We start from the raw sequence: 72089 nt of genomic DNA on the forward strand, positions 1-72089 counted from the left end.
ATGATGAGAGATTGCCCATCGATGAGTGGTGGAGTTGGGACTCAGCCCACAGGATCAGCGGCCGGTTCTTCTTCGGTGCGCCCAGGAGGCCAGACTCCCCCGATTCCAGCAGGTAGAGGTAGAGGCAGAGGGGGAGCATCTACTTCAGGTGCCATTCAGCCCCGTATATATGCTCTAGCGGAGCGACATAATCCAGAGTCATACCCCAATGCCGTCACAGGTACATCTGCACCTTTGAAATGAATATTTGTAATATTAAGCAAGTATGAATTGAGAGGTTTTATGCTATGTAGCGACGGTAATCGATAAAGTATGTTTTGTGTTATTAACAATGTTTATATATATCCTTGAGGACAATATTGATCCATCACCCGTAATCTTTATAAAATACCTTTTTAAAAGTACTACCGATGAGACTTAAAGGGTATTGTAGGGACGATGGTACTTAAGTTTTAAGGAAGTATTGGGAGCGCAGGGCTAGTTTAACATTCGAGGACGAATGTTCTAAAGGGGGGAAGGATGTTACATCCCGTGTTTTCATGCGTTGGAAAGTGTACGAGTTAAATGATATTAGTAATGGACACGAGGTTATCCCCCAAGGTTATAGGTGGTTAGATTGATGGTACAAATGTGTTGTAAATATCAGAAGTTAAACAAATAGAAGAAAATAAGTTTCGTCGAGGTTTAAAATTTATTTGAGTGAAATACGGTCCAAGCTATGATATTCCGTATTTTTGGACTAGGAAATTGAACCGTCCAACATGAGGAAATTTATCCGAATCCGGAGAATTTGGTTATATTTAAGCATGAAAAACAAGAACTTGGTATATGTGAGGAATGAAGTCTAAAAATAATTTGGGCCTTAACAAGTGTAATGACGGTGATTGGAAATTATATTTTATGTATGGCAAACGAGGTGGTGGACTAGTGTTATATTACATGGTCATGATAATGGGTACATGAAGTATATAAAAAAAAAATGATTACTATTTAAGTGAATTGAGATCAAGAAATTAATCATGCAGATAAATTATTAAGTGTTGGATTTTAACGGGATATTATTAAGTTGACTATCAAATTATGGATGGGCATGGGAAATGGGCATCCACGTGGGGGCCATGGAAATGGGGGAACTGGTGACTAATACATATTATGAGGAAGTAGCTGGCATCTTTATCAAAGAATGTATTTTTTTACAATATATGTAATGATTAAGTTTTGACTCCTTATTATCCAAAAAAAAAAGGAAAAGAAGGGATGGTGCATTTAAGATCTGACTTGGGGGACAAAATGGAATTAAGTAGACATTAAATTGGACAAGTATTAAAGTACACCTTTCCACGTGGGCTCATTTCATGAAATAAAGGAGATGACTAATATATATGTTCTTACACACGGATGAAAATGTTTTGTTTCCTTTAGAATTAAAATGGCACCATTGAGTGTAATAATTAAGGTGGGCCCACTTTGATTTAAAAGTGGTCACATTGATGTCTTATGTAAATTTAAAAGGCACGTACCAGCAAGAAACAAATACAAACACTTTTACATTTCAGATGGTTCTTTCTTCCACTTTGGGAAATTTTACATAAACTTTAAGTAAATTCCTTGAGCATGAACGTTTCCAGCAATTTAACCTTGGAGGGAGGTTGTTTTGAAGAGGAAACGTGACTAGCGATATAAGGTAAGAATTCTCCTATTCTTGATATATTTAAATTCATCTCGGTCATAGCTATATTATGAGATGAGAACTACGAAATTAATTGCGGAAAATCGGATAAATTGTTGTTGTTATGATGTGGACTGTTTGGTGGTTGTTATAAATTGTTTGGTGTGCTGGAATATCGTGGGATTGGCTGTAGTTGTTGTTGTTATATTATGGATATACGGAAATAAAGAAGTGTACACAAGTATTGGCATTCGAATGTATATTGGGCTGTTTTGGGAGTAATTTAAGAATGGATTTAATCCTAGTTTGATATGAAATTGTTGGTATTGTTGTTGTTGGTATTTTGATTGATGTTTGGCTAAGTTGGAATTTCGAGGATTGTTAAGTTTACAGGGGAAATGCTGCCCAATTTTCTCTAGAATTTACGACGCGTTCTTATAATCGATTAACTAATGTTAATACGAATTCTCCTGTGAAGGTAACGACGTGACATTGGGAGAGAGAAAGTGAACGATAACATAGCTAAACGAAAAAGGTATGTGAGGCTAGTCCTTTCTTTCTAATGGCATGAATCCTATAACATAAGTTCTTTTCCTCTTCATGAGTTCCTATTTTCCAGAAAGCTAGAAGCCTAAGTCAATAAATGTCTATATAAGATAAGAGATAAGAGATATGATATGATGATGCCATATTGATAATGATGCTATTTATTTCTTACACTCACCTTATGTACTAATTCCTTCAAGGTGAGGCAGAATGTCAATAATTGCTCCATAATGAAATCGGGGGATCACGGCCTTACGCCACCCCGACAGAGTACAGTTGATCTTGAGTCTTATGCATGTACTATGATAAGCATATTATTACAAGTATTTTTTATGAGCATGTCATGATCATATTACACCGCGCCTAGTTGGCCGGGCAGTCACCGCCAAGGCGGGCAGCTATACGGATACACCATGACCTTTTGGCATGGGCAGACACCACTAGTGGGCGGCATGAGATGGTACCCCGGACGCGGGAGGCCTGGACGCGGGCTAATGTTATTGATTATCACACCGTTCCGATATGGACGGGCAGCTTGCATATTATGCATATATGAGATTATGATGAGTATGAGTAAGACAACATGCATTACTTCTTTTATGATTGTCATTCAGATTCAGATGTTTCATATTGATGTTCACATTATATTATCACTGTCTTTCTTCATTGTTTATGCCTCTCATACTCAGTACAATGTTCGTACTGACGTCCGTTTTCTTTGGACGCTGTGTTCATGCCCACAGGTAGACAGGGAGGTGAGCTTGGTCCAGACCCTTAGTAGCTGTCAGCTGATTGAGAGCACTCCATTGTCCGGAGGTGGTTATGATTCTTCTTTTGGTATATATGCATATTTTGGGCACGACGGAGTCTTGTTCCGTCTATATGTTTAGTATGTCAGTAGAGGCTCGTAGATACGCAGTGTGGGTCAGATGGTCTCACAAGATGTTATTATTATGTATATATTATTTTGATGGCCGAGAGGCAAATGTATATAAGTATTTATGTTTCTATATAAAATATGATTTTCCTACAATTCGTGTATAAAATTGGTAAAAGAGCACTAAATGAGTAAGATGAGTATTAGAGCGAGTGGTGCTCGGTGGCTAGCCCCGGGTACCCGTCACGGTCCCTAGCTGGGTCGTGACAATCTATATTATATTACACATACCATTGACCTTTCAAAATAGATCTGTCATTTTCTCCAAAAAATGAAACACCATTAAGATGAGCTTATGGGAAATTTTTAGTTAAAAGGAATATCTGTTGAAACATGTTTAACCACTAAATCTAGCATCATGCTTTTGTTTTGAGGTTGGAAAGGAACAATATACATTCTTGAGGGGTGTCCTTCTCTAAAATTTAACCCTTCTGTGTTGTGTTCCAAGCATCTACCAAAACTGTTTCTGTGGTGGTTCTCTTGTCTGAACTCACTTTTCTTTTTGAAATGGATGCATATTTGCTTTGACCTCATTTCGTGTTGCTATCTTCACCTAGAACCAATTGAGTTTTAGAATTTAATAGGTTGTTTGTTGTTTTTCTCTAAAAGAAACCAAGTGTGTAAAAAATCTGATTCGAGACATGTTTTAAAATTTTATTTTTTTTTACATGTTTTATCTTATTCTTTTGATTATATTCTAATCTTTTTTCTTTCATTTTACGCATGACCATCGCATACGAGTCCGAGGGACTCGTTCTTCTTCCGCATTCGGTGTTGGGCTAAAAGCTCAACGCAATCTTCTTGGGTCATTTCCCATCAATTCTGCCGCAGCAAAGAAAAAATAGAAAACAAGTTTCTGGGCCAAAGCCCAATAGACAACAGCAGCAGATCAGCAGTCCGAAAATGGGCTGAGCCCATTTAATATCACTCGCTCCTTTATTTCATTTTTATGCATTTGATTTGTATTTGTGCAACTAATACTTTACTTTGTTATTTCCTTAACTTAGATGAACCTTAGCAAATTAGTGGGGTTAGTTTTAGTAATGGGTAATTAATTCAAGGAAACTAACGATTAATTCCATAAGTTTTATTCTCTTCTTTCCATGTTAAAACTATTTATAATGTCTAATATTTATTTTATTTTATTTGGAACAATTGATTTGCAAAATAACATGACTATATATTTTAAGTAAAGGGAATCATATTTTATTCTTACTATCATAGTCATTTCTAAAGCGTCACTAATACACAAATATAAATTCAAGTATATTTTATAAACATTGTTTTCAAGATTCATCCAATTATATATATTTTTAGCCGAGCATAGTTAAATAAAGTTAAAAAGGAAAAGAAAACTCATCATGTTTTGCATTCTATTTACAAAATAAGTCTATGATTTTCTACACCACTATACTCATATGATGTAATTTTAATTCTAAGTTTAAATTGGCTAGGTCTTCTCTTAAAAATTTCTATTTATATGCGTATCATTATATTTTGCATGTCTTATTTTTAAAATAGCATTTTTATCTAAAGTCTTAGCATATCTTTTAAATCTTATTTTAAAACAGTGTTATTATATTTTTCTTTAAAACCTTAATAACCTTATAAGCCATTTTCTTAAAATTTAAGCATTTTATTTAACCTTAATTAATTAACCTAAGTTTTGCCGGATAACCGTAGTTAACGGATTCTAAAGGATGCCTAACACCTTCCCTTTAGGATAATATAGAACCCTTACCTAGAATCACACTGGTTAAGCAGACTATTAACAGAGGTTTAGTTAGCTTTACCTTAGTTAACATCTAGGTGTCCTAATTCACCGTTAAATTAATTAGGTGGCGACTCCTTAAATAAAACAAAATAGGAATCACCAATATGTTGTACCCTAATTATAACCCGGTTAAAATGGGGGGTGTAACATTAGTATATTAAGAGTTTTGAAGTAAAGCGGAAGTCTAAAGTGAAGTTCGGGAAGTCTAGATTCCAACGCAACAAACCGCTCCTCAATCGGACATCGGGATAAGGAGATATGGGCGTTACAAGATGGGCTGGCAGACCAGGAAAGTGGCCTGCGCGAACGCGCAGAAGGCCCAGAGCCAATACAGCGCGAACGCGCCACCACGGGGCGCGACCGCGCCACCACGGGGCGCGACCGCGCTGAACAAATTTTAAGCTCGGGTTCAGGATGAAGGTTATATTATAAGAATATGATAATAACACATATATAAGGCATTTGGAGACCATATGGGGTGAATTGGTTCATATGGCACTTAATAAGAAATTCTCGTTGCCGCACGCTAAGTGGGGCCAGCACGTCGGAGTTTTATAAAAGACATATGAAGAGACATAGGAGTAGTACATGGAGAGTTGAGCAAGTCCCAAGAAGGATCCATAAGCCAAAAATGAGTGTAAGCCCTCCAAAAGGATGATTTAAAGAAACATTTTCGGATGATATTACTTGGAGGTGCAATACCGGTATTATAAGTTTGGAATTTGGAAAAACACCAAGAATAAAAGTTGTAGATAATTGAATTAGATTTCCAACCATAGGTCGTGGGCCCTCACACGATATCGGGATCAAGAGTTATGACCGTTTTACTGAACGAAGGTGCAGTTAGAAAAACTGACCCAGCGCGAACGCGCCCAAGACCCACGCGAACGCGCTGGACAATTTTATGTCGGTTCTGGGCAGAACCCAGAACCTTATAAAAAGGGGATTACCCCCTTATTTCATCATCAAACACCCCAAATACTCTCCAAAAATCTGGAGAGTTCTCCCCAACACCCAAGCCAACTTTTTAGCCCGAAACCAGGTATAATTCCCAAATTCCGGTCCAGACAGCGTATAGTTGCGACTATAAAATGGTGTATTGAGGCGTTGTGGCTTAAGGTCAAGACGGAAAAGTGAAGATACAATATTATTAACGGGAAAAAGGTATGAATCTCTTTCTACTTGTGTTAATATTGGTTTATTTACGAAGAAAGCGTGATTAAATGATCGTATACTGAGTTAATTAATTATGGGAGTTGGAAAGACAGCGTGTGGGATGTTTTATGAGATATGTTGATATGAAAAATTATATTATTGATGTTGATATTGTTGTGTTGTTGTTGGTTGCTGAATTGAGAATCCGGGCTAGGCATATAAACAGGGGAGATGCTGCCCGATTTTCGATAAAATATAAAATGGTTTGAATTGAAACTCGAAATAAGGGTGTGATATGGAGACTAACGTAGTGCGAATATTCTCAAATGTAGATTTACGAGCTTGGACGAGTAAGTGTAGCTGATAAGAGGTTGAACAGGTATGTAAGGCTAACCCTTCTTTCTTTTGGCATGTCTTAGATGTAAGTGATGAATGATATGAACTTTGGGGTAACTCTATTCATAGGTTCCGAATGTGATTCATGATTCTTGTGCTATTCATTCTATATGTACTCCATATGATTCCATTCTTAGACAAGTAAGGTCTAAATGTTTCTTATGATGGTTTACTGATATTGTACTCCTATTCTGTTCCGAAGGGAACACCCATAAGGTGCCAGTTGAGTTGTGTATATGGTTTTACTAATGATTTCGAGGAAATTAGTTTTATACTAAAGGAAACATAAAGTTAGACTTTCAAAACCACTCCGAAGGGGGTGCGAGATTTTACTATTTAGATTTTCAAAACCACTCCGAAGGGGGTGCGAGATTTTACTATTTAGATTTTCAAAACCACTCCGAAGGGGTGCGAGGTTTTACTATTTCATTTCATTTACAACTTATGTTTACATTCCGGGGCCATCATTATTATTGAGCCGGAAGCGGCTGCCCGAAGGGGCCATCATCATTATTAAGCCGGAAGCGGCTTCCCGAAGGGGCCATTATTATTAAGCCGGAAGCGGCTTCCCGAAGCGGCCATCATTATTATGCCGGAAGCGGCCGTCCGAAGGGACTATTGTGATACTAGCCGGAAGCGGCTGTTCGAAGGGACTATTATGATACTAGCCGGAAGCGGCTGTCAGAAAGGACTATTGTGATACTAGCCCGAAGCGGCTGTCCGAAGGGACCATTTTGTTAACATGTCGGAAGCGGCATGTGTGTTAGATTGCATTATTTACTTAAAGAATGTGTGTTGAATTTCATTATTTACTTAAAGATTGTTTTGTCCGAAGGGACCATTTTTGTTAAAATGTCGGAAGCGGCATGTGTGTTGAATTGCATTATTTACTTAAAGATTGTTTTGAGACTTCGTGTGCACATTTATGTTTCTTCCAGCGAAGGCTGTAGGTATTGAGTTAGATTGTGATTTCTTCTCTCCTAAATCAAATTATGATCATGATTTGTTACCACCTTACATACTCAGTACATTGTCCATACTGACGTCCTTTTGCCTGGGGACGCTGCGTTCATGCCCGCAGCCCCAGATTGTTTGGCAATTTAAGTGTATAGCTAGAATGTTTGGACGTCAGTTGGGATTGGCAAGTTCCACCTCATTCTGGAGCTGTGCTGAGTCATGTCTAGATATGCGTGACTATGGGTATGTCAGGGCCAGTTCACTTCTTAGAGACTTCTGCAGACAGTGTCCTGTGGTATGTTTGTCGAGATGTCGACAAAATGATGTCAGTTGAATCATTTGTAGATTTTAAAAGAGTATGTATTTTAGATGATTTCAATTGGTTTAAAGTACTTAATTGATTGAATGTTTTCATAATCATTATAAAGATAATGATTTCTATTTGGAAAAGTTTCATGTTTTTAAAAGTTTTTGAAATGACAGGTTTTTGATCGAGCGAATGTCTAAGGGTTCGCTCGACTCTGATGAGAGTCGGGTGCCCGTCATGCCCTACCATTGCTAGGGTGTGACAGTTTTTAACAAGTGCACCGTCGCCCCGGGGTTGATTTCCTCCCCTTCGACCGAGGATCCCAAATTTGCCAATGCATCGGCCTCGCTGTTCTGCTCCCTCGGTATGTGCTGCATGGTCCATTCTTTAAATCGATGAAGTACCACTTGGGTTTTTTCAAGATACCTCTGTATCCGTTCGTCTTTGACCTCGAAGACGCCGTTCACCTGGTTCACGACCAAAAGCGAATCGCATTTTGCCTCGATTATTTCGGCCCCCATACTTCGAGCCAATTCCAAACCTGCAATCACAGCCTCATACTCGGCTTCATTGTTATTCATTTTAGCAGTTCTAATGGACTGTCGAATGGCATCCCCAGTCGGGGTCCTAAGGACGATCCCTAGCCCGGAACCTTTGAGGTTCGAGGCTCCGTCCGTATGTAGAGACCAAATGACCGAGGCCTTTTCCGAGGTCAGCAGAAGCTCTCTCTCGAACCATAGCCGGGGTAAAATCTGCCACGAAGTCGGCCAAGATCTGGGATTTGATGGTCGTTCGAGGTTTATACTCGATTTCATAACCGCTAATTTCTACAGCCCATTTGGTTAACCTACCCGACAATTCCGGTTTATGCATGATATTTTTCAGAGGGTAAGTAGTTACTACACATATGGGATGGCATTGAAAATAGGGCTTGAGCTTTCTAGAAGCGCTCACCAATGCCAATGCCAATTTTTCGAAATGGGGATAACGGGTCTCCGCATCCCCCAAAGTTCTACTCACGTAATAGATAGGGAATTGTGTACCTGATTCTTCTCGGACCAAGACGCCACTTACCGCTATCTCGGAGACAGCAAGGTAGAGAAAGAGCGACTCATCCGCCTTCGGTGTGTGCAGCAACGGGAGGCTAGACAAGTACCTCTTCAATTCCTGTAGAGCTTCTTCGCACTCCGGTGTCCAAACGAAGTCGTTTTTTTTCCTCAGTAAGGAGAAGAAGCGATGACTCTTGTCCGAAGATCTCGATATGAAGCGACTCAATGCCACTATCCTTCTGGTGAGCCTCTGTACTCCTTTGACGTTATTCACTACCTCGATATCCTCGATGGCCTTGATTTTGTCCGGGTTGATTTCAATACCCCGATTTGACACCATGAAACCCAAAAATTTACCGGATCGGACACCGAAGGCGTACTTTTCCGGGTTAAGCTTCATGTTATACTTGCGGAGCACGTCGAAGGTTTCCTGTAAATGCTTAAAATGGTCCTCTGTTTCCAGGGACTTAACAACCATATTGTCAATGTAAACTTCTATTATTTTTCCTATTTGTTCTTCGAACATCTTATTAACTAGGCGTTGGTAAGTTTCACCGGCATTTTTTAGGCCAAAAGGCATCACATTATAGCAGTAAGGCCCGTACTGGGTGATGAAGGACGTTTTCTCTTAATCCCCCGGGTGCATCTGAATTTGGTTATACCCGGAGTAACCATCGAGGAAACTTAACATCTCATGTCCGGCCGTCGCATCGATCATTCTATCGATGTGAGGCAACGGATATGAGTCATTCGGGCATGCTTTGTTTAACTCCTTGTAATCGATACACATTCAAAATTTATTACCTTTTTTGGGCACCACTACCACATTAGCAAGCCAATCCGGGTATTTCACCTACCGGATAGAACCTATTTTTAAAAGCTTTGTTACCTCGTCTTTTACGAAGGCGTGTTTTGCTTCTGCCATGAGCCTTCTTTTTTGCTTCACCGGGGAGAACTTCCCGTCCAAGCTAAGCTTGTGAGTTGCTACTTCTGGTGATATACCTGTCATATCTATATGCGACCATGCGAAGCAATCGGCGTTAGCTCGAAGAAATTCAATTAACTTGCTCCTGAGCTCCGGGGTAAGCCCCGTGCCCAGGTATACCTTTCTGTCTGGTAGGTACTCGAACAGGATGATCTGCTCCAGCTCCTCTACAGTTGACTTGCTTGCATCCGAGTCATCCGGCATGACGAACGATCTGGGTACCTCGAAATCATCCTCCTCATGCACTGGATCCGACCCGGTGTGCTTTGATTGCTATTGGGCGCGCTCTCTTCCGGTTACACCCTTTTCCTTCTGAACCGATTCTATGGGCCGAGGCGCCGCTTCCTCTACTGCGAACATTTCCCTCGTAGCGGGTTGCTCACCTCGGATGGTTTTTATCCCTTCCGGGGTGGGGAATTTCAGCAACTGATGCAGCGTTGAGGGCACGGACCTCATACTATGTATCCAGGACCTGCCCAGTAATGCATTATACTTCATGTCCCCTTCGATCACGTAGAACACTGTTTGTTGAATGGTGCCATCGACGTTTACAGGCAATGAGATCTCCCCCTTTGTGGTTTCACTTGCCATATTGAACCGGCTGAGTACCCGGGCTACCGGTACGATCTGATCAAGCAGCCCTAGCTGTTCGACCACTCTCCACCGGATGATGTTGGCCGAGCTACCTGGGTCAATCAAAATACGTTTAACCTTAGTTTTAAAGATAAGTACATGAATTACCAACGCATCATTGTGCGGTTGAATGATGCCCTCTGTGTCCTCGTCATCGAAGGAGATAGAGCCCCCGGATGAGTAATCTCGGATGCGTTTTTCACGAACAATAGAAATCTTGGTCCATTTCATTACCGGCCCTCGAGGGGCATCGACACCCCCAACTATCATGTTGATTGTATGCTGGGGTTCCACCGGCTCGACCCTTTGATGCGCTTCCCTTTCCTTGTAATGACTTTTGGCTCATTCACTCAGCAGATTTTGGAGATGACCGTTCTTTAGTAACCGGGCTACCTCTTCTCTCAACTGGCGACAATCCTCGGTTCTGTGACCATGGGTTCCGTGATATTCACACACCATGCTCGGGTCCCGTTGGCCCGGATCCGACCTTAGAGGTTTCGGCAATCTTACATCCGGGATGCGACCGATGGCCGAGACGAGGCCCGAAGTACTAACGTTGAAGTTGTACTCCGATATCTTTGGCAAACCCTTGCTACCGGCAGAACTTCCGGCATCACTCCTGAATGAGAGACGGCTGTTTGACGGGCGTTCGACCCGCTTACTACCCCGACCTGAGAAACGACTTGGGCTCACCCTTGACTTTTCCGACCTAAAACTTTGTCTCTCCGAATGGGAGTATGGCCGATACCTTTCCTTCGATGATTCGGCCTTTGTTTCGTAACCTTTCTTTGGTTTCTCAAAATTCCTGCTCGTATTAATCGGCCCTGGGGGAAGCTCGAATTGATCATCCTCCACCCGAATCTTTGACTCGTATCTGTTATGGACATCAGCCCATGTCACGGCCTCGTACTCCAGCAGGCTCTCCTTCAATTTGAACGAAGTCGTTGAGCTTCGAACATTGAGCCCCTTTGTGAAAGCCTGTGCAGCCCATTCTTCGGGAACCGGAGGGAGCTCCATTCGTTCCCTTTGGAACCGGTTGACAAATTCTCAGAGCAACTCGTCGTCCCTTTGGGATATACGAAAAATGTCCGCTTTTCGGGCCTGCACCTTTTTGGCACCGGCATGAGCTTTTACGAAGGCATCGGCGAGCATTTCGAAAGAAGTGATCGAATGCTCGGGCAGATGGTCGTACCACGTCAACGCTCCCTTTGACTGAGTCTCCCCAAATTTTTTCAACAACACTGTCTCAATTTCATCTTCCTCCATATCATTGCCTTTTATGGCATAAGTGTATGAGGTCACGTGCTCGTGTGGGTCCGTTGTGCCGTCATATTTCTGTATATCTGCCATTTTGAACCTCTTTGGGATCAGTTTCGGGTCTGTGCTCGGAGCAAAAGGCCTTTGGATGTACCTCTTCGAATTCGGCCCCTTCAATAAAGGCGGAGCCCCTGGGATCTGGTCCACCCGAGAATTGTATGTTTCGACCCTCTTTTCGGTTGAGCCTACCCGTTTTGCCAAAGTTTTGAGCATCTTCAGAACCTCGGTAGAAGAACCGGCTCCGGAGCCGTTGCTCTCAACCATTCGTGCCTCATTCCTTTCGGTTTCGGCAACACCTTTGTTTTCTCCGGCACTGCTTCATCTTTTTCGCTCTGCAACCGGGCAATCGCGATTCCTTGCTCGGCGATTTCCGCTCTCTGTTCCTGCAACATTTCAAAAATTAAACGTAAGTTAACATTGTCGTTTGGTGCATCCGGTTCTCTCCGGCCCTGGGTCCGGGACAAAGTAACGGAATTGTGAGTATTTAGAGGATCGGTGGCCGGTAGGGCAGTATTCTCCTGGTCCACGGTGTTCTGCCGGTTGAGGCCCTCCCTCGAATCGACGGGGTTCGGGTTAGCGGGATTTGGCAATCCCCGCGGTCCGCTGCCTTCATTTTCCTCCACAATCTCGGTATTGTTGACATAGCCAGATTGTTCGATGCCAGCCATTTAGTCCATTTTTGCAGAGACGGACAGGAGATGTTTTTGATTTTGATGAATACGATAGAAATCAAGACCAAAGATCACTATTATCCTAGCCCCACGGTGGGCGCCAAACTATTTACCCCGAATTTGGATAATCAATTGAATTTGTAAGTGGGTATAGGATATGTGCTTGGATCTCAATATATCGTAGGGAAATGGGGTATATGAACGTTATGTAGCAAAGCAGTTGATGAAGTGTATTAGTGTTGCTAAATGACATGCAATACTTGTTTGAAGAAGCACAATGGAAATGAAAATAATTGTTATGGACCGAGTCCGATATTTGAGAGAGATTGCCTATATGTTTTTCTATTACAAGTGTTCTTGGAAAATGAAGAAGCCAACCCCCCCCCCCCCCCCCAAAAAGGAGGGGGATGAGCTCTATTTATAGTGTTGCCTCTATGGGCCTCATACAATTCAAATCATTAAAAGGTACGGAGAACGACAACTCTGAGCGGATTAGGTAAGTCGTACTGACACACGCATGGTTGGTGGTTGACCATGGCAGGACGCTACCGACGCGTGGCTCACGCGCAACGGCTCTACCGGACCAATGACCACGGATAATCGGACTAACGGCCTCGACCGGCCCAGTGGTGAAGAAACCGGACCAAATGGTGCCTCTGCTTAGCTCCGGTCCAAGCGTTCCTCCGGTTCGGAATACTAGTCTTCATGTATGCTCTCGTCCTCTTCTTCCTTCGGCTCCTCGTCTCACCGGTTTGACTCATATCCGGTTTTACCGTTTACACAAATGACGACATATAAGAAACTCGAATGATTTTGAAAGAATGGTTGAGATTGATTTTGGTGCCAACTTTGAACAAAATGCAGACTTCGTTGTTAGTGTACAAGAAATCATTCATAATGATTTTATTGAAGCTGAGAATAAAGTCATTCATGTAGGTACGTGGAGAAATAGGTGGATAAGAAAACATTCACACTCAAGTTGAAGCTGCGAATTTTGAAGTCCTTCCCGTTGATGAAGAACAAAATACCAATGTTGATACTGAGAACGAAGTATTTTCAGCCTATTAGGAACCAAACATCATTCATTACTTATCCTACACAACTGATCTTCTATACTAAAAAAAAATCTGGCACTAGTCTTTCTACTAATCCATGTCACAAGTTATGAGATTTTTTAAAGAGGGGTGACCGAAATACAATATTGTTTAGTCAGGTTGCTAGGGGAAAATTGTAACACGATACTTGATTCATTTAGGTTGTGTTGTTAGTCTATTTTCTGCAAAATACGAATCTTGCAGATTTCTCTGACATTCTTTCATATTATAGAGATTTTAATATATAAGGCCTCTTACTAAAAATTAGCTTTAGACCAATAATTTTACTAAGTCGCTCTTGAGTATCAGTTTCATACATGATTACTTAACTTTTTTTGTCGCATTAAAATCATTACATTATTTTTTGTTAGCCCCCTAGTATGTTAGCTCGGAATGGGGTGCGACATTGCTGAGGTTATGCACATGTTGATCTTGTCATGAGCGTACACGGGGGCATAATCAACATGCAAAAGCACAAGTTGGTAGCAAGGTGTTGTCAAGGAGAAGGTGTGCAAAATGACACCAAGGCATAATATCAAAGCGCAAGTGAGAGCCAAGGTCCAGAGTGTGACAAGGAAACTTGGTGAGGAAAACAATAGCACGAGTGTGTGGCTTTGGTGTTCAGGATAAAGGCATATGGCATAGAGTTGGCACGGCTAAGGGCTGTAAGGCATGGGGCATGATGCTAAGGCAAGGCAAAGACACGATCAATACATGTGCGGATGGCATTGGCATAGGCACAGAATAGAGACATTGAGCGAGAATAATGCCTAGAAGAGGCACCAAAATCAGGCAGTGGAAGGCACATGAGCGGCACAATGTAGGCATGCACAATGAGTAGCTACCAAATGCATGTCATGCACATGGCAGGCGGATGAGCTTTGTCCAAATCAGTTGAATTTGAATTTTAGGCGCCATTTTTAGAATTATTTTAAATTACCCAAGAAGTTGTTGGTTGTCAACAGCATTAGCATAAGATAAGGCTGAGCGGGCCAAATATTCCTATCATTGTAAGCCAAGTGTCAGCCAATGAGCTGTCACAAATTATAAGTGTGCAGCCACAAACACTTGCAAAAATGGATTTTGAGAGTAGGAGTGTTAGGGAATACGTCTGAGTGCAAAATCTAAGTAACGTAAAGGTAATCTTAGTATGAAGGTGGTAAAAATTTGGATGTTCTTGTATTCACTTTATTAATACAAGTTAAGAAAAAGTTTATATAAATCTGTCTTGTGTTCTTTATTTTCATGTTGTAAATTTAATATTTGCTCCCTTAAACGTTCAAGTATCCTACTATGTTGATGCTGCCTAAATTCGAGTGGGACCAAACCATACTGAATTTTGGCTAAGTGTTCAAGCAGGCCGAGTCAAGGTGGTACTTGACTGCAACACGGGGACAAACCTCGAGCATCTAAAAATCAACCGTGTGACATTTTCCGTGGTGGACTTATTGCCTGATTTACCATCAATTCTGTAGTCAAATCAAATTTGTACACTTTATATCCAGCCCCATATAAATGATTTACAAGCACTCAGAAATATTATTAATGATTCAGATATACTCTCCGGTCAATTTTATATATGATCATTCAACTTTTATTTTGTTATATTAATATTATAAAACCTCTTACTACAACACACATCGCAGGGAAAAATAATTTTTGTACTTTTCATATATTATAATTATATATGTCATTTTTTTAACTTTTAAAATTTGATGTCCACTTAAGCATATTACTCCCTCCGTTCATGTTTACTTGTCTAGGTTTAACTTGGCACAAGTCTTATGTCATGCCCCAAAGCTGGAACCTAATGTCATACTCGGCCCGAGTGTAACACTTTTTAACTGTAAACCCTAGAGAGGCAACCCTCAACTTAGGCCGACGAGGCTTACCTGCAAGCTGACAATACCAACCTAGAGCCGGCAAGGCCGTATCCTGAATCATCTGAAAAATGATATCCATCTCACTGAAGGGTAAACACACCCAAAACATATATATATATATATATATATATATATATATATATATATATATATATATATATATATATATATATATATATATAACTGCGCAGGCTGACAAGGCTGCCATGAACGTCTACAACTAGCAATACCAAAATGAACATGTACAAAGGATCGGAAAGGCCATAACACCAACATACCAAACATATAGGACTCGTCTACAAGCCTATAGAGATAATAGAACTGTATCATCGTCAGGACAGGGTCCCAACCTACCCATCAAGGTTGCATATACAAAATGAACTCCAAAATATAGACCTGGTAATATCGGATGAGTGGAGCATACCAATCAAGCTGATGTCTAGCCTTGTCTACTGGGAAGGTCTATTCGGCTGTCTATCAGAACCTGCAGGCATGACATACAGTGCTCCCAGCAAAAGGGACGTCAGTATGAAATAATGTACCGAGTATGTAAGGCAATAGAATAAGTGAAAGCTGAAACAAAACTGAAATACGTAACAACTAAAAGCCAAGTAATGTTCTGAGGCCTACTTACGTGCTCTGACCCTGGCAAAACGGACATCAGTAAGAAATAATGTACCGAGGATGTAAGGCAATAGAATAACTGAAAGCTAAAACTGAACTGAAATACATAACAACTAAAAGCCAAGGAATGTTCTGAGGCATACTCACCTGCTCTGACTCTACATAATGTAATATAGTAATATCATAGCTAGCAGACCACATATAGGTCTCGTTGTATCTCACACTGACATAAGACTTGGCAACAGTAAACTCTCACTGACTGTAAGGCCAGTTAATAATAAACTCTCACTGACCATAAGGCCAAGTAATAATATCTCTCACTGACAAAGTGACCAAGCAATAATATCTTTCACTGACCGTAAGGGTAGGAAATAATATCTCTCACTGACCAAGTGGTCAGGCAACAAAACATATATGTATATGATGTTATATATCATGTATATAGTAGAATGTATGAAGGTATGCATGTATCTCTCTATCTCTCTCAATCATCACGGCATAACATGGAGCGGATAGGAGTCCCTCTTATCAAAATACGATAGAAGTATACGGGAAAATGTAGCACCTATAGAAACAAGAGCTCTAATATATGTGTTTCTTTTATACGAGTCGTCTAACTCTTACTGATTATGGATTCATGCCAATGAAAGAAAGGGATAGACATTACATACCTTTGTCGCTTAGTCAACGACTCAATATATATATAGCCCGACATACTTCAACCTACATTAAGACATTAAAACTATGGTTAAGCTACAGAAGAGCTTAAAACATATTTCTAAGCAAGTAGCTTATTTCTAGAAAACTAGACAGCACCATACCTATAACTTTCACTTCCTCCCAATTCAAAATGCCATCAACAACAACTAGAACAACAACAATAACAGCAACAACATAGCCACGATATAAACCAACAAACAGCAAGTCAAGCAATAGTACAACGAGCGGCAAGCTCTGTTAATAATTAAACAAACTATATCTTAAATCCCCTTTTTATTCCAGAATTTGTTAACAACATTAACCACAATGTATTCATTTAATCTTACTGATTTTTAGCCGCAACATATCTTTAAAACGACCCCATAACAGTCCAACAGGTTACAACAACTTAAAACTAATTTTCAGATTACTAAAAACATGTTTTCGACTTGTCTTTTCTTTCAAATCGAGCAACACAACCAACAGTATATAATTAATTCTCTTCTCATGTAAACCAACTATGAATTCAACTTAAAAACAAGCATGTAGAAGCTTAGATAAGGCAAGAAGAAGCATAAACTTACCTTGGACTTATCAGAACTAGCGAAAACCTAAGCTCCTTTAACCTGGAATTCTCCCCCAACAAGGCTACAAGAAAAGGAAAGGGAAACTAGAAATCAGTTCGGGTTTTTTGGCACTAGAAGCACTTCGTAACACTAGAAATCACCTAGGGTTTGTGTTGAACTCTTGGGAGAAAGTTTGCAGGGGATTTATCTCATGTTAAAGCTCTAAAAATAATGAGGAGAAGTGAAGAGGATCAGCCCTTAAAAGGGTCCTCTTCAGTAGACTTCAACCAGCCCTTTTTTGAGGATTTAATTTGAACCTCTTCTTTATAAAGTAGGTGACACCTACTTGTCACCTACTAGATTATTTAAATGTGTCACATGCCGCCCTTACCTCATTTAAATACGTGTCTCATCCTCGTTTAATAATCACAACACGTGTTAAGTAGCTCAAGCAAGCATGGCGGGCAAGCAAGCAGCTCATTTTTATTTGCTCAAAATCTCATTTCTCACGTTTAAGTGCATTCGTTGACCTCAACTTATATGTACATATATTGAACGAAAATACGGGATGTAACATTGTCACGACCCAACCCCGTAGGCCGTGACTAGTGCCCGAAATGGACACCCGAACACACTCATTCAATCCGAATCACATACAGATAACGTATACGGGCACAAATATCACACGCTGCCTCAAATTATATCAAACTGTCTCAGACACATTTCAACACAACCATATATATATATATATATATCAGAAGCCGGCAAGGCTATCAAAAGGCGCAACGGCCCAAAACATATACAAATGCACGCCGACAAGGATGCCATGGTGAGTGGGATCATACAAACACACCTGTACAGAAGTAGGCACAACCCACATATACGTCTACAGACCTCTAAACAAACCAACCGAATCATATGGCGGGACAGGGCCCCGCCGTACCCCTGAACAAATATATACATATGCAACGAACGAATATATATACCAATATGTAGGCTCCGGGATAAGAGGAGCACTCCAAACAGCAGAAGAGGGTGTCCTAAACTGGTGGATCACCAAACTGTGCGTCTGTACCTGCGGGCATGAAACGCAGCCCCCCCGAAGAAAGGGGGTCAGTACAAAATATGTACTGAGTATGCAAAGCAGAAGATACAGAAATCCAACCATAACTGAAGCATAAGGTATAGAAGGGAATACCGAATCAGTATATCAAAACCGGTACGGAAATCATATGTACATAATGCAAGTAAAAGAAATCATGCATAAGGCTCAGGAACGTGGTCGCCACTCCGACATTGGCGCCACAACACAGCATACTGCCGAATATATCATAGTACGGACGATCACAAAACCGGCCCGGGAACCGGCGAACGATGTCATAATAATGGGCACGAGCAGAGTAGTGCGGAAACTAATGCAATTTACATATCAAAACATTTATGAAGCTGGATATAATCATATGACAACCCGTTAGGCAAACTAGTCCGGACAATTGATCAATACGGGGTTTATCTCACAAAAGTACTTCTGAAATCGTATTTATAGTTCAAAACATAAATCAGAATATCACGGAGCCACCAAACATTATCCTTTAGTAGCTAAAGTCATAAGCAAAAGTCGTTTTCCGATATCATGCAAAGATAAGTCAAATAGGGCAAACTAAGAAGTCTCGGAGTTAGGGGGCCCACCTCGGGTCAAGTCGAGGTGGCGGACAAGAATCATGAACATTAGGCTCTATAGAATCATCCATGAAAGCTTCAGAGCGATGCGATTACGTTTACGAAAGTTGCGGGTGGTTGATCATTTTTCCAACAAACATGAGAATTATAGTTCAATTATATTGAATGAATAGTACCCAAAAATCAAGTTCGGATTTCCATGAACAGAATTGTCCCCGAGGCTCAGATCTCAACCTAGTATATCTAGGACATGCCAAAAGAAGGAAAGGGGTAGCTTTAAATACCTTTTCCGCCTCCTATACGTCTCCAAAATCACGTCTCAAGTTCGCCAAAATCTACAATTTGGTCATAGTTACCAATTATGAGTTGCAAGCTTTTAAGAATTTCAAGTCTTAAATTCATATTGTCTACCGAAATTTCGGCAGCATTTCCCCTATAAATTCAACATCCCCGAGGGTTAACTCGGCCATAATATATCAACAACAACAACCCAACAATGCCAACAACATCAAAAATCGTCACAAAACGCACTATAACATAAATAGTCCTCTTTTCTACATAAGGCGACAATTTTCATTCCAACTTCACAATATCAAGCTAATATCAACATTCTCATATTCATTTACTAACTAAAGGTTATTCAAACATTTCCGCCAATTCCATATTCTATCCGAAACTTCAACGAATGCAACAACACTACCAACTCCCATTGTTTTCTTCCAAATTCATTAACAACAACCATAATTCACATTTAGAATCTCACTCTCACAATTATATAAAAATCATATAATTCCCCATAATAACATACAACCAATTTCAATGCTAACTCAAATCGTTAGACCTTTATTTACGTCACAAATGTCATAACGACACATCTAACAAACTAAACGGAATTCAATTCACCTTCCCTTGGCTACACCATGGCTCACGGCCACACACCACTTCACACACACACACACGGCTTCACACACACACATCACAACTAAATATGCTACATAGAATCAATTCATCAACCCAATCACAACACACACATCTACACGACCATACACACCATACACGGCTCACCTCCAACTTACTATATTTCACAAATTTCATCCATATTAACATACTACAACATGCATAAAACATTCACAACACATAAAACAAGATCAAATCTTACCTTTCTTCTTCAACTCCAAAAATAGGCTAGGGTTTGCGATCTACTAGACGGATGGTTTGATCGCTCCAACAACACTTCCACGTTACTTAGGGACCTCCAATTAGTGAATTTGCACCAAAGAAAAATTTTTGGGATGGCTAAAATTGGACTTGGTTTTTCTTGGGTTTGGCCGAGAGCTCCCTTAGAGGTGCTTTCAATGATTTTTGTTTCTTGAATCTTCTAATGGATATAGAATGAAGACTTAGCCCTTTTATATTAATTTGTCACATGATCAATCACATGACTAATTCATGTTGTGGACTTGGGCCAAGGCTTGGCCGGCCATCCCCTTGATTTGGGCCTCAATTCCATATATTTTGTTTTAACCCAATTTGTTTATGGATCTTATTTTATAATTCACGGAACTAATTTCCGGAAATTTCAATTTTGCCCTTGGCCTTCTTCCGTATTTTCGCATCCGTATTTCTCATGAATATCACACATATGTTAAATAAATTAAAACATAACCTTATTTCCTACAAGTCAAGATTATTCCAAATCTTTCAAACGCGCAAAACACGGGATATAACAAACATCCTCCTCTGCCCCCCCCCCCCCCCCAGGAACATTCATCCTCGAATGTAGGGGTATACGTGGGGTTACTAACTCTTATAAATTCTTTGTGAAAATTTTGACAGAGTCTCCTCTGTAATACTAGCTATCCTGAACCTGCACGCACCTTAGAAAACATATCAATCATCACACAGGGCTATACCACAAGATGTAACACAACACATGTCTCAACGTCTATCGAATATCAACGTAAAAGCAGGGATACTGAGACTCACCTCAAAATGACTCTGGATGAGCTAGGCTACCTCACTCTGAACTACATCTGCTACCTGAAACAAATTAGAATACTTCTTCTTTATTGCCTCCTTTGGCACCCAAATCATCTTCCCCCGATTATTATTCTTCCACAGAACCTTAACGGAGGATACGTCTTTGGTCCTCAACTTACGTACCTGACGATCTGGGATAGCTATTGGGATCTCTTCATAAGATAAGTTCTACGTGACCTGAACATCATTTAGTGGGACCACCCGAGATAGGTCTCTCATACACTTTCTCAGCATAGAAACATCGAAGAACGGATGTATTGACTCTAACTCTGAGCGTAAATTGAGGTCATAAGCTACTTGGCCTATTCTACGTATTATCTGGGAGTGAAAAGCTGTACTGAGATTCACTTGTGTCCCAAAATATTTCTTGAAGGATCTCCAGAACTTATCTATAAACTATGCTCCTCTATATGATATAATAGAAAATGGGACACCATAGAGCCGCACTATCTCTCTGATCTACAATCTCGCATAATCCTCAGCCGTATAAGTGGTCCGGACTGGCAAGAAGTGGGCTGACTTTGTAAGTCTTTCAACGATCACCCATATAGAATCAAACTTATTCTGGGATAGGGGTAAACCCGTAATGAAATCCATATTGACTGTCTCCCATTTCCAAGTCAAAATCTTTATATCCCTTAATGGCCCACCAGGCTTCTGATGCTCAACTTTTACCAGCTGACAATTGAGGTACTGGGCAACAAACTCAGCTATATCTTCCTTCATACCATTCCACTAGTAGATCTTCTTAATATCATGGTACATCTTCGTCGACCCTGTATGAATAGAATAGCGGGAATAATGAGCTTCTGCCATAATCTGCAGATGAATCCCCATAACATCTGGAACACACAATCTGCCTCGATACCTCAGGACTCTATCCCGCCTTACCTCAAAGGGTGACTTCTTTTTCTGTGGGGCCTTGTCTCTAAACTGTAGTATCCTGAATAGTAACTCCAGTATCGCTTGTGTCCAGTAGTCGGACTCCCAAGCTAGCTAGGTGATGAATTTCTTGAGCTAACCCCCTCTTCTCGGCTTGCAAATACGATAAACTACCCATAAATCTATGAGTAAGAGCATCGGCTACAGCATTATCCTTCCCTAAATGCTACAGAATGTCAACATCATAGTCTTTCAATAATTATAACAATAAGTTCAACTCTTTCTGCTTGAAGATATGTTGCAGACCCTTCTGATTTGTAAAGATATCAATGTGCATGCCATATAAATAATGTCTCTAAATCTTAAACATATGACCCACCGCTGCCAATTCCAAATCGTAGGTCGGAAGTAGGTACTTGTTCTTTATCGCCACCTTATTCAGCGGCCGATAATCAATACATATTCGTGCGATCCATCTTTCTTTCTTACAGACAATGCTGGTTCACTCCACGACAAAGTACTAGGCCTAATGAAGCATTTCTCAAGTAAGCCTTTCAGTTATTCCTTCAATTCCTTCAACTCAACAGGAGTCATTCTATAAGGAGGAATCGATATCGGCCGAGTATCTGGCAGCACTTCTATAGCGAAATCAATCTCCCACTCTGGTGAGATATCTAGAAGCTTATCTGGAAATACATCTGGAAACTCATTAACCACTGGGACACACTAAAGAGTCGGCGGTTCCGCCTCAGTATCTCAAATTTTGATGATATGATAGATAAAACCTTTTGTGATCATCTCCTTTGCCTTGAGAAAGGAAATAAACCTACCCCTCGGCGAAGCTATATTTCCTTTTCATTCTAGAACTGGTTCCCTTGGAAAATGGAAGGTGATAATCTTTGTCCAACACCCAATGTTATCATAATAAAATGCTAACCAATCCATACCCATGATAACATTGAAATCAACCATCTCTAACTCTTTAAGATCTGCTGAAGTCTGACGATTACAAACTACTACTGTACAACCTCGATAGATTTTTCTAGCAATAACTGGCTTACTAACTGGTGTAGATATAGAAAATTTCTCACTCAACGACTCGGGTATTATGCCAAATTTCCTCGCAACAAACGGAGTAACATACAACAAATTTGACCCCATATCTAATAAGGCATAAACGTTATATGAACAGACGGTCAATGTACCTGTCACAACCTTTGGTAAGGACACCAAATCTTGATGACCCGCCAAGGCATAGATGCGGTTTTTAGCACTGCCTTAACTGGAAGCTCTGCCTCTACCTCTACCTCTACCTCTACCTCTACCTCTATCAGCAGAAGACTGAGACCTGCGCCTCAAGGGACGCACTAATATAGATGACCCTGATATGGAACTAGTCGGTTGTACCAGGCCACCCTGTCCCTTCAGTGGGAAATCTCTTATAAGATGATTCGGATAGCAACACCTATAGCAAGTACGTGAGTCGTACAGGCATCGCCCATAATGTGCTCTACCACAATTACCACACTGCGGTGGCAGTAGCTTGGTCTTCCCCAAACTCCTCTGTTGCTGCGACCATGATACATGGGAGCTCTCACCTGCTCCGAATGGAATAAAGCGATTAGATCTGCACCCTTGGAACTGAGGTGGTGGCGATCTGGGTGTCCTACCATAATACTGGGGGTCTAAAACTCCCCTGAGAATCACTCTGATGATTAGCGGACTTCACTCACATATGCTGCTCCCTCTCTATCTTCTCGGTAACCTACTGCTGCCGTTTACGATCCTTCAAGTTCAGTGCAGATGCCTGAATCCTGGAAATGTCCATATTCTTATTCAGTGCAGTAATAGATCAAGCCTCAACATAATCTGGGTGAAATCTCGCTATAAATCTATGGATCCTGGCCCTCATCATATCAACTAAAGATGGAGCATATCTGGCCAAGGAATCAAACCGGAGACAATACTCACGGCGGTCGAACTACCCTGCTGAACAGCTAGAAACTGATCAACCTGAGCCTCTCATATCTCCAATAGCAAAGAAGGCCTCTAAGAACTTAAGACAATATGCGGGAGGTGCGTCAGGTCCTCTGGAACTCTCCCATCCCTTATACCACAGGATGTCTATATTTCGTAACTTGAGTAACTTGAACGCCGCTAACTCTACTGCCTCGGTCTCCGAAGCATGCATCACCCTGAAAATTCGGTAAAGTTGATCAATGAAATTATATGGGTACTCATCCCGCTTTCCCAGTATGCTCTGGAGGTTTTAATGACAGAAACTAACAAACCCTGGAGCTATCGGGGCCTCTCTAAAGCCCCGTATTAGCCGGTGCTCTTGGCTGCCTCTGGGTGGCTAATATCTGAGCCAGTAACTGCACCACACTCCTGATATCCTGATCAGATGGCGCAGGAGGGGGCACTGGAGGTGTTTCCTCGCTCAGAAGCTCCTCAGGTGGTAGAGGAGTCGGTGATGGCTGAGAAGGGGTCTCACTATGGGCCTCGAACTGGGCTCCATCTACCGGGGATGCCCTGCTAGTCCCCTCACTCGCTGCCGCATTACCCCTCTAACTAACCGTAGTTTTTCTATTCACCAGCATCTCTGTGTACAAACACCAATACGTAAGTTTAATTCAAATTTCCTACGACTCAGCTCTACAATACGACGTAGATATGAAAAAAGGGTCACCAACTCCTGCATGCCCTGTAGCTTCCTGTTTATATAATGTGGTACACAACACATATATAAAAAAGACTATACTAGACACGGCCTGTAGACTCCTTAGGACAGACCTGCTCTAATACTAAGTTTGGCATGCCCCAAATCTGGCATACTCGGCGCGAATGTACCACTCTGTAATTGTAAACCCCAGAAAGGCAACCCTCAACTTAGGCAGACGAGGCCTACCTGGAAGCTGACAATACCAACCTAGGGTCGACAAGGCTGTATCTCGAATCATTTGAAAAGAATAACCACCTAACTGAAGTAACACACCCAAAACATATATACATAACTGTGCAGGACGACAAGGCTTCCATGAATGTCTACAGCAAGCAATACTAAAAGGTCTATGCGGCTGTCTATCAGAACCTGCAGGCATGAAATGCAGCACCCCGGCTAAAGAGACGTCAGTACGAAGTAATGTACCAAGTATGTAAGGCAATATAATAACTGAAAGCTGAAATTGAACTGAAATACATAACAACTGAAAGCCAAGGAATGTTCTGAGGCATACTCACCTGCTCTGACTCAACACAATGTAACATAGTAAGGTCATAGCTAGCCATCCTCATATAGGTCTCGGTGTATCTCTCACTGACCGTAAAGCCAGGAAACAGTGAACTCCATTGACTGTAAGGCCAGGCAATAATAAAATCTCACTGACCATAAGGCAAAGCAATAGTATCCCTCACTGACTAAGTGGCCAGGCAATAATATCTCTCACTGACTGTAAGGCCAAGCAATAATATCTCTTACTGACCAAGTGGCCAGGCAATAGAAATACATGTATATGATGTTGTATATCATGTATATAGTAGAATGTATGAAGGTACACATGTATCTCTCTATCATCACGGGACAACATGAAGCAGATAGGAATCCCTCCTATCAAAATGCGATGGAAGTATACGAGAAATTGTAGCACCTATAGAGACAAGAGCTCTACGATATGTGTTTCTCTTATACGAGTAGCCTAACTCTTACTGATTATGGATTCATGCCAATGAAAGAAAGGGATAGTCATTACATACCTTTGTTGCTTAGTCAACGACTCAATATATATATACTGCCCGACATACGTCAACCTACATTAATACATTAAAAATATAGTTAAGCTTCAGAAGAGCTTAAAACGTATTTCTAAGCTAGTAGCTCATTTCTAGAAAATTGGGCGGCACCTCCCCTAAAACTTTCACTTTCTCCCAATTCGAAATGCCATCAACAACAACAATAACAACAACATAGCCATGCTATACGATTTTCAGCTCAACAACCAACAACTCAAGCAATAGTACAACGAGCAGCAAGCTCGATTTACGATTAAACAAACTATAACTTTAAATCCCTTTTCCTTCCAGAATTTGTTAACAATACTAACCACAACATATTCATTTAATCCTACTGATTTTCAGCTGCAACACAACCTTAAAACGACCCCAGTCCAACAAGTTACAACAACTTAAAACTGGTTTTTCAGATTACTAAAAACATATTTTTGACTTGTCTTTTCTTTCAAATCAAGCAACACAACCAACAGTACATAATTAAGCCTCTTCTCATGTAAACCAGCCATGGATTCAACTTAAAAACAAGTTCACAACCAGCCAGCAACGGTGCAACAATAATCAGCATGCTACTCTTTCGAAAGTCGCAAGTTTTATTCTTTACGATCGCAACTGTAGAAGCTTAGATAAAGGAAAGAGAAACATAAAATTACCTTGAACTGATCAGAACCAGCAAAAATCTAATCTCCCTTTACCTGGAATTAACCCCCAATGAAGGTAAAGAAAAGGAAAGGGAAACTAGCAAGCAGTTTGGGTTTTTCAGCACTAGAATCATTCCATAACACTCGAAATCACCTAGGGTTTGTGTGGAACTCTTGGGAGAAAGTTTGTAGGGGTTTTATCTTATGTTAGAGCTCTAAAAATAATGAGGCAAAATGAAGAGGATCAGCCCTTAAAAGGGTCCGCTTCAGCCGACTTCAACCAGCCCCTTTTTGGGGATTTAATTTGAACCTCTCCTTTAGCAAGTAGGGTCCGCTTAATTAAATATGACACGTGCTCTCACTATCTTATTTAAATACATGTCTCGTCCTCATTGAATAATCACCGACACATGTTAAGTAGCTCAAGCAAGTGGGGGGATTAGGGGGGGGGGGGGGGGGCAAGCAAGCAACTCATTTTTTATTTGGTCAAAATCTGATTTCTCACGTTTAAGTGCATTCGTTGACCTCAACTTGATCGTACATATATTGAACGAAAATACGGAATGTAACACCTTAAGAAGCAATAAATAAAATGTAAATTTTACTATATCACCTTAATTATTATAAGTCATCTCACTCAATGAAAAATGGTTTGGAAATAATTACTAGTAGTACTTAATAATAAGAGTAAAATAGGCATAAATGATAAATTATCTATTGATTTTTCAAACTGGACAAGTAAAAGTGAACATCTATTTTTAGTATGATGGACAACTAAATTGTGAAAGCGGATGGAAGAAGTACTTATTAATAAGGGTATAAACTGGTAAATTATCTCTTAATTTTCCAAATCGAACGAATAAAAGTAAGCATTTAATTTTAACATAGTGGACACATAAAATAGAACGGAGGGAGTACTATTAAATTCTATTGCGAGAAAGAATCCACATGATTATAAGGGGAGTAGCAACAATCTGAAAAGGCCGAAGACCCCAAATAAAAAGTTATAACGCTCCTTTTTTCTTGAGCATTTATCATGACCTCAAAAGAAAGAGACTTGTGAGGTAACAAAATTTACCCTTCCTATTTAAATTTATATGACGTATTTTTTAAAAATAATTAATTTATATATCTATTTTATCATTAACATGATTACTTATATCATCATAAATATTATAACTTGTATTAAGTTACAAATTTTAAAATTTCTAGTCAAGTGAAATACCGCTACATAATTAAATTGAGATGAATAGAGAATTATAGAACACTATCAAAAGCTGCTCATGCATTGAGGCACTGTCATGCCCTATTTTTAACGGGTTAAAACTAGTTCACAACTTATGACTATGTTTCCTCTGTTTTTTGTAAATTTTCAGAGTCGCCACCTAATTTTAGAAAATATTAGGAAACCATTTGTAAAAAAGTAAACTCCATTTTTTAGTCTTTGAAACCTGTGAGATTCTAGGTAAGGATTTTATTTACCCCGAGAGGAAGGAGTTAAGCATCCCTCAGAGCCTATCCGAGAACAGTCTTTAAACTTAGCTTAATTAATACTAGAGGGGATTATCTAATGATTTATTATCACTTATTTAAAGAATTGCGGAAAAAAAACTACTCTCTCAAAACTATTTGTATAAAAAGGGGGTTTTTAATGTAATTGTAACTATGTGAGTAAATGCATATATATAAAGGAAGTAGTTAATGCTAATGTGTGCATGAGGAAAATATGTATGACATTTATCTTATATGAGAATAGTAAGTGTCATATAGAACAAGGAGATGTATATTTTTATAAGATGTAAATTTTCAGAGTCATATGACACGATAATACTATATGTGTACATATTATGAAAATACGACTAAGGGAATTAATTAAAAAATAAGATAGTACAGGTATGATATGCGCGTATAAAAATAGTATGTTGGTACACCCGTAATAAAGGAAAGTAATTAAGACAAGATGTAAAATTATATGTATTAGGAATATATATTGTTTTCAAAAGAGTACGTACGTATATTTTAGAAGATGAGGTATAATATGATTGTTGTATATAATGTACTAAAGATAAGTATTTATAATATAACGTACATATGTATGCATGTGATGAGAAAATGATTAAAAAGTATTTAAAGTAAGAATAGTATACATACATGTAAAATAAGATCTTTGTATATAAAGTAGAATATATACCTCGTAGTTCTTGAAAATACTTGGACCACTATACTTGGGTCCTAATATGATTTCCTTTGTATTAAACTTGCGGAATTTAAGCCTGCTCATGTTAGCATTAAATAAAAATGATTGCCCATGAAATATGCATCTTACCCTTTTGAAACCCCTATTTAGATCGCTAATTTTTATTAAAACGGATTTAAATAGAAACGTTAGTTTGTTGAGCGATTAACTCAAAAGGATTTTTTATTTTTTCAGTTAATTTCCTTTAGTCAGAAATCATTTTTAACCTGGCAGTGCATAGACAAAAGATGAAAAACATGGGCGATTATCATTTCTAACACGCCTAAGCCAAGAATAATTATCCAAGGGGAGAGGAAAAGTAGTGACTAAACTTACCATCATACTTAACTAGTTCCTACACAAGCGAGAAACAAATGTGCTACAAATACAATCCATAAAAATGTTAGTCAAGAATATAAACATGTATATACATGATAACGCGAAAGGCACGGAATTTAAAGAGAGGAAGGAAGACGAGGACGCTAAACACGAGCAATTAAATCTTGCAACCGGCTGTTCTCTGATATGGATAGAATCCGGAGTTGCCATAACTCCAAATGCTCCCAAGGTTCCTCATGAAAAAGAAAAGAAAAAGAAATAGATATAAGGATTAGAAACAATTCTCAACAAGGAAAAGAAGTCTATATAACTTTAATTAATGAAAGCTAGATAAAAGAATCAAGACAACAGTACTAGCAAGCTGCTCTAAAACAGTTTGTTCAAATTGTTTCAGCAAGATACCAAAAGTACTAGCAAGCCGCTCTAAAACAGTTTTAAGACAACAAACGCCGCAGCCAAAGATGCAGCAGCCGTGGGCTAAACAAAGCAGTAGCAATGGCCTCTAAACTGAGCAGAATGCACCAGCGGTGGCCTCAAAAAACTCCGAGCAAAATGTAGCAATTATGGCCTCAAAACTGACCAAAAAATGCACCAGCAATTATCTCGAAATAAAGAGATCAGCCAGCCCAAACAGCAGCAGCTAATGAGCCTCCAAGCTGCCCAAAACTTGGCTCGAAATCACAACAATAATCAGCTAATACAACAGCCAAGTTGTAGCCCTTCCGAAAGCTCTATATGGCGATCATAATGGTAAAAAAAAAAAAAAAGAATACAGCAGAAACATTCAGTGGCAGTGGCCTTGCAAATAGGCAACTATTTATGGCCAAATGCGGCATCAATAATGAAGCGATAACAGGCCAGATGCAGCAGTAAATGGCATGAAATGCAGCAGCAACTGACTCCAATTTTCCCAAGAAATGGCATGTGAAGTGATATATAGGAAACTATTCGTTCGTGTCAACTGGGAAGCTTAATGGTTTATGAACCAACACATTTGGCAAAGAAGCTATCAAGTTTTGGATACACCTAACAGTTTGGAACTTAAAGGACATAGACACACCTAACACTTTGCACTTACAGGACATAGACACAAGCTAACAGTGTGCACTTAAAAGAGAAGCATACGTCTGTACAAATTGTCACGGGAGAGAGACCTCTTACAAAATATATACATTCCACTTATTAAAAGTAAAACCTCTAAGATAAATCTTTAACAATTAACGCTATGCTATGCTTCTTGGCTCTCTCCCTCATATGACATAATGAGTGGGATTTTTTTAGTGTGAATCTACAAGGACCCTGGATGTATCCTCCTACACGACAGAATAGTATCTCAATATTTCCCCTAATACGAAAATAGTCGTGCAAAATTTAACTACATCGACTAAACTTGCATATCAGAACGAGGTAATTTTTCCCTCTTCATAAAAATAAGAACATCTCCATTCGCCCAACCAGCCCGACGTATCAGCTTTCATGTTGCATTAATGCCAACCTAACCTTAAGCGACATGCTAATAAACTATGGTCAAAATTGTGACCATAAATCTTTCTCTGCCAACTGTCAGCAGGGAAAGGAACCCGATCAGGTGGAAAGAAGAGGTATTAAATAGAATGGCACATTCCAAAGTTCAATAATACTTATGCTTGAGAAGGCAAAAAGAAACTGATCGCACCTCAAAGATAATAGTTGGGCTTGGATTTTTACCTCATCTTTACGTAGTGATGAACTATCTCCTTTCCCTTAGTTACTATCTATTAATAGTATTGAAAATCAAGACAAACAAGAATTGCCTTTTTCAAACCAAATACCAATTCAAAGAGAGGACACTCAACCGAAACAGGGCTATTTTTTAGTAGAAAGCATCAAATCTTGGTTTTTCAAGCTAGAAATATGAATCCAAAATAACAGGTGGTATGTCAACAATGATCCCTCCCTGTTTACTTAAGTATAGTCCCCAAAAATAATAAAATAAAACAACACCCCTCTTCTGATAAAAAGAAAAAAAAAACTAGGACTGAGAATAAGAGGTACTTTAGCAGCCAGGTTTCAAACACGCAGAGGCATAATACTTTTTCATTTAAATGCTCGGAAGAGTCCTTCTCCAGGACAAAAAGCCTCCCCAAACAGTGATGCAGAGCCAAATACAAGACATTACCACTCAAGTTTAAAACCATACATATGTATATCAGGATTTTTCAGGGCATACAGACACCTTAAAGAGGTATTTTAACAATGTTGAAGCCTAATGTAGCATCTACTCATCCAGACTCAACCTAACTCTCAAGTTTACCAAACCAGAAACTACACTAAAGAATGCCATAAAAAAAGGTTTTCAAAATAGAATTTAACTCAAAACAGTTCCATCTTGCATTTCGAACCAGCGAGGAAATGGGGACTAAATGTTAACAAGCGAAGATTCACAATGTAGGCTAGACCAATACATAATATGAACAAGACCAAAAAAATGCATTCTTATTCTTATTCAAGTCACCAGAAAAACCTTAGCTACGCTGTATAAGCACACCAAAACAGCCCTTCAAGATTAAAGGCAACTAATTTAAAGCAAGACGACGTCACTGTTCACATGTTCTTCAAGCTAACTTATCATTCTTCCTAAGTTTATATAATAGCTTGTATTAACCATTTCGTCGCACATTCAGAGTATACAGAGCAACAAACAGATTTAAATAGGTCGAGACGACGCAAACGACAAAACCAATCAACGACTACATTTTACTTCTAAGAAATTAAAGACGAAGGTAGGACGAATGTGATTACCTTCTTTGTGACAGCGAACTGAAGCTATTGTCGTCGTCGAGTCTCCGAATCCGCTCCAAACAGTCCTTGCTCAGCCGAGAACTTGAAAGAAGATTTCGATAACCCAAAAAAAAACTTAAGGGAAAAAATGGAATTTTCTCAGAACCTAATTTTCTAAGGCAATAGGAATTTTATAAGAGGGAAACTTATGAAAAATAAAAGAGACTTTTTCTTTGTGGTTGTTCAACTTTTTTTTTTTTCGACTTGACTGATCTCTCTTTCCACTGATCTCTGCCCCCTTAACAGCCCATAGAGGGGCTGTATTTATAGCCAAAGGATTGGGGCATTTCAACAGCTTCTTCAAGAAAGCCTTTTGCCTTTAAATTCGAATTTAAAAAAGGAGGGAAATTAACGTTTTCAACAGATGAGGTGATGAAAATAGGGATGGGACTCACCATGAAATCCGCTGAAATCGCACATGGAGCCTGCAAGCTTCAGAGATGGAGTGTGAGAACGGAGAAGAGGGGTGTAGGTAGCGGATTTTGTGGGATATGGGCGTGGTGGTGGTGAGGTGACGTGATGGGGGGTGGGGTGGCGACGATGTGGACGAGAGAGAGGTGAGACACGTTTGGTTAGGGTTGTTGATTTAGAAGAAAGGGGTTGTTTGGTTGCTTAGTTAGAATGGAAAGAAAGTTGAAGACTTAGTTTTAGGTGGGGTTTGGGCCGGGTCGGTTGGGGGTTGGGCTGGACGTTTTGGGTTAAGTGTTGGGCTGCTGTGAATTGAAGTTGGAATGGGGTTATTTGGCCCAAAGGGTTAGTTGATGAATTAAAATATTTCAAATATAGTAGAGTAAATCCGAATTTCCCCATTCTTTTTTCATAAAGTTTTAAAAAAAATATACTTCTTTGTCCTAATTATTTCTCAAAAAATGTGTACATATGAAAATTATAATACAAGTAATTTGATATACGTATTTAGTTTGAAATAGAATAAACGATGATTAACAAAGTAATAAATAGGATCAAAGAAAAAATGACAACGCCAATATTGATATAGGAATATCAATACTATTTTTGAGTGATTTAATTGTAAAGAACTATGTTTAGTAATTTTTAAAATTAAAAATACGGTATTTGGTAATTTTTAAGAAACAATAAGAATGTTCTTAACTTTAGAGAAATATATCTCGAAAAATAGCGTAATAATTAATGAAAATATTCCAAACTCATTCTGGTGAATTTTCAGGACTGAGAAGCATAGTGGAATTAATTAAACGAAAAAGAGGGCCAAAATTGGGTGTCAACAGCTTGTCCCTCTTCGACCAGGGATGATGAAAGAGTCATTAGACGAAGACGATGACGTAAAACCCGATTTTGTCCCGACGAGTATATCAGATTGGGTTCGGAAAGGGTATAAGTGAAAAAGAGTAATTCTTTTAGGAATCGAGAGGTGAGTTTATAAATTCGACCGAACTCTGGTTCCTGAGTAGCCTACATATCTCGAGTCATAAGAGAATCAGGTCGATGTAGTTCGAACAAGGAGACAGTAAAATTTTGAGAGGTCCTCAGAATTCTGCCACAGTGTCTGAATTATGAGGACACTGGTTCTCTTGTCATGGACAGGGGATAGTACTTTTATTGAAAATTCGAAAGATTAAGTTGTTGAAAGCTTTTGAGTGATCCTCAAAAATTTATCCTAGTATTGTAGTTATGGTAACACGAGGTTTCAGAGATGGAAAGAGTAGTGCTTTCAACATGAGCGAAAATGGCTAGAGTGGAATATGACTAGCTTGACTATGAGTCCCCTACGTATTGAAGAGGACGGGAGTTAACTCAGTTAAAAGAAAACGAGAAGATAGAAAATTTTGAAGGATCCTTAAAATTTTGTCCCAGTGTCGAATTATGGTGACACTAGATGTTGTTAAGAATATGTTGTCAAGTTTTGGGAAAGATTGTTGATGAAAACAGGTCTTTCTGATGACGGGACGTACTTTTACAGCTTCTTGATTATAAATGTGGCGTCCGCAACACACCTATAAGCGAGACTCTACACGAATGCATCTATGTACTGTCATAGGATCATATCAGCTCATCGTAGGGGACTGACCCTCAGAATTGTCCCAGTATCGTATTATGATGACCTTAGGATGCGGAAGAATTTAACTGTGTTTCTAGAATATAGATTCTCAAAAGAAGTGACTTCTTAAAAATTGAAAGAGAAACTGGTTGGCGAGCTAAAGCGGGGAGCGAATTCATTGACTCTAGCCTGTGAGTTTGATGTCCTCATCAAGCGGGGCGCCTTAGTTCGCTGTGGCAGAGATAGTTCCACGTTATATTGTGTTCATCTGCAAAAAAAATGTAAATATACCTGTGCAGTTCAAAGTTATAATGTAATAATAACATAAGGAAATAAAGGAAGGGATTGTAGACAAACTAGAATTGAAAGCACCGATTTGCGGAGCGACTGAAATGTAAAGCTTCCGGCTGGCGGAACAACTGTAATGTAGAGGCTTCTGGCTGGCGGAGCGAGTGTAATGTAAAGCTTCCGGCTGGCGGAGCAACTGTAATGAAAAGGCTTCCGGCTGGCGGAGCAACTGTAATGCAAAGGCTCTCGGCTAGCGGAGCAACTGTAATGTAAAAGCTTCCAGCTGGTGGAGCAACTGTAATGTAAAATAAAAATCTCCGATTGGCGAAGCAACTGTAATGTAAAGTAAAAATCTCCGATTGGCGGAGCGACTGTAATGTAAAGTAAAAAATCTCCGATTGGTGGAGCAACTGTAATGCAAAGTAAAAATCTCCGATCGGCGGAGTTGTTGATGAAGTTAGATGGCGGTCCCTGATTGGCGGGGTAATTGGCTTTGTTAGATGGTATCCTCGATTGGCGAAGTTAGTCGACGCAATTAGATGGTATCTCTGACCGGCGGAGTTAGTCGCAGTTAGATCGTATCTCCGATTGGCGGAGTTAATCGACGCAATTAGATCGTATGTCCGATTGGCGGAGTTAGTCGCAGTTAGATTGTAAATATCCTATTGGCGGAGTTAGTCACCGTTAGATTGTATATCTCCGATTGGCAGAGTTAGTCACTGTTAGATTGCATCTCCGGTTGGCGGAGTTATTTAACGCAGTTAGAAGGTAGATCTCCGATTGGAGGAGTTATTATTAAGGAACGAGGCTACTATGGGGGCCTCCTATCGCTCGAATAATCGACCTTGACCCTGCTTCTGGAGATACCTGCAAATTTAAATGGAACGTTCAGAGATGAATAAGCCAAGATAACAAAATAAAATAGGAGAAGGTTATTTTGGCTCATGGTGTAGTGATGGATCTTGTGACGCCTCCACCGGAAGCTCGCTTCCATGTCGTCTTGTCCTAATTCCTATCAATCCTGTATTCAAAGAAAAATTCTTAGTTTGGGAGGGGGTGTTGATTTGTGTCGATCGTGGCCCTAGCCTTGTCACTTGAATCCTTTAAGCTTCTTTGGTTGGAGATCTCTGTCCAGAGACTTGGTAGGTGGAAAAATACGTAAATGCAATGTGAAAGAAAAGAAAATGATATGTAATGTGATGTGACCGAGCCTGACTCAGGCTGCCTATGTATCCAAATGGAATCAGGTCATACGTAGTTCGGGGTTACAAATGAAAAGAAAATGATATGTAATGTGATGTGACCGAGCCTGACTCAGGCTGCCTATGTATCCAAATGGAATCAGGTCGTAACGTAGTTCAATTACAATAAAGGGTAAAATAATGCAATGACCGAGCCTGACTCAGGCTACCTACGTATCCAATCGGAATCAGGTCATGACGTAGTTCAATTACAATAAAAAAAAGAATAATAAAGGGACCGAATCCGGTGGGGATTGCCTACGTATCCCACCAAGGGAAATCAGGTCGAATCGTAGTTCCAGTTACATGAAGATAATGTTTTTTTGGGGTTTTCTATTACAAGAGACCGGACCCGATGTGGGTTGCCTACGTATCCCACCGTGGGAAGTCAGGTCAGCATAGTTCTGTTACAATAGGAATGCAAATTACAACGAAAAAGAAAAAACTAGCTTGGATGTCTTCAGACGTAGTACTTCTTGATCGAGTCCGAGTTGATGGGCTTCGTGCTCACTTTACCATCCATTTCTGCCAAAATCAATGCTCCTCCTGAAAGCACTCGATGGACCACGTACGGACCTTGCCAATTTGGTGCGAATTTCCCTCTAACTTCGTCCTGATGAGGAAATATTCGCTTTAAAACCAACTGCCCTGGTTCGAATTTCCTAGTCCTTACTCTCTTGTTAAATGCCTTGGACATCCTGTTCTGGTAAAGCTGACCGTGACAGACAGCGTCCATCCTTTTTTCATCAATGGGCATCAACTGTTCGTGTCTACTACGTATCCATTCTGCATCGTCTAAACCAACATCTTGGATAATCCTTAGAGACAGTATCTCTACTTCTGCGGGTATCACAACTTTGGAACCATAGACCAACATATAAGGAGTTGCTCCTGTGAATGTTCTAGCCGTGGTACGGTAACCGAGCAAAGCATATGGCAACTTTTCATGCCACTGCCTGTGACTGTCTGTTATCTTCCTCAAGATCTTCTTGATGTTTTTATTTGCTGCCTCGACTACTCCATTCAACTGTGGTCGATAAGCTGTGGAATTTCGGTGGGTAATCTTAAACTTTTCGCAAGTCTCTCTCATAAGATCGCTGTTGAGATTGGCTGCATTATCTGTGATAATTGACTCTGGGATCCCAAATCGGCAAACTATATTGTTGCGAACAAAACCTGCTACCACCTTCTTTGTTACTACCTTGTACGTTGAAGCTTCGACCCATTTAGTGAAATAATCGATGGCCACCAAGATGAAGCGATGCCCATTTGATGCAGGGGATTCGATAGGTCCAATCACATCCATGCCCCAAGCGGCGAACGGCCAAAGGGAGCCCATTACATTGAGCTAATTTGGGGGAACTCGAATGAAATCTCTGTGAACTTGACACTGATGACACTTTTGTACGTAGCGAATACTGTCTCTTTCCATAGTCATCCAAAAGTATCCCGCTCTCAGAATCTTCTTTGCCAAAGTGAATCCGTTCATGTGAGGTCCGCATGTCCCTGCGTGTACTTCTTCTAACAACCTCGTCGCCTCTGTGGCATCCACACATCTTAGCAATCCCAGATCTGAAGTCCTCCTATATAGGATTTCTCCATTAAGGAAGAAGTGATTTGCCATTCTCCTCAAGGTCCACTTCTGTTTGTTAGTTGCATTTTCCGGATATTCTCTCATCTCGAGCAACTTCTTACTGTCGTAGTACCATGGCTGGCCATCCAATTCCTCATCGACATGAAAACAATATGCTTGCTGATCATGTATTTCTACCTTGATAGGGTCGATGTAATTCTTGTCCAAATGTTGGATCTTTGATGACAATGTCACAAGGGCATCAACAAACTCATTTTGGATCCGTGGCACATGCTTGAAGTCAATCTCTCTGAACTGCTTGCATAATTCCTTCACGCAATGTAAGTATGGAAGAATTTTGACATTCTTGGTGGTCCATTCTCCTAGTACCTGATGAACTAATAGGTCAGAATCGCCTATTACCAGAAGTTCTTTGATGTTCATATCAACTGTCATCCTAAGCCCGAGAATGCAAGCTTCGTATTCCGCCATATTATTCGTGCAGGGAAATCTGATCTTTGCCGAGATAGGGTAGTGCTGACCCGTCTCAGAAACCAAAACTGCTCATATTCCGACTCCTTTGAAATTTGACGCTCCGTCAAAGAACATCCTCCATTCTGAATAAGGCTCTGAAATATCTTCCCCTGCGAACAATACTTCCTCATCAGGAAAATAGGATGTAAGCGGCTTGTATTCATTGTCTACAGGGTTCTCTGCAAGGTGATCCGCCAAGGCCTATCCCTTGATGGCCTTCTGAGTTATGTACACGATGTCGAACTCATTCAACAAGATCTACCATTTCGCTAATTTCCCGGTGGGCATCGGCTTTTGGAAGATGTATTTGAGTGGATCCATCCTTGAGATTAAGTACGTGGTGTACGCAGATAAGTAGTGCCTCAACTTTTGTACGATCCAAGTCAAAGCACAGCATGTGCGTTCCAACAAAGTGTACCTTGCCTCGTATGGTGTGAATTTCTTGCTTCGGTAGTAAATGGCTTGCTCCTTTTTCCCCGTCTCATCGTGTTGTCCCAACACACATCCAAATGTACCATCCAATACGGACAGGTACAACAATAGAGGTTTTCCCGATTCTGGCGGGACCAATACGGGTGGACTGGACAAGTACTCTTTGATTCTGTCAAAGGCCTTCTGACACTCTTCTGTCCATTTTGTGGTGGCATCTTTCTTCAGCAGCTTAAATATGGGTTCACAAATCACCGTCGACTATGCGATGAATCAACTAATGTAATTGAGCCTTCCGAGGAAACTCATTACATCTTTCCTGCTCTTCGGGGGAGGAAAGTCTTGGATTGCCTTGATTTTTGAAGGATCCAACTCTATACCTCTTCTGCTAACAATGAATCCCAATAATTTCCCAGCAGGAACTCCAAACGCACATTTTGCTGGATTCAACTTCAAGTTGTACCTCTGCAATTGTTCAAAGAACTTCCTTAGGTCAGCCAAATGATCTGAACTCCTTCGAGATTTGATAATGACATCGTCCACGTAGACTTCGATCTCCTTATGAATCATATCATGGAACAAAGTAGTCATGGCCCTCATGTAGGTTGCACCAGCATTCTTGAGGCCAAATGGCATTACTCGGTAACAGTACACTCCCCATGGAGTGATAACGCTGTCTTTTCTGCATCATCCTCATGCATCAAAATCTGATGATATCCTGCAAAGCAATCGACAAATGATTGCAACTCATGCTTTGCACGATTATCGATGAGTATGTGGATGTTTGGAAGGGGGAAGTCGTCCTTAGGACTAGCTTTGTTGAGATCCCGATAATCCACACATATCCTGATTTTTCCGTCCTTCTTTGGAACGGGCACAATGTTGGCCAACCAGGAAGGATAGTTTGTAACCCTTACGACATTTGCTTCTATCTGCTTAGTGACATCCTTTTTGATCGTTAAACTCAAATCGGGCTTGAACTTCCTTGGCTTTTGCTTGATCGGCGGGCAGGCGGGATCAGTTGGTAGCCTATGAGAGACGATGTCGGTGCTCAGCCCGGGTATGTCGTCGTAGGACCAAGCAAATACGTCGACATACTGCTTAAGCAATTCCAACAATTCTTGCTTCCGTTCAGCTTCTAAATGTATGCTGATCCGGGTTTCTTTCACTGTCTCGTCGTCTCCTAAGTTAACTATCTCAGTTTCCTCCAAGTTCGGTTTCTTTTGATTCTCGAGTTGCTCGATCTCTTGCGGAAGATTCTCAGGCATCATGCTTTCGTCGTATTCCTCGTAATCTTGTTCGTCGTTTGTACTTTGCTCAACGGTTTCGTTACATGTCATAATCATAGAATGAATATTTTTACTAGTTTGAGTGCTGAAAAAAACAAAAAGCGAGCATAAGTAAGATCTGATATTTTAATAGAAAAATAGAAATGAATTTTCATTAAAGAAGCATTCAATGATTTTAAAGAAAGAGGTAGATGACAAAAGAGCACAGGCATGATTCAAGCCTCAATTGATCATGCTATTTTGAAAACAAACTACAATTCCACACTACCAAGACTCCCGGCGAACCAAGGATGGGCTGAAAGTCCAATTCTGCAAGATCTCTCCTGGTTCGACATCACGAATAGTCGGTGTCTCAGCATTTGCTTCAGTCTCCCCACAATATTCCTCGATCATTGTCACGAACAGGTTCTCCATTCCTTCTATGATATTTTCATCGACCTCCGGCATAATCATCTGACCCTAGACAGGAACTTGCTCTGGTACAAAGATCCCCTTGGTGCTGCTAGTTTCTCCAAACATAGGATCATACCCGAGCCCAAAAGTACCCTTCTGCTGCTTCAGTTGGATTGGTTCAATTATGTCATCACATTTTGGGCCTAAATCGGACTTTGGCTAGTAGCCGTACTTCAACATCTCTGACGCTACCATTTTTGCCACACTTGACATCTTCATTTCACCAGATCCCGCCATCTCATCTATTTTTACAGCTTGCATGATTTCCACAGCATGAAAGTTAGCTCCATCTAACTCTCCCATTTCTTCAATAACCGAAATAAAGCGTTCAGAATAGACGGGGTGACTAAGTTCCCCCTGAACTACGATTTGCTCCCAGCCCCATTCAAATTTCAAACACTGATGTAAAGTGGAAGGAACGGCTCCAGCCATGTGGACCCATGTTCTTCCTAACAACAAGTTGTAAGTTGACGATATGTCCATCACTTGAAAAAGGACCGGGAACTCCACGGGCCCGATCTGCAAATGTAGACAGATTTCTCCAATGACACCTCTTTGTGTCCCGTCAAAAGCTCGAACCTTCATACGACTTTCTTTCATTTCTCCCGTGTCCATCTTCAAACTTCTCAGGGTGTTGAGAGGGAAAATGTTACACCCTAAACCTCCATCGATAAGTACCCTAGATACAAATTTATCTTCGCACCTTACGGTGATCTGAAGTGCTTTGTTGTGTTCTGTTCCTTCTGGTGGAAGTTCATTATTGCGGAAAGAAATCTTGTTTGCTTCAACCATCTGCCCGATCGCTGTGGCCAATGTTTCACTCGTCGTCTCATTCGATATGTTTACTCCACTCAACACCTTAACTAAAGCATCCCTGTGGGCTTTAGAACTCATCAACAAGGACATGATCGATATCTGGGCGGGCGTCTTCTTCAACTGTTCCTCGACTGAATAATCTTTGGTTTGCATCTTCTTCCAGAATTCTGCTGCCTCGGCATCAGTAACGTTTCTCCTTTGATGGTGCTCTTTGCCTGAACTTCCTCTGTTTAAATCCTTCGGGACATAACATCTTCCTGACCTTGTCATTCCATGAGCGACTGCGGTTTCCATCATCTTAGCCTTCCCTTTCGATTGATAGTCCCATGGGACTGCCCTGGAATCATAATCGTGCTTTCTTGCTACAACAGTGGTCACCACGGATTTTGGTTGGTATGTCTGAACATTTACTAGCGCCTTCAACTATACCGTGATGATGGGAGTAGTTGGGGATATTGCGACAAATGCCTCAGTGTTTCCAACGAGCACAATGGTTCCCTTCAAGTCATATTCCTCATCAAATGATATCATATTAACCGCCCGATTTCCATGGTTTGGTAGCGGGTTGTTGTTCATATTCGAGGGTGTTGTAGTGCATTGAATTGTTCCACTCTTAATTAAAGCTTCAACTTGGTTTTTCAAACCAAAGCACTCCTTGGTGTCATGTCCCTGAATTCCTGAATGATACGCACAACGTTTGTTCCCATCAAAGTTTCAAGGAATTGGGTCAGGGATTCTCCCTTCAATTGGTTGCAAAAATCCTGCTGTCCTCAACCTTTCAAATAACTGGGCTAAGGGCTCGGCTATGGGGGTGTAGGTTCGGGTATTTCTGACTTCGGGAGTTGGGCGAGGTCTTGGGACATATGGTGGGCGGGTGCTTGGATAGGGGTGTAAGGTCTTGGAGGGTTTTGGTAAGTGGGGGCTCGTGGTGGGTTGTAATGTGGTTGGGCGTTATAAGCTGGGTATGGGACATAAAGTGCATGAGCAAAGATTTGGGGGTTCGTGGGGTATCGGCGAGATGACTCTCCTTGCCGGTAGTAAGGTGTGATATTGGATATGTCCTCCTTCTTCTTCTTAATTCCGCCGATGGAACCTAACTGTATGGCTTTGCTTACGGCTTGTAGCGCAGCCATTGATTGAATCTTTCCAGACTTGATTCCTTCTTCCAAAAAGTCTCCCATTTTGACCAAATCCGCGAACTTTTGGCCCATTGATCCTATCATCTTTTCAAAGTAGATGCCTTCCTGAGCTCGAATGAAGTACTTGCTAAGCTCGCTTTCGTCCAATGGGGGCATAACTCGAGCAGCCTCAATTCTCCAACATCTTGCGTAATCCTGGAATGATTCAGTCGTCTTCTTTTGTATGTTGCTTAGAGAAAACCTGTCTGGTGTGATCTCATTGTTGAATTTGAAGTGATTCATGAAATCCCCAGCCATATCCTGCCAGTCGCTCCATTTGCGAGGATCTTGGCGAATATACCAAGTGAGCGCCTCTCCTGACAAACTTCTAATAAACAATTTCATCCTCAATTTCTCGTTCCTTCCTACTCCTACTAACTTGTCGCAGTAGGCCCTCAAATCTGCATGAGGATCACCTGTCCCATCAAATATATCGAACTTAGGAGGTTTGTACCCTACTGGCATGCCAATATCCGGGTGTATGCATAGATCATCATAATCCAAACTCTCACTTCCCCGAATGACTCGCATGTTCCTCATTTCTTTCCTTAGACTGTGCAGTTGGTTAATGATTGATTCATCTTCTCCTATCTTGGCATCTCTCTCCATTTCTGCATATTGATCCACCTCGAACGGGACCCCGACTGTGACAGGATCGGTAAAGGTTGGAGCCCCAGCTGCATATACCGGTGGCACATGTTGCTCGCGGGAAGTGTCAACGTGTGCCCCTAGTATGTGCTTCACGGTGGGGTAAGTAGGTGCAGTAGTATTTTAGGTTGATGTTGGGTTTTGTGAAGTATGGGTGTAGTCGGGGACGTAAGGGGTTTGTTTATGCATATTTGGTATATTCGCAGGAGTGACCGGAGGTAGGTTGGAAAAGGAAAGGGGTATTGGAGGCGGGCGTGTAGATGGAGGGAAGTGTTCTGGAACCGGAGAATCCAAAGATGGAAAGTGAGGTGGATTTGGGAAACCAGTCACAGTGAGATGGGTCAGGTCCCGAACTTGGCGCAACTCTCCTCTTAGTTCGTCAAGTTGTTGCTTTAGCAAAGCGATCTCTTCTTCATTGCTCAGATTAATCCTCTCTGTCGAGCTTTCTGGATTTTCATTTGTTATGGAAAGGTTAGCAGTTGGATTGACTTCGTTGGTGATAGTCATTTTTCCCTTAGACCTCAAATTGTAGTGTGACTCGGCCAGTTTGAAGATCAACACAAATCAACCTCTGTTGGGGGGGGGATAAAACTAAAATAAAAACAATTAGAAAACAAAAGGTTAGTCCAGGAAACTTTAGAACGAGTATAGTAACACATTTGATCACATAATTACGTCAAGTCGACGTGCAAACAAGCCTGTCCTAATTGTGGAGCCTCTTTTTTGCCAGAGGTAAGCCTACGTTACACACAAGTTGATGATGATGATGATCCTTTTTGACACATTCTGTGATTTTTTTTTAGACCAAACATAACTTCCATTCCAACAAAGGGTAGCTCGAGAGCTTACAAGGATAGGCCTATGGCAGCCTGAAATGATAAAACACAAAAGGGGATGGCCATAAAGGCATACAAAAGGAATGGGTCGATGGAAATTTGAAATGGAAATGCAAAGGGAGGCCACGAGGGCGTACAAAGGGATTGGGCCATACGACACTCTTTTGGAATGTAAATAAAACAAAAAAGGGGAAAAAGAAAACAGTCTAGGGCCATGTCGGGCCGTCATTGTCATCCCTGTCATATGCTGGATCATGATCAGGCCCTGGGTCGTACTCAGGCTCTTCCTCTGGGTCTGTCTCTATCTCCCAACTTACCTCTGGGTCATACTCAGGTCCCTCCTCTATACCATGTACTGTAGGCCTTTACTCGGACTGCACCTCCGGTTCCTCCTCTGAATATCCTGCTGGAGTATACTCACGTGATTTCTCCGGATCTACCTCCATTACAAGATTACACTCTGATTCCCACTCTGGATCTTCTTCCGGATCCTCTTCCATTGGCTCATCTGGCTCTGTCGGTTCTTCTTTGGGATCCTCTTCCATGTCATCTTCCAGCTCCACCGGATCTTCCTCTTCTACCAGTTGTATCAGATGGTTTACTAAGCCCGGAACTACCTGCCTGTACATATTATTATTGACGTTCATGAAAGGCAATACCTCAACTGCAAGCCAAGCGGCTACATCATCGTCCGTGAGCCCATCGAATCCGTCCTCGGTTGGCAAAAGTGTCAGGCCTCCCACATTATACCAGGCGTAATACTCGGGTGTGCACCAACTCTCGTCACTCATACCAATTGTGATCATGTCCAACCATTCTCTTTGTAGAATTCTCACTCGTGCAACTGGAACCACCCTATCATAGTTACCTTCATGCAGTGCCATGCGGGACCAGACTGGGACATCTTGTGTAACTCCAAACTGCCTTAGGACCCTAAAAGGCGCATACGGTTGAATCCCGTCCAACCCGACCAACTCAACGAAGTATAGATTTGCAGTTCTTACCAAAGGTCTCCCTGACAGCCAGGGGTATTTCCACTGAATAGCATCTCCCGTGAGCTGAACCAAGAATGCGCGCCACTCCTCTTCTCCTGTAGGTTCAGGCTAGTACCTCATTCATTTCGTGTGGCTCTGAATTCTGCTACGAGCATCTATGCAGTAATCCATGATGGGGGGGGGGGGGGGGGGGGGGGGGCGAGTATAGAAGTGTTCCGTGGCCCATAACTGCAGCAACAGATTACACCCCTCGGAAAAGTTATGCCCTCTTGAACAACCTTAAGTATTGTGGTTGTTTAACTGAATCTAAATAAAAGGATGTAACGGGGTTAATAAGAGGGTCCCAATACTCATGTGGTGACGAGCACTTATATCGAGTATCAGCGACATATTATGAGAACTTATGAAGTTTAAATTGTATAGTTGGTCTTAATGCCATATTTTGGGCACTAGCTAAAAGATAGTATGATCATATGGATCTGTGAGTGGGGTATGAAGCCCATATTTTCTATTTCTTTGATTGTGTGTCTGTCTTTTTTGTTATGTGTGGTACTCATCACTCCTAAATGCTCGTCGAAAAATGGAAAAGAAGTTAAGATAATGACCTTATTGCATAATTGACTAAAGATAGGCCCTTTACAGCTTAGAATGAATAAAGATGAGATCTTTTATTGTACCTATTGGCTTCTTGTCATTGTGCATGTTATAATCATGCCTTATTTTGTATCTCATGCATTATATATATTTGAGGATACATATGTGGGTCCAAGGGGAAATGTTTCCGGACGGAGTGATGAAGTTATCTTGAGACAGAACCTTATTGTGTATAAGAGGCTAAAGGTGGGACCCTTGGAATTATGAGAACTTGAAAAAGGGAATCTTATGTGTATTCGGACTTCTTATTGTGATGTATGACATATCCATGCTTACTATATATATCCTGCATACATATCATGATTAAGTAAGGTCATTTACTGTATGCATTGGTTTCTTGTTGTTGAGCATATCATATTCATATTTATCATGGCATCTCATATGCATTGATGGCACTAATGAAAGGTCCGAAGGGAAATGATTCTGGACGAAGTGATGATGATTATGAGCCAATAGGCTAGTCGACAGGTATATGTCACGACCCATTTTCACTAAGTCATGCAGGCACCTATCTTTCCTACCGCGGTAGGCGAACCCTTATCTCAATAATCACAAAAACATAAATAAGGTGGAAGAAGATAGAATAACGTAAGTCTTACCATAATAATATAAGAAAATACGAAAGTAAATGAAATGCACCCAGTATTTGGTCTGGTCATACAAGAGCATCTAACTAAATTCTATAAGTCTAAGTAATGGTAATACATAATTAGTCTCAAAATCTTATCTTAGGATGGAAATAAAGGCACAATAGTAGGAAAATTCTTCGGGCACCGAACGTCCTCATGCTCACCCTGAAAGACTCGAATCAGCAATCCTCGAATATCAGTCACGAGGAGTAGAGGTCGATCCCACCCGGTACTCTGCATTCATAAAAGAGTGCAACAAATGTAGATCAGTACAAACAAAAAGTACTGGTAGGTATCATAGGCTGACTAAGACTAGCTAGCGCATATAAAGAAAACAAAGCAGGATAAATACATAAACCAACAAGTACAAGTCAACACGAATCCATATCCACAGAACAAGACATCACATATGTTATAGAATCTAAACCTAACTGTGCCAAGTCTCAGTATAATCAATCTGAACTAGTATATCACGATAGTACCACAACACATCACCAAAAACCAAAAGGTACAATGCAATGAAATAATGTATGTATGATGAATGCAATGCATATGCACCATTGTAAAATATGTCCCGGACAAAATAGCTCCACGTCTTGGCGATCATGACCCATGGGGGACCGGCGAAATCCATGCACCACTCTCACGATCCCAGTAAAGACATCGGGCATCAGACACTCTCACAATCCCGACAAAAACCTCAGGCATCGGACACTCATCTCTTTTTTACGCTCTCTGGCAAAGACCTCGGAGGCTACACTCTCTCACTTATCATCATCAATACCACGTCACAGCTCATATCAATGTATCATGTAAAATAAGTATGAATGCCATGCATAATATCACTGCCAACAGTAAATCATAATCAAGATGTCGTTCGTGTCTTATAATAAGTACACGTCACAATTCAGGCCCACTCTCGCTATCCTTCCTTTTTCAGATGATAAGTGACGCATAAAAGAGAGATGAATGCAAACACAAAGGCGAAAATCATAGATGAAGTATGGAATGCATGCCATGCAGTTCCTCAGCCTCAATTAAACACATAAATCATAAAAATCCTCAACTATATATCCTAACATGCAGATCAACATTCCAATTCTGAACCTTGCCACACATGGACACATACCACAGTATTGTCACGACCCAACCTAGGGCCATGACGAGTGACCGAGCTTGACCTGCCCGATAACCCAACTTATGTTACTTGTACTCAAACATGACATTCAATAGGGTCTATTTAACTAAGTTTGAAAGCTGTAAATAGAATACCAAAGCTCATGTGTAACCCAAAACATACTTATATATATGTAACATATCACAAGGCAAGCCGATAAGGCTGCCGATACTTCTATACAACAAAGAAAAGGCCGGCAAGGCCAAACAGTACCCATGACACCCACGCTGTCCACAGACTACTATAAGAGTATGACCGTACATAAGTGACGAGACAGGGCCCTGTCGTACCCATAATATATACAAACAAAAGTATACCAAAACAGGAACAGTCTCCGAAGCAAGTAGAGCTGTCTAACTCTCAATGTTGACTCCTCCTAGGTGGCTGGATCGTCTAACCACGTCCCTGAGCCTACGAGCATGAAACGCAGCCCTCGAAGAAAGGGGGTCAGTACGGAATATGTAAGGCAATACTGAATCATAAAACAAGAAAAGCGTAACAGTAAGCAAGTTTAGAAAACAACCTGGGAGTAGCTACTTCCGGATACTAACACAATAATCCCTTCAGACGGCCGCTTCCGGCGTAGTCATGATGGCCCCTTCGGGCAGCCGCTTCCGGCTTAGCTAGGGTGGCCCCTACGGGCAGCCGCTTCCGGCTTAACAATATCATAATCCAGCTGATCAGGTGGAAAAATAACAATACATATGTTATACAATATGAATATGTAATAAAGTTACAAAACGTTGCACCCCTTTCAGAGTGGTTTTGATTACAACTCCCTTTGGAGAGATTTTGAGAATACGTTTTAGAGTTTCCTTCATTTACCATTTGCTTTGTAGTGAACATGTAAGTATATAACGTATCGCAAAAGCTTCCTTTGAATTATCAACAAGAGTACATCATGAGCGAAACAAGACATTGGATATCGACTTCTAATACAACTAAGAATAGAGTACTTATGTTTTACGTTCTTTAGGAGTCATATAAAAGGAATCATGCCAAAGTATGAAAGAAGGGTTAGCCTTACATACCTTATTTACGCCTCAAGCTAATCCTTGAGTCCCCTCCCGAGCTTATTCAACTAGAACACAATCAACAATATAGGGATTAAGACTAGGCCAACAAGATTATTCTAATAATCATTTATTTTTTCGCCTAACGGGATTTGGATAGCATCTTCTTTATAATCCTACCAACCTAACAATTCCAAATTCAGCTAATATACCAATAATAACATCAGAAACAACAAACCCAACGATATTCCATCAATAATATATCTAAATCCATCATAATATTCCATCTAAAACAACTCCTAAACCCTAACGCCTTAATACAATTTATACGGTAATTATAATAATGTTTTCAGCACTTTAATTTGTCAGATCAATCGAGAATCAAGTTAATAACGTGATAAACAACTGAAACATACCTTTAATGGTCAACAACCACGAAATCAACAACTTACAAGTCCACCTTTTGGATTAAAACGATGGCAACAACTCGTTCTATCCTTTACCCTTCACGAGCCTCGGGATTTGAGACCTCGAACTTGCTCGATTCTCCACTTTCTCTCTCTAACTCTCCTCTCTCTCTCTCTCTCCCTAAAAGGTTGTGGACTTCTTGATGTGTAAATGAATGAATTTTTCTGATTTTAGCCCTTATATAGGGTCGTGGGTCGCTTCCTACCGACCTTGAGTCGGGTTGGACCAAGCCCACTACCCAGTTTGACCTTTCTGTCTTAAAACGTCTATAACTTTTTATCTCTATGTCGTGTGAAGGCCTACAACCTATGGTTGGAAAGGTGTTACAACTTTAATATTTTGTGTTTTCCCAAATTCTTAACTTATAATGGCGTGTTGGCCTCGTAAAGCTAGATCACCCGAAAATGTATCCTTAAATCATCCTTTTGGAGTGCTTATGCTCATATTTGGCTTAAGTGTCCTTCTTAAGACTTGCTCAACTTCGCATGTACTATTCATGTAAATTGTCATGTTCCCTTTATAAAATCTCGACATGTGGGTCCCACTTTAACTTACGGTTACAAGGGATATTTATCAAGTAACGTATTAACCAACTTACACCATATGGCCTCCAATGTCATCTATATGTTATTCTTATACATATATAACAGAATCTTTATCCCTAATCCTTGTATATATTTACTCTCCCCTGAGCCCATACTAAGTCGTCTGCAATCTTGGTAACGCGAAATTTTTCGGGGTGTAACAAGTATCACTAACGATCCAACAATATTAAGTGAAATCATATCAAGTCTCAATCACACGCACACGGAAACAAGCCCGCAAGTAAATAGACCGAGATAAGTCAACAACACAACGGGTGGCTAGCCCCCAAATCATACAACAACGACCAACCTAAGACAATATCCAACCCAACTTCATACCCAAAGGCTTACATGCATTCTCGGACAATATCATCTAAACATACGCTTCGCTAATCGAAGTCTCACCATACGGTAAACCATAACCTACCCGGAGAGCCGAACAACAAAGTCTCCAATAATCAAACCTTAGTCTTCTTCTTCCTTTGAGCGTCGAGATAATGGAAATCTAAACATATCCAAATCTGAAATTAGAATCAAGAAGAACATCATCCAAACCTCAGTTTTATTCAAGACCCAAATCCCAACCTATGGAATGGGGTTTATGAACTAGAAAGGTGAAATTAGGAATATATAGGTCTCAACATGAAATTAATGTTCTAGGTGATCAATTCCTATCAGTTAGAAGCTAGATTAACTCATGAAATACTCAAATTCGGATTCTAGGTGAAACCCCCAATTTTGTGTATAAACGCTAACTTTCCAATTCAAGAATTTATCACTAATAATGAAAGGTTCATGATTAACAACCTTAGATATATCAAATTCTATAATAACCCAACCAATTTTTGTCAACATAAACAACTTAGAGAGGCTAAATAATTTTTATGAACTTTCATGAAAAATACAAATTGATTCCTCTTGATTCTAGGAATTCTAGCCTTAGATTAAGGATTATCAGAAGTAAAAGGACTAAGACTAAGGAAGTTACCTTTGCGAAGAAATAGCCAAAACACTCTAAAAATCTCCTCCCAAGACTCAAGATATGAATATGAAATAATGACAAGAGGCCGGGGTTTTAATCACTTTTAATTCACAGATTCAATCATCACCGCTTCTGTGGCATCAGGGCCTCCACGGCTGTCCCGATATGGCGATTTCTCAGACCGCTATGGTAATCTACCCAGATTCTCACTACGCGGCTTTTGAGGCCATGGCACTGCAATAGTGGTGCTGCTATAGCGGTAACGGTGTCGCTGTAGCAGATGCCAGATACCAGAATCTTAACTCAAGTTCACAATTCAACCAAAAATTCTGACTATCACCCAAGACCATCTGCTCACAAACCAGATATGTAGACATAAATAAAAACATGCGACAAATGCACTCATAGCCGCAGAATTCCCATCGGGGGTCTCGTTGACCGAGTCAACCCATGATACCTCAAAACTAACTTCCCAACCCAAGTCCCAAAATGCACCCGAGTGCATTAGGAACCGAGCCGAATATGCACACAAATTCTATAAGACCATCCGAATCCACGGATTCCTAAAAAAGGTCGTTTACCAAAAAAGTCAACTTTGAGTCAACTATTTTTTGGAGCAATGGTATATGGACCTCGCGAGTCCCCCATGGGGTACGATTCATTCATATTCGAATGTGTGTATACTGGGTGATCGAAAGGCCTTGCATTACACGACACTACATGTATTTGCACTTTATATTATATCATTCATTCTATCTTGTCGTTGTTATTGTGGTTTGAGTAATTTGATGGTCTATTATGTCTTGATTGTGGTTTGGATTTCCTTTTTCGACTTTGGATGATTGACAGATTAAGGATTTAATTACTTATTTGGTTACCTGATGTGTTTATTGTTACGCTTTGAAAATTTCGTGTCGTTTGCATTATGAGTAAACTAACGCAAGACTAAAATGGACATGAAGCCCCTGCAAGGTTAAAGAAGGTATTTAATAATTGTAAGTATTTACCTTAAGGTTTCGGAGTTAAACGAATTGGCGGAAGTAAGTTCGTTGATGGATTAGAAACTTGAGTGAGGTTTGGGAAGACTTTGTGTTATTTGAGTTATACATTGCTTACCTTGAGAGGGTTGGGGGGGGGGGGGTTATAGGGCTCCTTATATGGTTAACAAAGTTTTATACAAGTGCCAAGAAGGTTCCATAAGGATTGGAGGTCAAACGAATCGAAAAGAAAGCATTTTCGCGAAAATCGGAGTTTGTGGACTAGTATACTGCCGCAAACTCACCAAAATGGAAAGCCTCACTGCCCAACATCCTCCCCAAGGAAAGGAAGGGATATGCGGCCGCATACTCAATATGCTGAGCCGCATCTCCACCGCAAATTGAAGCGGGGAAGCGATTTTAAAACCTTTTTAAGTCCCAAAAGATCCTGTTTTCATATCCACCTCCCACACTTATTTCCCCACATTATTAAAGAGTTCTTGAAGGTTCCACAATACTCCAAAACTTTCCACACCATCAAAAGAGCAGATCAAACATCAAAAACTCTAAGATAATCCATGGAAGATGATTGTTCTTGCTTCTCCTCAATGTTGTGATGAACTTGATCTTGGAAGGAGTTGAGTAAGGTGAAGTTCTTCTAGCATAAGATTTGTGGGCTTGGAAGGAAAACGTTAAGTAATTCAGGAGACGTAAAGGTATGTTAAGGCTAACCCTTTATTTCTCAAGGAATGATTCCTATGTTGTGAACTTATACATGATATCCATAATGTCTTCCATAATGACTCTATTCCTAGAAGTGATAAAGCTTATAGTTCTTGATGCTCTTATGATATTATTGATCTTGTTCCTCGTTGTTGATCTCATCTTATGATAATTGACCCTAATGAGAAGATATAGTGATAATGATGATTCCATAATGGTAATTGGAGGTTCACCGACTTTGTGTCACTCCGATGGAGTTGTAAAGTTTCCTTTGGACTCTCATTCATGCTATATATATGTATGTATGTATTTTCTCACACCGACCCGCACTATAGTCGGCCGGGTACAACACCTATTGTGCACACCACTGCAGTTCGGCACGGATAACACCGAGCCTTGTTATGGCCGGGTACGAGGGAAACCAAGCCTACATGGTCAGGTACGGTATCATTATATATGTATGTATGATAACGTTTTCTTTAGAGAAAGTTTAAGTATGCATGACAGCCGCCCTCTGAGGTATAATTTGATCTCTTCATCTCATATTATTCGCATTCTTTCATTATGCTGTTATTCAAGCCTTACATACTCAGTGCATTATTCGTACTGATGTCCTTTTTATTAGTGGACACTATGTTCATGCCCGCAAGTAGACAGGGAGATGAACCAGACCCTTAGGCTATTTCATCAGCTATTGCGTAGAAGTGCTCCATTTGATCCGGAGTTGCAGTTTAGTTGGTACTATTATTTTGTGTACATATGGGCATGGTGGGATCCTGTCCCGTGTTCGTAATGTTATGCACTCCTTGTAGAGGCTCGTAGACCAATGTATATAGTTAGATATTTTGTAACCTCATAGGTTCATGTTTTGTATATCATTTTGGCAGCCTTGTTGGCTTGTACATATGGGTATTGTTTATGATGTTTATATAAACGTGCATATATCTTTCGAACTCATCTCTTTTACAATTTTATAATAAATGTGAGTTAGCCATGTGGTCCGCCTAGGTATGATTATGAGTAGTATATTAAGAGGTGATTGGTAGGGTAGCTCCGGGTACCAGTCATGACCCTCCGGTTAGATCGTGATAAGAGTGGTATCAGAGCAGTTCATCCTAGGGTGTGTCTACGAGTCGTGTCCAGTAGAGTCTTGTTTATAGATGTGAAGCATGCCACACTTATAAACAGAAGTCTGCAGGGCATTTAGGAATGATTGACCTTCTTTTCTCATCCTATATCGTACGATAGAGCCATGCTATAAGTACTCTTCTTTCCTAACCGTGTGTTATGATTTCAGCTATGCCTGTGAAGAGAAAAGCAGCAGCCCAGAAGGGCAAGTCAGCGGTGGGCAGGAGGATTAAACAGGTACCGCCTATAGATGTGGAGGAGGGCGAGTCCCAGAATGAGGTTCCATCTTGGTCCTCTCACACTCCGCCCGCTCCCGAGGAGCATGTAGGAGCCTCAGCTCCAGCTCTAGTACCCCCGGTTCCTCTATCGGATGCCTCAGGCCAGGAGATGAGAGAGGTCATTCAGTTGTTGACCCAGTTAGTAGCCGTCAGGCCCAGCGGCAGGGTACTGGTCATGGTGATAGAGCTATCAGCGCCAGAGTTCGTAATTTCATCAACATAGACCCTCCAGAATTCTTCGGATTAAATCCAGAAAAGGACCCACAGAATTTCATAGATAAGATGTTGAGGACATTGCAGGTGATGCATGCTTCAGATTTTGACTCGGTAGAGTTAGCCTATTATAGATTAAGGGATGTTGTTGTTCATTGGTATGGCATCTGGATGTCTTCTAGAGGGGTTAACACGCCTCCACCTGTATGGAAAGAGTTTGTGGATGCTTTCCTTCGGTATTATTTGCCGCCAGAGGTTCGACGGGCTAGAACTGATAGGTTCTTGAACCTAAAACAGGGGGAGTTGAGTGTTCGAGAGTATAGCGTTCGTTTTAATTCTTTGGCTAGGTATGCTCCAACTATGGTGGCTCACATGGGAGATCGTGTTCACCCATTTGTGAATGGTTTAGGGCCATATTTGATTGATGATTGTTTGATCGCCTCACTTCAGGAAGGTATGGATATTTCTCGTATTCATACCCACGCCCAGAATCTTGAGAAACAGCAACAGTAGCGGAGGAGTGAGCGTGAGCATAATAGAGGTTATAGCAAAACGGCTAGATCCTCCGGCACTATTAGTGAATTCAGAGGGGGTCAGAGACAATATTATTCTAGGCACTCAGGCCAGCCAGCGGCTAGTGCATCTCTCCGATTTGCATGCAAGATATTTGATCGCCCTATTTATTCCGGACCAGGTCAGAGTTCTAGAGCTTCAAATTCTCAGCATAGGGGTAATTCAGGCCAGATAAGGCCGCCTTTACCATGATGTACTCAGTGTGGTAAGCTACAATAGGGACAGTGTCGATTAGGTTCAAATGTTTGTTATGCCTGCTGTCAGCCAGGCCATATTATGCGTGACTTTCCATCATCAGTTGTATGGCCTCTGGGGCAAAGCTCACACACACCAGCAGGCCGTGGTAGAGGTAGAGGAAGAGCGTTCAGTACAAGTGATCCTCAGCACCGTATCTATGCACTGGCTGGACAACAGGATCTTGAGTCCTCCCCTGATGTTGTCACAAGTATATTATCAGTATTCTCTCATAATGTATATACATTGATTGATCCAGGTTCTACATTGTCATATATTACTCATTATGTTGTTGGTCGGTTTGGGGTAAAGATTGAGTCGACTAAACCTTTCAAAGTGTCTACACCCGTTGGTGACCCAGTGATAGCTAGACGGATATATAGAAATTGTGTGGTTGTAGTTTGTGATCGTCATACTATGGCTGATTTGATTGAGCTAAATATGGTAGATTTTGATATTATTTCACTGGGTATGTTGTTGTTGTTGTATGGGTATGGATTGGTTGGCCTCTTGTTATGCAAATGTTAATTGCAGAACAAAAATGGTTCGTTTCTAGTTTCCGGGAGAACCAGTTCTAGAATTGAAGGGTAATACGGCGTCTCAGAAAGGTAGGTTTATTTCATATCTTAAGGCAAGTAAGATGATTGCTAAAGGTTGCATTTATCATCTTGTCCGGGTTCAAGATACCGAAGTAAAACCCCCGACTCTTCAGTCTGTTCACGTAGTTAATGAGTTTTCGGATGTATTCTTGGATGAACTTCCAGGTCTTCCACCAGAACGAGAGATTGATTTTGCAATCAATGTGCTACCAGATACTAAACCAAAAGTTATTCCTCCTTATAGAATGGCTCCTGCAGAATTGAAAGAGCAATTGAAGGATTTGCTCGAAAAAGGCTTTATTAGGCCTAATTCTTCATCGTGGGGAGCAACCGTGTTATTTGTAAGAAAGAAGGATAGCTCCTTGTGAATGTGTATTGATTACAGACAGCTGAATAAGGTGATGATCAAGAACAAGTATCCGCTTCCAAGAATTGATAATTTATTTGATCAGCTACAGGGTGCCAAATGATTTTCAAAAATAGATTTAAGATCCAGGTATCACCAGGTGAGAGTTAGAGAGAAGGACATTCCGAAGACAGCCTTCAGAACTAGATGTGGTCATTTCGAATTTCGAGTAATGTCATTAGGGTTGACTAAAGCACCAACAGTATTCATGGATTTAATGAATAGTGTATTCAGGCCTTTCCTAGATTTGTTTGTGATTGTGTTTATCGATGATTTTCTGGTATATTCTCGAAACGAGACAGAGCATGTAGATCATTTACGTGCTGTCCTTAGAATTCTTCAGGATCGAAAGTTATATGCAAAATTTTCTAAATATGAGTTGTGGTTGAATTTTGTGACTTCTCTGGGGCACATTATTTCAGCTGATGGTATTCGGGTGGATACCCAGAAGATTGAAGCTGTAAAGATTTGGCTGAGACCTACAACGCCAACTGAAGTCCGTAGTTTTCTGGGTTTGGCCGATTATTACAGAAGATTTGTAGAAGGTTTTTCTTCTATCTTTGCACCACTGACGAAGCTGACTCAGAAATCAGCTAAATTTCAGTGGACGGATGCTTGTGAGCGTAGTTTTTAGGAGTTGAAGCATAGATTGACTTCGGCCCCGATTCTTACACTTCAATAAGGATCGGAAGGTTATGTTATCTATTGCGATGCTTCGGCTGTTGGATTAGGGTGTTTATTGATACAGTACGGTAAAGTTATTGCTTATGCTTCGAGGCAGTTGCGGAAATATGAGCAGAATTATCCAACCCATGATCTAGAGTTGGTTATGGTAAATCATGCATTGAAGATGTGGAGGCATTATTTCTATGGTGATCATATTGATATCTATACAGACCACAAGAGCTTCCGGTATATTTTCAAGCAGAAGAGGTTGAATTTAAGGCAAAGGCAATGGTTGGAGCTATTGAAAGATTATGATGTTAGCATTTTGTATCATCCGAGGAAAGCGAATGTCGTAGCCGATGCTCTCAGCCGTAGATCCATGGGTAGCTTATGTGATGTTCAACTGGAGAAGATAGAGTTAGCTCATGAGCTTCAGCAGTTAGCCGGTTTGGGATTTCGATTAATAGACTCGGGCAATACCAGAGTTACTATCTAGAATTCAGCTATTTCGTCTTTAGTAGTGGAGGTGAAAGAGCGCCAATATGAGGATCCCATATTAACTCATTATAGAGACACACTTCATCGGAAGAAAAAGTCACCCTTTGAGATTTCTGCAGATGGAGTTCTCAGGTACCGAGGCCTACTATGTGTTCCTGATGTTGTGGGGTTACGTCACCAGATTTTGGAAGAGGCCCATTGTTCCCGTTATTCTATTCATCTGGGAGCTACAAAGATGTATCATGATGTTAAGTCAATTTATTAGTGGGATGGAATGAAGAAAGACATAGCAGAGTTCGTAGCTCAATGTCCAAATTATCAGCAAGTAAAGATCGAGCATCAGAAGCCTAGGGGATTGTTGCAAGCCATGAAAATTCTGACTTGGAAATAGGAAGTAATTAATATGGATATCATTATAGGCTTACCTCGTTCTCAGCGTAAGTATGATTCTATATGGGTAGTTGTGGATAGACTTACGAAATCAGTGCATTTTCTACCTATCAGAACTACGTACTCACCTGAAGATTATGCAAAGCTGTATGTCAAAGAGATAGTACAACTCCATGGTATTCCAGTATCCATTATCTCTGATAGAGGCACACAGTTTATAGCTAATTTCTGGAAGTCTTTCCGAAATGGTTTGGGGACTCAGGTGAGTCTTAGCACAACATTTCATCCCCAGACAGATGGACAAGCTGAGCGTACTATTCAGACCCTCGAAGATATGTTAAGGACATATGTGTTAGACTTCGGAGGCAACTGGGAAGATCATTTTCCACTTATTGAGTTTGCATACAACAATAGTTATCATTCTAGTATTCTGATGGCCCCGTATGAGGCTTTATACGGGCGAAAGTGTAGATCACCAATTGGATGGTTTGAAGTAGAGGAGACCAAACTAATAGGGCCAGATTTGATCCAGCAAGCGGTTGAGAAGGTCAAGCTTATTTAGGACCGATTATTGACAGCCCAAATTCCACAGAAGTCTCATAAGGACAATCGCTGACGAGACCTGGAATTCCAAGTTAATGATTAGGTATTCTTGAAAGAGTCACTGATGAAAGGCATCATGAGATTTGGTAAAAAGGGTAAGCTTAGTCCTCGGTATAACGAGCCTTTCAAGGTTGTACGCGGAGTGGGTCAGGTATCTTATGAGTTAAATCTACCTTCAGACTTGGAGTCAGTTCATCCGATTTTCCATGTGTCAATGCTTCGCAAGTGCATTGGAGAACCTTCCAGAATTGTACATATGGATGATGTCCAGGTCACCGAGCAATTATCCTACGAAGAAGTTCCCATTGCAATCCTAGATAGACAAGTTCAGAGCTTAAGGAGTAAAGATGTAGCTTCAGTAAAAGTTTTATGGAGAACCAATAATAAGGAAGAAATGACTTGGGAAGCTGAGGAAGATATGAAGTCCAGGTATCCACATTTTTTTCCACTCCCAGAGGAGGTTCAGACAGAGACACCATTGACTTCAGGTGCGTAATGTTTCCTTTTATGATTCTTTGGTCGTGTGGGGCTATTATTGTTATTATTGTTGTAGCCCTGTGAGGCATTGTATATTTTGGGTTGTTGTGACGGGATGGTAGAGGTATAGTTACAGGAGAAACTCTAGCAAACTTTTTGTAGAATCCCTAAGGGTCTAACATTCGAGTACGAATGTTCTTAAGGGAGGAAGAATGTTACACTTTGGGAATTTTGTATTGTTTGCATTATGAGTAAACTAATGCAAGTCTAAAGTGGACATGAAGCCCTTGCAAGTTTAAGGACGGTATTTAATAATTGTAAGTATGTACCTTAAGGTTTCGGAGTTAAATGAATTGGCGGAAGTAAGTTCGTTGATGGACTGGAAACTTGAGTGAGTTTTTGGGAAGACTTCGTGTTATTTGAGTCATACATTGCCTAGAATTACTTTGAGGGGATTTATAGGGCTCCTTATATGGTTAATGAAGCTTATACAAGTGCCAAGAAAGTTCCATAAGGATTAGAGGTCAAACAAATCGCAAAGAACGCATTTTTGCAAAAATCGGAGTTTGTGGACAAGTATGCTGCCGCAAACTGAGTTTGTTGTACAGCAAACTAGCTGCAAACTCACTAATATGGCAGGCATCACTTCCCAACATCCTCCCAAGGAAAGGAAGGAAGATGCGGCTGCATACTCAGTATGCTGAGCTGCATCTCCACCACAAATTGAAGCGGGGGGGAGGGGGGTGCGATTTTAAAACCTTTTTAAGTCCCAAAAGATCCCATTTTCATATCCACCTCCTACACTTATTTCCCCACATTATTAGAGAGTTGTTGAAGGTTCCACAATACTCCAAAACTTTCCACACCATCAAAAGAGAAGATCAAACATAAAAAACTCCAAGATAATCCATGGAAGATGATTGTTCTTGCTTCTTCTCAATATTGTGATGAACTTGATCTTGGAAGGAGTTGAGTAAGGTGAAGTTCTTCTATCATAAGATTTGCGGGCTCAGAAGGAGAACGTTAAGTAATTAAGGAGACGTAAAGGTATGTTAAGGCTAACCTTTCATTTATCAAGGCATGATTCCTATGTTGTAAACTTATACATGATATCCATAATGTCTTCCATGATGACTCCATTCTTAGAAGTGCTAAAGCTTATAGTTCTTGATGCACTTATGATATTATTGATCTTATTCCTCGTTGTTGATCTCATCCTATGATAATTGACACTAATGAGAAGATATAGTGATAATGATGATTCCATAATTGTAATTGGAGGTTCACCGACTTTGTGTCACTCCGATGGAGTTGTAAAGTTTCCTTTGGACTCTCATTCATGCTTTATGTATATATATATATATATATATATATATATATATATATATATATATATATATATATATATATATATATATATATATATATATATATATATATATATGTATGTATGTATTTTCTCACACCGAGCCATGCTATAGTCGGCCTGGTATAGCATCTATTGTGCACACCACTGCAATTGGGTACGGATAACACCGAGCCTTGTTATGGCCGGGTATAGGGGAACACCGAGCCTTATTATGGCCGGGTAGGAGAGACAGTGAGCCTACATGGCCGGGTATGGTATCATTATGTATGTATGTATGATAACGTTTTCTTTAGAGAAAGGTTAAGTATGCATGATAGCTGCCCTCTGAGGTATAATTTGATCTCTTCATCTCATGTTATTCGCATTCTTTCATTATGTTGTTATTCATGTCTTATATACTTAGTACATTATTCGTACTGACGTCCTTTTTGTTTGTGGATGTTGTGTTCATGCCCGCAGGTAGAAAGGGAGACGGACCAGACCCCTAGGATGCTTCATCAGCGATTGCGTAGAAGTGTTCCATTTGATCCGGAGCTGCAGTTTAGTTGGTACTATTCTTTTGTGTACATATGGTCATGGCGGGGTCCTCTCCCGTGTTCATGATGTTATTCACTCCTTGTAAAGGCTTGTAGACCAATGTATATAGTTAGATGTTTCGTAACCTCATACGTTCATATTTTGTATATCATTTTGGCAGCCTTGTCGGCTTGTATATATGGGTATAGTTTATGATGTTTATATAGACGTGCATATATCTATCGAACTCGTGTCTCTTACAGTTTATGATAAATGTGAGTTAGCCATGTGGTCCACCTAGGTATAATTATGAGCAATATATTAAGAGGTGCTCGGTAGGGTAGCTCCGGGTACCAGTTATGGCCCTCCGGTTGGGTTGTGACATTATGGATTAGGAGCTTCACATAGACTTAAACGGAGATTATTACGACTTGATATATTATTATTATGAACTAATGGTGGTTAAGTGTGGAGGTAGTAATCATAGGCCAGCCCTCGTCTCCGTTTGCGTTAAAACCCCTAACCACAAGTCTAGCCTTATATTTATCGATTGTGCCATCAGGTCTCAATTTATTCTTAAATATCCACTTGCTACTTATGGGCTTACAACCTTTAGGCAGATCATACAAGTCCCAAGTGATTAGAAACTACAGAGTCTAATTCACTTTTAAAGGCCTTTCCAAAATATAGCATCTATTGACCGCATTGCTTCATCATAAGTCTTAAGGTCTTCTTCGATTAGGTAAATATACACTAATTCATCATTTAAAACATCAATATCAAAACTCTCAGTCAAGAAGGCCGTATTAAAATCTGGACCAAAGATAGTCTCAATTCTACGTCTTTTATTCCTCCTAAGTTCAATTTCATGCTTATTATCAATGATATTAGAAGAAGAACAATATGAGAATTAACAGACGTCAATGTAGAAGCATTATTTTTTTACATCACTAGGCACATCATTTTTAAAAGGAAAAACATGCTAAAAAAATTCTGCATCTCTAGATTCACAAATAGAATAATCATTTAAAGACATAAACCTGTATGTAACACTATTTTGAGCATAACTAATAAAGACAATGTCAATAGTCTTAGAACCTATATTCACACGTTTAAAATCAGGCAGACCAACTTTAGCCAAACAACACCCCCACACTTTCAGAAATTTCAAGTTAGGTGCGAAACCTTTCCACAACTCATAGGATTCTGTTCCAACTTCTTATGAGGGACTCTATTAAGAATATAACACGCAGACAAGACAACTTCACCCCACATGTTGTCAGATAGACTCGAGCTCAAAAGCATAGAGTTTATCATTTCCTTAAGAGTTCAATTTTTCCGTTCGGCTACACCATTTTGTTGGGGAGTATAGGGAGCACTAACTTCATGTATAATACCATTTTTCTCACAAAAATCCTGTAGAGTATTAGTACTATATTCACCATCCCTATCAGATCTTAGTCTCTTGATTTTTCTGTCTAATTGATTTTCTACTTCTGCTTTGAATTTCAAAAACATGCTTTCGACCTCATCTTTAGACTCAAGAAGATACACCTTAGTGTATCTAGAAAAATCATCAACAAAAGTAATGTAATGCTTCTTTCCACCTTTACTAATATTATTCTTGAAATCAGCTAAGTCCGAATGTAATAAGTCAAGCAATTCTATTTTTCTACTAGTAACAGGTTAAATGATTTCTTGTCATGTTTTGCTTCCACACAAAGGACATTTAGAAAAATCATCATTTTTCATCACAGCGATTAACTCCATTTTTCTAAGTCTTTTAATATAAGCAATATTAACATGGCCTAGTCTACCATGCCATAAATTAATAGACTCATCAATATAAGCAGAATTGGAAACACCTGCATTATTGACAATTTCTTGAACAATGTTCAGTACAAATAAACCCCCACTAAGATATCCATTCCCAACAAAGTCTCCTATACGAGAAATTATTATTTTATCAGCTTCAGAAACAAGTTAAGGCCTGCTTTGTTGAGAAGTGATCTAGAAATTAAGTTTCCACGGAGGGAGGGAACGTACAAAACATTGTTCAAGGCTAATGTTTTTCCAGAAGTTAACTTAAGAAGGATTTTTCCTTTACCCATAACTCCAGCAGTAGTGGAGTTACCCATGGACTCCTCAAAGTCATAGAACAGCTCCTTGTTGACACAGAAATGCCTTGAAGGGCTGTGTCCAGCACCCAGTCAATCTTGTTAGTCACCAGGTTAGCTTCGACGACTACAACAACAAACACTTCACTACCCTCAGCTATTACGATTCGTTTTTACGCGGGTTAAGGCATAAAAGTTATTATGAGATTGTTGGTGCTCTAAATTGGATTTAGTATTTTTTAGAGTCGCCGCCTAATTTATTATGGAAAACTAGAAAAACCGATTTTAAATATTTTTTAGGAATAAGTAAAAATCTTTTGGACCAGAGTTCGAAGTAAGGGTTCTGATGATCTTTCAAAGAAGGTTTTACACACCCTAGTATTAAAGATCCATAGAATATGGTTGACCTACAAGCTTCAATATGTTATTAATGTGATTATTTGTCAAAAGATAATGTTTTGATTTTTTGCAAAAAGTCATTCTTTTCATATCATAATTATGGTCCCAAAAAATTTGGCAAAATTTCCCCTTTTTAGGGGTTTTGATTCAAAAATCCACGAAAGTGTTCAACTCACTTCATTGCACACACCCGAAATTTCTCTCGAGTAGAGTCGCTATTATTCTAGTCCTAACGAAATGGGTTTAGTACTTATGGGTTTTATATATATATATATATGGAGTATATCTCCGATTTTTATACTTATATATATGAAAGAAAAAATACAAGTTGTTTTATTCAAACTCATTTTTTAATCCTTGAAGCCTATGAAATCAAGCCGCATTCTACGTTTCCAGATCAGTCAAAACCCAGCCCATTAAGCAGTCTAATTTTAGCCCAATTTTCGGTGTTGGGATTCCAGGCTCAGAATCCTTTTCCAAAAATTATTCCAAGTCCATATCTCAACGGTCTAAATTTTTACCAAAGTCCCAAAAGCATTTGGATTGATACTTCTTTTCAACAGCGGCCCAATTGTCTTTACAACATTTTTTAGCCTCTTTTACCACACCAAATATTAATAGCTTCATACTTGAAATGGAAGGGCATCTTTAGTCAAAAAAAAATTGAAGGAAATAATCAACTCATTTTGGACTTAAAACCATTTTTTCTTCAAGTAAATCCCATTTACTACTATTGCTTTTAAAAATTGAGACAGTTAAAAAAAACAACTCTTGAAACCTTTTTAATTTTTAAGGAAAAGAATTATTAGCCATGTTTGGAAAATCGATTTGTTTTGGTGACTTACCTAAATTACTAAATATTTTCCTAAGTTCTAACATGCATAATGGGTTTCAATAATCAATTACATCAGTACATATACAACATATATATATATATATATATATATATATATATATATATAAATGGAGGAAGAAAGAGATCAGATTTCCAACTGATGGGCCTACCATGCCCATCAGTGCCATTTTCACCCATTGGCTGGGCCTTCAAGACATATTAGCTTCCCTTTCTTATTCATTTCCCACGGACTCGATCAAAGGGAGTGTTGGGCCTTTGGCCCAACGGATTTTGCGCAGTAAGAAAACCCCCCCCCCCCCCCCCCCCCCCCAAAACAAAAGGATTTTCATGCAAGCAAAGAAAGAAGGGAACGTAAATTAGAGAACATCCAAATATTCCAAGTAAAGAGATACATGACATATCAAATTGTCAAAAAATGAAACAAATACCATGCTTGGAAGGACAATTAGACAGGAAAAACACATAATAATGTTTATGAACTAAGGTGAAAAGACAAATTCAGGATTCAATACTATAGGCCCAACAACACAAAGCCTACACGAAACACAGAAGAATGGAAAAGAAAACACAGAGCCCAAGTATACAAAAGTATATAAAAAAAAAAAAAATCTTCAAACAAGCTCATCACAGCAACTTACACCTGGTACCATTTTTACAAAGGAAGACAAATCTAACTTTGACAAGAAATAGCTAAACCAGTTGGCACAAAAAGAAAATAGCACCAGATTGAAATCACATAGTAACAGATTGGTTCAAACAAGATCAAAAATGAACCGCTTACACTTAATAGGGTAGGATCAAGTATATTGCAGATGAATTTATTTAGCCAAAGAACAATTTTGCACTCTATGCTCATCCATACGCATCTTCATTCTTTTCTTTTTCTTTAAGCTAAACATGATCCAAAAGCATTCTAAGTAGAGTAAACAAGGTCAAGACATATCTCATATAGCACAGAACCTTTCCTTTAGAGATGAGACAACAAAACAGGCAGGATATCTTAGAAATTACCTACCACGCAAAGCAAATAGCTTACTATATAAGGCTATATCCCATCACAGTTTATAAGTCCAATATGCATACAAAATCAACCAGGCTCCCCAAAGGGGTTTAAACATGAATTCTTATAAGACTAACTAGACTAATCATCTTTCCAAAATGACATCATTGTTATCAAACTCCTCATGTGAACCTTATTACACAGACCCTAACATCAATAAACCACTGGTCCTTTTTATTCTATGTGAATATTTTTATTATCCAAATGAGCTTCCACTCATCCTATTTGGATCAACTAACTTGTTTCCTATTTATTTAAACCTGAGCAGGCAACAGACTTCATCACCAAAATCATACTTAACAGAGTTCTTTTTTAGTTTAGGTAATTTCACATAGCTTCTAAATCAGCCAACCAAAACTAAATGAAGCTAAGCTATTTTTATCTAGATAATAATCACATTAGGCACATGACTAAAAAAATAAAACAAGAGAACTAAACTTGAACTAACTCAGACCAAACATGGCAAACATAAACAACATTAAAGGATAATTAAACTGACAATTTATACTCATAAGCAAATAAATAGAAAAAGAGGTTACCTTTTGCGAGTGTAACCACTAATCGAGATTCAAACTTGAAGATTTACTCCTCCAAACCCCAAACTCAAGCCACATAACTCAAAAGAATGCAAGAAAAAGAGAAGAATTTCCCCTTTCTTTCTTTAAATTTTTTACTGGACTCAGAAACTTCTTTAAAAGACTTCAATCAAGTTTGAAAAAGATCTTTAAGTATTTCGAGTCCAAGTGAGTATATTTTCATAAAATATATCCAATGTTTGTTTTTCAATAAAGCAAATAGGGCCTTTTAAATAGAGAAACCCAGAATTTCAAAACCCCTTCCCGTTCGATGTGGGATAACTCCCCTTTATAGGGGTTTCCTCCTCACACCTACTTTGGAGGGTTAGGATTAGACGTAAAAAACGAACGAAGGGTTGGATCTGCCCTAAAAAAGGTCGATCTTTTGGGTTCCAAACGAACCAATAGCAACCCGAGATTCAAAATTCACAAATGATCAAAATCAATAAATATTTGCAGAATATCAAAGTCCAACGTTTACAAAATAGAGAAAAATATGCTAATAAGAACGAGATAACACCTCGTTTGGGTAGAGATAGGTGAAAATCGGATGAGGGAATTAATGCCTTACCTAAATTTGACCCAACAAGGCCTGTAAAAGCCTTACCAATTCTGCAGCTTTTCCAGAAATGGCGGAATGACGACATGAGAAAGAAGGTGGCCCCACGGCGGCATAGGGTTTCTCTCAAGGAAACCCTCAAAGCCTTCTAAGGCATTGTTTGCCTAAACTGAAGAATGAAGAGGGCCTTTGCCCCCCCCCCCCCCCCCCCCCCCTTATGCGTTTAACACTTTGGGTTGGGTCTGGCACAGTTAGGCTGAACTCGGTCCATTTAAATGGGAGAGGGGCTGCCCGACCTGTATATATATATATATATATGATATATTTATGTATATATCTCATATATATGGGTATATCATATATATTGCTACACCCCGTATCTTTGAAGAGCAATTATCAAATTTGAAACATAAGTACGTTGGGTTAGGGTTAAATAAAACCACTTTGGAATATAAAGAGCGAGCATTATTAAGTATATTTGATGAGTGAAGGATGTATATAAGGTATATAGGAAGGTTTTATAAGGAAATGAGTGGAAGAAATGGAGTAGTACGACTTTGGTAAAGGATGGGTAATGTTTTGTGTGAAAATTTTGGTCCAACTTGGGGGACGAATATCTCTTATCATATGAAATGTTTTGAAGCGAAACAACAGCCTAAAATGAAGTTCGTCGAGTCTAGTTTCCAACGCAACAAACCACTCGTCGATAGGACATCGGAGTAGAGAATTATGGACGTTACAAATTCAACTGACAAAGCAGAAACGCGTGCTACAGTACTACTACAGTAACCGACTTGCTACAGTACTGCTACAGTAACCGACCTGCTACAGTTACCTGACCCGAATTTGACCCTTATATAAAGGGTAAAAACCTCTTTTTTTCATTAGATTTTGCTAGAAAATTCCAGAAATTGAAGAGAGAGAGAGGGGGGAACAAAAAGTAAGCAATTTTCAAGTGGCGGAGTATTAATCGAAGCTCGGATATACGCCTAGATGTGATTCTAGTATGGTTTTGCAGTGGATTCAAGGTGGATATTGAAGATATAGCTATTTTAACAAAAATAAGGTATGAATCTCTGCTTATTAATATTAGTTTTGGTTTATTTACGAAGATAGAGTGATGCAATGGTTGTATAATAAAGTTGTTGGTTAAGAAATTGGACAAACATCGCGTGGGATGTTTTGTGGAATATTTTGGTATTGATGATGATGGTGTTGATGTTGGTGCTGTTGTAGTTGTTATTTTGTTGGTATTGCGATTTCGGGCTAGGCATATAAACAGGGGAGGTGTTGCCCGAATTTCGGCACATTATAAATGGATTTATTTGAAGGACTAAGACAAGCGTATAACGATGAGTCTAACGATTGTGTGAATCCTCTTAAATGTAGACTTGCGAGCTCAGACGAATAAGTGTAGATAATTGGAGGCTGAACAGGTATGTTAAGGCTAAACCCTTTCTTTCTAAAGGTATGATTCTTTTGTTATAAACCTTTGTACCATATCCATAGTATCCTTGCTTCCACAAATGCTAGAAGCCTATGAATCTCATGATCCTTACGATATTATTAAGCTTATTCATGATCTTGAGACTATTCTTTGAGATTGATCTCACCTCATAATACTTGTTCTTTCGAGGTGAGATATAGCGATAACGATTCTATTTTTAGTGCTACCAAAGTTCATGATTCTCGAGACTCCCGTGACATTATCAATTTCATCTTACGATAGTTGATCTTCTAATGAATGATATAATGATAATGGTAATGCTAATGACGATGTTGATTTCATTTATGTATTTTTATGTGTGTGTATTCATTGCATCCCACTGATCAGTTGGGGATAATACCGCGCCTACATGGCCGGGCAAGATAACACCGCGCCTATATGGCCGGGCAAGATAACACCGAGTCCCGAAAGGGCTGGGTACGGATGTGACAGATGTATGTATAGTAAGTGTATGTGAATGCATATGTATGTATGTTGTGTATGGATATGTATGAAATGTTTTTCCTGTAGACGAGTAGTTTACATGACAGAGATCTTAAGAAAAGTACGAGGTATAATTGCTTACTTTATCTTATGTTATCTTCATTCTGATATCATACTACTATTCATGCCTTACATACTCAGTACATTGTTCGTACTGACGTCCTTTCTTGTGGACGCTACGTTCATGCCCGCAGGTGTAGATAGACGAGACAAGGATCTTTCATCATAGGCTGCCTTCAGGTACCGGTTTTGATTGGTGAGCTCCACTTCTTCCTGGAGCATTGCCGAGTCTGAGTTGCATATGTTTTTTTTGTGACAAGAGGGTATGTCAGGGGCCCTGTCCTGACTTATACACTTCAGTCATGTTCATAGAGGCTTTACAGACAGTTCATGTGTACAGCGTAGTCATAGTATGATAGTAGTAATGTCGGCATCATGGGTCTATTGTACATTTACTTATGCATGATATTATGTTCATATTTAGCCTCTTGATCTTATTGTTTCCATTTGAGACACGAAGGATGTAAGTTATAAGTTGGTTCGCTCTGTTCCTGTAAGGTGCCGGGTGCCAATCACGCCTTACCAAGGGTGGGGTGTGACATATATATATATATATATATATATACGCATGATAGGCGGGTATATTAATAAGTAATATATTAATGCATATATGTGTATAAAGGAAAAAAAATGTGAATTAAAGAGTAGGTAAAAAAAAGATAGATTACTAAATAATTTAATTAAAGCTAAACAGCCAATTAATAAAAATAAAACACGACTGATTTTCACAAAATCATGAATTCACAAGTATGGCCTTAATTGAATTAAACAATGAATTTGTTATTTCAATCATGGCCCTATTTGACTAAGTAATTGACTATTTCAATCGTAGCCATAATTTAAACACATAATAAGCAAACTACAAAATATTAACCACAATTAATTTGAAAATTACCCATATAAATGATTGTGCAGAAATTAAAATTTGGGGGTACAAATGATTGTTTTATTTTAATCAATCAATTTTCCTTGAATTAAAATTGGATATATATTTGTTGATTAATTTCAGATAATTTGGACAATTAAATAACTAATTATTTTCTTATTGAAATTAGCAAAATGCATCATTAATTTGCTGTAAAAAAAAAAATCTACATGGTGTATTATAAAAAATATTTTACTAAATAATATTGGTAAAACATTATTTGCATATTTTATAAAACCATTTTGATTTGATTTTTTTTTTCTAAAAAAGAAATGAAAACATATGTTATCCCATTTAAAATTCAAGTACCTCGATAAAATTAAAACAAATTATGGGAGGTCAAAAATTAGGTGTCAACATCAGCAAGATGAGTTTGGACATCACCTTGTCCTCCCTTCTTCGAGTTTTTTCCCTTGTCTTAGATGGCACTGGACAGCCCATGTGACCAAGTTTCCCACAGACAAAACAAGGTCCTTTTGCTTTTTGTATTTGGCTCTCCAGCTTGTTGAATTGGTTCTTCTTCTTCACATGTTCCATTTTCAGCCTTTGAACCTGTCTTTCGCAGTAGTACCAGAAGATTCCACAAGATTAGCTTTAGAAGAATTAAGAGAAAGAGCTTTCATCTTATCTTTGAGACGGTTTGCCTCCTCAGTCCTCATGTGACTAATCAGTTCCCGGAGAGTTAAATTATTTTTCTTATGCTTTAATTGGTTTCTATAATCACTCCTAGATGGTGGGAATTTTTCAAGTAGGGCATTGGCCTAAAAAATCTCACACCTCACACTCGTGAACCTGTTCCATGATTGAATTATTGTCAACCATATGAAACTTAATCCACTGCCCAACAACATACTTTTTCTTCCCTGCATTGTCAGCACCATATTTCTTTTCCAAACTGTCCCATATTTCATTGGAAGATTCATAAGTAACAAATAAATCAAATAAAGGATTAGTCATATCAGAGATGGACTGGCTCTAACAGTTTTGTTATCTTTTTCAAACTTCTTTTTAGTATCATCTTCAAAAACCATAGCAGTGCTAAAGCCAGTAGTAGCGTTAGCAACATCAACAGCAGTGTTAGAACCAAAAGTAGGAAGTTAGTTAAACAAAACATAATCAACTTCTAATTGTTCAAAGAAAATCAGAAGTTTTTGTGACCAACGTTTAAAATTATTTCCATCCAAAGGCTCAAGCTTTGACAGATCAGGAAGAGTTTTGTTGAAGGAAATAGTCATTTGTTCAATATTGTATCTAAAAATCGCTTTCAAATTGTTAGGAAAAATAGCACAATATTGATATTGAACTTGGAATTAAAAAAAATAGTAACCAAATTATCATAAACATTGTGTCGTGGTCAGCCACTGCCTTGAAAGCGATTTTCGGCCTGACACCGGTACTAATTGTTCATAGCCGGTCGCCCAGATTTCTAGAGGAATCAAAAAGGATAATTTTTTGGCGTGTTGATGTGTTCTCAAAGGTCTTCAATTCACAAGGAAATGCTAATGCGTAGCATTTACAGACAATACGTTATTATAACAAAAAATACATCAGTTATTGATGTTTAATAACATGAGTTATCGTGAATGAGTTATTCATCCATTAAAAAAAACACATTGAAAGATCAGGAGTTTGTCATGAATGAAAGGAATTCCTTCATTCAAAGAAGTTACATTACTCCAACAATTAAAGACTTTGCATTAATCTCAACAGTTTCTGTCTCCATCTCAGACCAATCTGAGAAACCAAGAAGTTGATATTTCTAAAAGAAAAGAAAAAAAGGTAGAGGGACAATAATTAGGTTCCTATTCCTGGATTTGGCTCCTCTCTATTTTCTTTCTCTCCATTTCCTCCAAGTTCTACTTTAAATTATGGACACATGGCATGAATTACAATTAATGGCTAGGATTTAATTGACTAAAACAATGCTCTAACCATGATTTACATAATTAGTAATTTATTCATAAATATATTAAAATATTTTCTCTCTCTTTCTATTTTACTTTTCCTATGCAGTAAAATATCTTTGCATGGTTACCCGGTTATTTCTTCCACTTATTTTTTTCCTAGGCAGAAATAGACTCTTGATGGGAAAGTTGTTGTATTTTAAGGATTTTGCTGCTGCACTTTTTGGCCTAATAATTGCTGCCATAATTGTTGCATTTCAGGCAGATTTGAGACTAAGTGATTGTATATTCCCCACTTGAAATGTGGAGGCAGTATTTATTTTTTCAGTAGCAATAGGACTGTATATGCCGGTACTTATTTGCAAAAGATGACTGTGTATGATGGTTTTGTTGTATCTTAATTGTAATTTGTTTAATAAAAATACAGATGAATAATATAATCATAGTTTTCTTATGATTAACGCATGTGGTTGTAAATATATTGAAGTGCCATCATTCCTGCAATAGTAGCTAATTTTAAAGAGAGAGTTCCAAAAAAAAAAAAAAATGCAATTAAAAGATTAATTCAAAAAGAACTTGGAAGATAGAGTGTACTTTATCAATTTAAAAATATTGAAAGAGGGATTTCCAACCCTGTTATGTGGATAAAGAAAAACGAAAGGGATTCCTTTTTCAGAAATTTACAATTACCAATTGAATAAGAGGGTCTATTTTTGTGTAGGAAAAAAAATAAGTGGGAGAAATAATCGGGTAAAAAAGCAAAGATATTTTAATAAGTAGAAAAAGTAAAATAGGAAGAGCGAAAAAATATTTTAATATAGGTATGAATAAGTTTTTAATTATGTAAATTATGATTAAGACTTTATTTTAATCAATTAACTTTTAATCGTTAATTATAAATTATGCTATGTGTCTCTAATTTAAATTAAAACTTAAAGAAAATTGAGAGAAGGAAAAAGAAGACGACTACAATCGCTATGCCTACCTGCTAGATCTGTCATTATCTCTTGACCAAAAACATCTCTTTTTTGGGTTCCCAGCTCATAGCTGCAATGTCTTCCTATTTTGGATGCCTAAAATGACACGTTTTGAACTCCTAGTTCAGACCTAGGCCGTATGTTATCAGAAGTAGCATTAGATACCCTTTCATTTATGCTGGCTTTGAATTTTGATTGGCAGACTCTTGAAAGCAAAGTAAACCAAATAGGGATGTGAGAGTCATGGTTTAATCCCGCATGCACGTGGTGGGTGTTGATCGAAGTGCCAAGTGCTATCAAAGTTTTTTTATTTTTTTATTTCACACTCGTGTTTGATATTTGTATTGCCGATTAATCTAAATTTACGGCGCGTGAAATCTATTTAAGGGTAAAATGATGCCTAATAGAATTTTTTCAAATCTCGAACCCGAGTCCTTCTATTAGTGATGGAGAGATAATAACCATCTCACAACAACTCTCCTTGGTCTTATCAAAGACTTCAATATTATTCAAATATTACTATAGCAATTTTTGCTTGACTAATTCTCCGCTACAACGTCTTGTCTTTTTTTTTTTTTTTGAAGCCTCCACAAATTGCAATCTATCGTTTCTCGAAGAATTTCTTTCAAGAAAAATGCGAATTCTCAAAATCATATGATATAGATACATGACGAAATGAACAAATAAAAAAACCTTGATATATAGGATGATTTATTTCACAATAAATGATTCACCTCTTTGTCCACTTTGACAGATTAACTCAAGCAGGTGAAATATAAATGAGGAAAACAACTCGTAAAACTTAAAAGAGATACCAATTCCCATTTTGGATACAGTTCATGATGCGAAGTTGCCAACTAGCTAGCTAAATTAGATAGCTTGTTGTTAGAATATCCTATCTTAATAAAAAGATGAAGCAAGGCCAGGCCATAGATAAAAGTGAACTATAGACCACTCATCAGAGACCGAGGGCATTGGTAGCCGAGGAAGAGCTCAAAATGTTGAACTCGGCAGCCAAATTTTTTATGTTAGAGATTACAGTTACCTAGTTACTGTGAAGTTTGACATTTAGGGGTCGTTTGGTTCAAAGACAAGTTATACAAGGATTACTAACGCAGTGATTAATAATGTAGGGAATAGTAATACCTAAATCAGTAATATAAGGTTTATTTTTGTTGGGTGTTTGGTTCATTACACAAAAGATATCATTTGAATATTTATTTATTTTTAAAATTGAAGAAATAATTTGTTACAATTATATCCTTGGATGCTTGGCCTTTTATATGTTTCTTGGAACAAAACAAGACTAATTTTATCATTTTAATTTTTTATTCATGGATAAGTTATCCCATGGTGGTGGTGGGATAAGATAATTCACTCTTTGGTGTATTAAATAATTCATGTATTAGTTATACATGTCTCAAAATATCAACCAAATATGATATAAAATAACACCACATCTAATATCATGACTATTTTAGTTAAGACCAGCGAGAGTTACAATTTACTCTGGCCACAAATGAAAAA

The 72089-nt window shown here is 39.4% G+C and overlaps 1 protein-coding gene and 2 long non-coding RNA genes across 5 annotated transcripts; all 3 read right to left on the reverse strand.

Annotated features, from left to right (window-relative positions):
* Positions 1-15569: 15569 nt before the first annotated feature.
* LOC132624004 (uncharacterized) lies at positions 15570-26498 on the reverse strand. 2 transcript variants are annotated; one of them, XR_009576503.1, is made up of 5 exons: positions 26304-26498; positions 25618-25671; positions 25105-25216; positions 17281-18337; positions 15570-16720 (listed from the first exon to the last, which is right to left on the reverse strand). It is a non-coding gene; the product is annotated as an uncharacterized LOC132624004 (long non-coding RNA). The 2 variants fall into 2 exon arrangements; XR_009576502.1 differs by having other exon boundaries at positions 15570-18337.
* A 2278-nt stretch (positions 26499-28776) lies between these two features.
* Positions 28777-32346, reverse strand: LOC132621993 (uncharacterized). 2 transcript variants are annotated; one of them, XR_009575784.1, is made up of 2 exons: positions 32082-32346; positions 28777-31728 (listed from the first exon to the last, which is right to left on the reverse strand). It is a non-coding gene; the product is annotated as an uncharacterized LOC132621993 (long non-coding RNA). The 2 variants fall into 2 exon arrangements; XR_009575783.1 differs by having other exon boundaries at positions 28777-31761.
* Positions 32347-35692: 3346 nt separating this feature from the next.
* LOC132624269 (uncharacterized) lies at positions 35693-36571 on the reverse strand. Its single transcript, XM_060339074.1, has one exon. It carries the CDS (start codon positions 36569-36571, stop codon positions 35693-35695), a length of 879 nt encoding a protein of 292 aa, XP_060195057.1.
* Between the last annotated feature and the right edge of the window lie 35518 nt (positions 36572-72089).

This window comes from Lycium barbarum, chromosome 12 (genome assembly GCF_019175385.1).
Source record: "Lycium barbarum isolate Lr01 chromosome 12, ASM1917538v2, whole genome shotgun sequence".
Classification (NCBI taxonomy): domain Eukaryota; kingdom Viridiplantae; phylum Streptophyta; class Magnoliopsida; order Solanales; family Solanaceae; genus Lycium; species Lycium barbarum.

Coding starts and splice junctions, on each gene's coding strand:
- LOC132624269 (XM_060339074.1), bottom strand. CDS start 36,571: ATGGGCTCCCTTTGGCCGTTCGCCGCTTGGGGCATGGATGTGATTGGA.